The sequence below is a fragment of the Bufo bufo genome, chromosome 3 (genome assembly GCF_905171765.1).
Source record: "Bufo bufo chromosome 3, aBufBuf1.1, whole genome shotgun sequence".
Classification (NCBI taxonomy): domain Eukaryota; kingdom Metazoa; phylum Chordata; class Amphibia; order Anura; family Bufonidae; genus Bufo; species Bufo bufo.
This window is the reverse complement of record NC_053391.1, coordinates 391,241,592-391,313,680: the sequence shown is the minus strand read 5'-3', so window position 1 is coordinate 391,313,680 and position 72,089 is coordinate 391,241,592. Positions and strand designations below refer to the sequence as shown.

Below are 72,089 nucleotides of genomic sequence, written 5' to 3'. Positions count from 1 at the left end.
ATGCGGCTCCTTCCCTTCTGAATGCTACCATGTCCCCAAAGAGCAGTTTATGACCACATATGGGGTGTTGCCACATTAAGGAAAAAATGCATAACAAATTGTAGGGTGCATTTTGTAGTTTCCAAAATGTGTTACATTTTTGGGGGTTTCCTTTCTATGAGTTCCTCAGGGTCACTTCAAATGAAACATACAGTAGCTCTCCAAAAACCATATAGAGCTCCATCCCTTCTGAGCCTTGCAGTGTGTCCATACAGCAGTTTACAGCCACATTTCTGTAAACCTCAGAATCAGGGTAATAAATACTGAGGTTTGTTAGGCTGTATTGCAGGAACAAATGGATAAAAATTGAAAATTTGCACAAAAAATTACATTTTAAATTTCACCTCAATTTGCTTTAATTCCTGTGGAACACCTAAAAGGTTAAGAAAAAAAATCAGTTTTGAATAATTTGAGATGTAGTTTCTAAAATTAGGTAATTTATTGTTGGTTTCTATTATGTAAGACCCACAAAGTGACGTCATAACTGAATTGGTTCTTAATAAAGTCGGTTTGGAAAATTTTCTTGAAGGTTTGAAAAATAGCTTTTTAAATTCTAAGACTTGTAACGTCTTAAAAAAATAAAATGACAACATAAAGTGAATATTATATGGTGGATATTAATTAATAACTGTTTTGTGAGGTATTATTGTCCATCGTAAAAGCAGAGAAATGTTTCAAAATTTTCAGTAAATTTTGTATTTTTTATAAATAAAGATATAACATCGACCCAAATTTGCCACTAACATTAAGTACATTGGCCTCTATGATTATAATCCAACTAAGCCCTTTATGTTTCTTTATGAAGTGTTAATAACATATAAGCCTCAACAAAAATTCCTATGAAATTACCTGCAGCATCATTATAATTACTTGCAGAAATTGTTTATCACTTACCCAGCTTCCCTCCATCATCCATTATTTATCCCCTATCCTGTGGACGTTTTTGTGGAATAACCTCTTTCATTTCATGAAACCCTGCTTCTGTACTATATCATTCACCCACTAGATGGCAGTAGTTTCTAGTTTTTCTAAGCTCAAATGCAATTTGAAACACAAACTTGAACTAATCAATTTCCACAGGTTTTGAAAGTGTATAAATGGGCATCATTACTATACAGATGCAGCCGAGCTAAAATTGACTCTGATAACACAGTGTTATCTTGTGACAAAAGCCATTCAAATCCATTGTAAAAGTCAATTAACATTTTCTTGGCATTTTTTACATAGCGCGTTAACCATCAAGTTTAGCTTGGCTACATCTTTATATACACATAAACTATATATATATATATATATACACCTTATTTTTCTCTCTATAAGATGCACCGTCCCACCCCCCCAAAGCAGGGGGAAAATGTTAGTGCGTCTTATGGGGCGAATACTAATGATCGCTTCCATTATGGAAGCACTCATTAGTACCAAAGGATCGGGAAGCAGTGAATGCAGCACTCCCCGGGCTCTGTACTCTGTGTCTCCTGCTCTTCTGCTGCTGGCTGTGATGTGACTGTGCACAGCGTGAGGACGTCAGCACTTTGTGACCTCACGCTGTGCGGCGTCAGGTCACAGCACTGCACCCGGCATGAAGACCAGGAAGCACACGGGAAGTTAGGAGCGGTGTCCAGAGCAGGACAGGTTAATTGTTTTTTGTTCTCTGATCTGAAGTCTGCTTCACACGGTGGCAGGCAGGTACGGGGACGAGCCTCCTTAGCGTCACCCGCGATGCTTGGGAGGCTTCCCCCCGACATCCCCTGCTTTCATCCGTGTACAGGGAGAAGCAGCAGCGGCGGTGCGGGGACCAGGAGCCCCGCAGGGAACAGGGTAAGTATATTCCCTCTGATGGGACCGGCAAATGGGGGGAGTGTTTATGATATTGGATAACCCCTTTAATATTTGGGGTCTGAGCTGAGGACTGATTAATATTGGGGATCTAATTGGGGGGTCTGAGCTGAGCTCTGATAAAAAATACTTTTTTCCTATTTTCCTCCTTTAAAACCTAGGTGTGTCTTATGGGCAGGCGCATCTTCTAGGGCGAAAAATATGTTTATATATATATATATATATTTGTGGTCGGGACTACTAATGACGAACACGTGGGGACAACCCGAAAGATCCGTGGACCTGACATGGCTGAAGTGTGCCCTTAGCCACGTGTGGGGTAAGCCTATAAGGGGGCATACCCTGAAGAAAAAGAGAAAAACTCAGAGGGAGGGAACCGAGGGTGGGGCACGAGGATCGCACGTAATGAGGGAACGAGGGAGGCGGCTATAAATAGATCTCCGTCCCTCCCACAAATACAGGCTGAAATCAGCCTTAAAACTTGTGGTCGGGACTACTAATGACGAACACGTGGGGACAACCCAAAAGATCCGTGGACCTGACATGGCTGAAGTGTGCCCTTAGCCACGTGCGGGGTAAGCCTATAAAGGGGCAAAAAACAGACCAGACAGGTAAAGAAGTGTTCTTTAAAGATTTATTATACCTCGCAAACTACTTACAGCACGAGAGTGCGAAAGGCTTTTGAAATTTCAGACTGAGGATTGGGTATAACGATTAAAACAGGATGACTGCCATCTGCCAATTTTCCTGATGATATGTGCCGGGACCCCTTGTTTTGAAGCTGCCGAAGCGGCGCCTATACGGAAAGAATGGCCCGACACGGAGGATGGATCGAGGCCCATACCAGATATGAGAATGCGTATATGTTTGATGAACTGTGAGGTGGTAAGCGGACGGCCTTTAAAAGGTAGCAGCGGCTCATCTGGACTTGCGTCCCTCAACATGGCCATTAACTCCTTCAGAACTTTGACCGGACACCAATCGTTATGAGACTGGAAATACCTGATTTTGACTGCCGGGCCTACCTGTGAAGTTTTGGTGATTTTTAATGACAAGGAGAAATGGTCCTCTAGCCAAGCTAACTGGCCAATAGAGAGCCCTTTATCCTTGTCCGAAACACAAGTGAATTCCCTTGGCCGTAGGAAACCATAAAAACTAAGATACATTGCTGCTTTAATGAGAATGCTAGAGTATGGCCCAAAAGGGTTGCCGTCCATGGCTTTAGACAGGGAACGAAACAGATCTCCATAGACTGGCTGACGCCTCGGGGCACTCCCCGCACAATCTTTCTGAATACCCCTGAGCGTGGCCTTGATGATTGGGGATGCAAACACTGACCTGCGCCCAGGCTGCTCCAGCAGGGAGAAATGTTGTACCCCGGCTAGTTATAATCAAACAGAATTATAGGACAGCTTGAGGTCTCAATGACAATAAGCCAGGAAAGCCATAATATGCTTGTGGTTATCTGGAACGATCCGACAGTCTGGGAGAGACCTTGCAAACTGTTCGAAGATGTTCCATCCGGTTTTATAGTTCCTTGCCGTGTTGGCTGAAAGGGACTTGCCGACTAACTCGTAGGCGGTCGAGACGAGGCCTTCTAGTCCAATACCAGATCTTGATATAGTGGAGGGGTTAACCCGTGTGGTTCTGCTTCTGGTATGACCTGGAAAAAAGTAGCAAAATTGAACCATGATAGGGCATCTGCTGCCAGATTTTTGAAGCCCTGGATGTGATGGCAGCAAAAATGGAAGTTGTAATGTAATGAAAGCAAAACCAATTTACGCACAAAAGGCATAATTTGCGGGGAGTCGGATCTGTCTTTCGCTAGAATATCCACCACCGCCTGGTTATCAGTGATAAAAGCAACCGATTGATTGGACCAGGATCTACCCCACACTTGGGCCGCTGCTACTATCGGGTAGATCTCCAGGAGTGGAGAAGACCTAAGGAGTTCCGATATTGCTGAAAACTCTGGCGGCCAGGGTCCGGCGAACCACTGATTCTGAAAAATAGCCGCGAATCAATGGTAAGCCGCTGTGTCTGAAAAAACTGTAGGCAAACCAGGCCCCCAAGTTGGTACGAACAGTGATATACCATTCCAGGAGGAAAGAAAGGTATTCCACATAGCCAGATATGCCAAAGCTTCGGCATCCAGAGTGACCGGACTGTCCTGCTGAGGGGCTTGAGGAAGCAATTGTAGGAGGCGTGAAATAAAAGAGCGACCTTGCGGCATGATCTTTGAGGCAAACTTAAATGAACCTAGCAGTGACTGGAGCTCAACTTTGGTAATGGAGCTGGAACCCCTGAACCTAGCGATTTCGGATTTGATTTTTTGCAATTTCTCTTCAGGGAGATGAGCTTGCATGAGTTCGGTGTCAAGAGTAATACTTAAGAAGGTAATCACTGTAGCAGGGCCCTCTGATTTTGAAGGGGCCACTGGCACGTTAAGGCTGGAAAAAATATTTAGAAGGGCGTCCATCATGTTGGAGCTGGAACCAGGAAAATCTATCAGTAGGAAGTCATCCAAGTAATGGATGACCAGGGGGGTGCTGCCATGATTGACGAGGATCCAATGTAAAGCCTGTGCCAATTGATCGAAAAGCCACGGACTGCTCTTGGAGCCGAATGTGAGGCAGTTGGCAAAATAGTACAGACCTGACCACTTAATACCATATTTCCACAGCTGTGGCAGAACCGGCAGCAATTTAAAAGCATCTGCTATATCCGCTTTGGCCAGTTTGGCCCCCCTGCCCACCTGGATGATAAGTTGGATAGCTTCATCTACTGACAGATACTTCATGGCAAATTCTTCTGAAGGGATTAGGGAGTTAAGACTTGGAATGTGAGAATTATGAGGCGCTGACAGGTCATAGATCAACCGTTTTTCATTTGAAGATTTTTTGCTAACAATACCTATGGGGCTGACTCTCCAAATATGGAACGGCGGGGTGGAGAATGGATAATAAAGCCTTTATGAAGTTCGGACTGATTTAGCTCATCTCCTGCTGCTGGATCGTTGGAGGCTGAAAGAAGGTTTGGACCTTCCCAGGTACATTGTGGTAGGGTAACGAGGCCGGTGTGGTAACCACTTATTAATCCTGAAATAAGGAAACTGACAAAGCAGGGGTCATGATGGTCTTGGAGGAATGCGGACAGTAAGTCCACCTTCACCCTGCTTAGTTAGGATGACTTGGAAGACCTTTGCGGGCATGTGGTTTTGGGGTGGGCCCTAAAACAAACAGAGCAGATATGGAGCGCCATACAACCATTGTAAAAACAACCGGCAGTATTATAGCTGTTACAGACCTGCGTTTTACCCAGAAAAACCACGGGCCTTCCCCATTTGTCTACCGGGAGTGTAGACCGCTGACGACCAGGTAGACTAGGGAACTAGGGAGGCTGGGCACCAGCCACTGAATTGGGGCACCAATCGGAAGAGTGGGAAATGGACAGGCAAACACCGCAGACCGGAGCCCGGAGCCCAGCAAAATGTCAGCAAAAAAGCTCTATATCCATGACCACCCAGTTGGTAGTGCGATTGTACTGGGCCAGGGTCGCGGCAGCTTTAGCAGAAAAAGAGAGATGGTAATTATAGAAAGCGTGACCCCTGTATTTGTGCCCCAAGTCAGTGACCCGGTAAGGATAAGTGTCCAACTCCTCCCGCCTCTCCGGATGAGCTGAACAGATAATGTCCCTAAACAGGCTGAAGGCCAGGACAAATTCAGATAAGGCGTGCATCTTTTGATTTTAAAACAATAGACACATCCCCACAGACAATGGTCTTATTCTCGAAGGTGTCGTGGGTGGCAATTAAGATGGAGGCTAAGTTTACATCCTTCCCTGCCCGAATATCTTTCCTGATATTCTCAGGAACGAAATGGGATGGGGCCATATCCGGAGAGCAAAAAGATGCACCTGGGGAGGGGGACTGGGAGGTGGACGGAACTGCAACCAAGGGGTCAGGTTGAGTGGCCGCGGCCCCCTTGTTTTCTACGGCCAGGAGTCTGGTCTGCAGATCCGACACAGAAGTGGAAATTGAATTAATCGCCGAATGCAACTGCGTGAGGGACAGCTGAATGGTAGATAGAGAGACCTCCTCGTTAACTGGAGTGGCTGAATCGGCCATGAGAAGCTTATACAATTCCGCTTTTCGGGCCGAAGCAGAATACCGAATGCCCCTCCTATTGAGTTTGGTGATAAGTTTGGGAACCGTCCAGTGCCGAAATGATGCATTGCTGGCATGAGCTGACACTGCCATTTCGGGGACTGACAAGGCGTCCTCTATGTCTGAGGCTCGAGACATGCCTACTGCAAAGGAAATGAAAACAAATAGGACAAGAACGTTAGGACACGAGGAAAATGGACTTTTGCGCCTGCAGGAGCAACTCCCGGTAACCCTGACCGCAAAGCCGCGGGTGGCGAACTGGTGGGGTCGGCCGAAAAGGGAAAGCCTGAAAAAAACGCAAAGAGTGAAAAAGGACCTAACCGGGAAAAGAATAGAAGCAGAAACCTGATGTTGAAAGTGTTTTTTTTTTTTTTTTTTGTTAAGGACTACCATGACCCGAGAACCTGAAAGCGAAGGAACGTACCATTATGCATATATTTTTTTTTATATACCTACCTGAAGCAAAATAGCTTTTTTTTTTTATCCCCTGGGAGGCAGAACTGCAGTAGGAAACAGAAAAAAGGCCGCTGGAAGGATTTCCTGGAAAGGTGGTCATATGAAAGCCGAGACGGCAAGAGGAAAAGGTGACCCTGAGGAGCTAGAGCAGGGATGGCCAACCTGAGGCTCTCCAGCTGTTGCAAAACTACAACTCCCAGCATGCCCAGACTGCCTATAGCTATCAGCCTACAGCAGGGCATGGTGGGAGTTGTAGTTTTACAACAGCTGGAGAGCCTCAGGTTGGCCATGCCTGAGCTAGAGAGACAAACTAGAGAGAGTAAGTTGGAAAATGAGAGCGAACCTGAGAAAAAAGAAATCCGAACAGTAGGCTTTAAATGCTTGACTTGTGATGACAAGAAAAAGAGGACCCAACAATCTGGAAAAAGAAAAACAGAGAGAAATGATAACTAAAGTAGATTCTAGTGGCCAAACCACGCGTGCGAGTCTCCCAAAAACATTGTATTGGTAGAGCACAGATGACCGGGCCAAGCGGGTGGAGCGTGGAGGCAAGCAAACCTGCTGGCTGAGGCATGTGTGGCACGAGGAGGGAGAAGCCAAGCGTGCGAGGTTTGAACGAAAGAACTTCGCCCAACCCCAGAAGGCGGAGCCATGCGTGCAAGACTCAGGATGGCAGAGCCATGTGAGTAGGATCAAGCATGCAATACTTCTGAAAGCGGGGCCCAAATGGCGGAGCCAAGCATGCGAGATTCTATTCCTCTGTTGTTAAGCCACTCACTGATATGACTAAAAAGGGGGTAGATTTTTCCTCCTGGTCGGTAGATGTGCTTAAAGCCTTTTCTAGTATCAAAGAAAGTTTTGCTTCCGCTCCCATTTTGGTACAACCTGATGTCTCTCTACCTTTTATTGTTGAGGTGGACGCTTCTGAGATGGGTGTGGGTGCGGTATTATCTCAGGGTCACTCCCCTGCCAAATGGCGACCGCGTGCCTTTTTCTCAAGGAAACTCTCCTCTGCAGAGAGAAATTACGATGTGGGAGATAGGGAGTTGTTGGCCATCAAATTAGCTTTTGAGGAATGGCGCCATTGGTTAGAGGGAGCCAGACACCCTATTACCATGTTTACCGACCATAAGAATCTGGCCTACTTGGAATCGGCCAAGCGTCTGAACCCAAGACAGGCCAGATGGTCTTTGTTCTTTTCTAGGTTTAATTTTGTTGTCACGTTCCGCCCTGGGGTTAAAAATGTGAAGGCGGATGCCCTGTCACATTGTTTTCCGGGAGGGGGGATCTTTGAAAACCCGGGTCCCATTTTGGCTGAAGGGGTGGTCGTCTCTGCTCTTTATCCTGATTTGGAGGCAAAGGTTCAGGCAGCCCAGGCAGAGGCTCCTGATCTTTGTCCTCCTGGGAGGTTGTTTGTGCCTCTCGCTTTACGACACAAGGTTTTTAAGGAGCACCACAATACTGTCCTTGCTGGGCACCCGGGGAGTAGAGCCACAGTGGATCTCATTGCTTGGAGATTCTGGTGGCCGGCTCTTCGTAAGACGGTTGAGGGTTTTGTGGCGAGACCTGCGCTCGTGCCAAGGTCCCTCATTCACGGCCATCGGGTTCTCTCCTCCCGTTACCCATTCCTTCCCGTACTTGGACTTCATTACGGACCTGCCTCGTTCCTCGGGGAAGACTGTGATTCTGGTTGTAGTGGACCATTTTAGAAAAATGGCGCATTTCATTCCCTTTCCTGGGTTACCCAATGCTAAGACGTTGGCGCAAGCGTTTGTTGATCACATTGTTAATTTGCATTGCATTCCTTCAGATATCGTTTCTGATAGGGGCACGCAACTTGTTTCCAGATTCTGGAAGGCCTTCTGTTCTCGCTTGGGGATTCGGTTGTCGTTCTCTTCTGCTTTTCACCCGCAGTCGAATGGTCAGACAGAACGCGTCAATCAGAATCTGGAGACATATCTGCTCTGTTTTGTGGCGGAGAATCAGGAGGATTGGTATTCTTTTAAGTTTGCTTTAAATAACCGTCGCCAGGAGTCCTCTGATAAGTCACCATTTTTTGATGCATATGGGTTTCATCCGCAGTTTGGGACATTCTCTGGAGAGGGGTCTTCTGGTTTACCTGATGAGGAGAGATTTTCCTCATCTTTGTCATTTATTTGGCAAAAGATTCAGGGTAATCTGAAGAGGATGAGTGAGAGATATAAGCGGGTGTCGGATAAGAGACGTGTGCCTGGTCCGTAAACGGAATGTGGGGGATCTGGTGTGGTTGTCTACAAAGAATATCAAACTGAAGGTTCCCTCCTGGAAGATGGATCCTAAGTTTATTGGGCCTTACAAGATCTTGTCCGTCATCAATCCTGTTGCCTTCTGTCTTGATCTTCCTCAGACTTGGAAGATCCATAATGTTTTTCACAGGTCCCTATTAAAACCTTATGTCCAACCCACTGTACCCTCCTCTTTGCCTCCTCCTCCGTTTGTTGTTGATGGTAATCTTGAATTTCAGGTCTCTAGGATTGTGGATTCTCGCATTATCCGCGGTTCTCTCCAGTACCTCGTTCATTGGGAGGGTTATGGTCCTGAGGAGAGGATGTGGGTCCCAGTGGCGGACATTAAGGCCACTCGTCTCATCATGGCTTTCCATAGGTCTCATCCTGAGAAGGTGGGCTCTGAGTGTCCGGAGTCCACCCGTAGAGGGAGGGGTACTGTCACCGCCAGTTCTGGCAGACGTCCTTCTCTACCTCTTGCATGACGTTCTTTGTTTTGGTTTCACTTTGTCATCTCCTTTCCTTCTCCCAGGTGTCACCTATTTAGACTAATCGTCTCCCTTTATATTCCCTCCCATACTGCCTCACTTTGCGGTTTATACTACTTCCCTGATGAAGTGTTCACTGCTGGAGGCTGCTGCTGCTATTTGCTCAGATAAGTCTTTTCATGTATTGTGTTTCCTTGCTGGCTTGATTCTAGGTGACCCTGACTCCGTCCGTATTAAGTGCAGGGAGCCGGTGGTCGTGTCTAGAGTTGAGCGAACACCTGGATGTTCGGGTTCGAGAAGTTCGGCCGAACTTCCCGGAAATGTTCGGGTTCGGGATCCGAACCCGATCTGAACTTCGTCCCGAACCCCATTGAAGTCAATGGGGACCCGAACTTTTGGGCACTAAAAAGGCTGTAAAACAGCCCAGGAAAGAGCTAGAGGGCTGCAAAAGGCAGCAACATGTAGGTAAATCCCCTGCAAACAAATGTGGATAGGGAAATAAATTAAAATAAAAATTAAAAAAATAAAAATGAACCAATATCAATTGGACAGAGGTCCCATAGCAGAGAATCTGGCTTCACGTCAGCAGAGAATCAGTCTCTTCATGCCATAGCAAAGAATCTGGCTTCATGTCAGCAGAGAATCAGTCTCTTCATGCCATAGCAGAGAATCTGGCTTCATGTCAGCGCAGAATCAGTCTTCATGTCATAGCAGAGAATCAGGCTTCACGTCACCCACCACTGGAACAGGCCACTGTCACACATTTAGGCCCCGGCACCCAGGCAGGGGAGAGAGGTCCCGTAACAGAGAATCTGGCCTGATGTCAGCACAGAATCTGTCTTCATGTCATAGCAGAGAATCAGGCTTCACGTCACCCACCACTGGAACAGGCCACTGTCACACATTTAGGCCCCGGCACCCAGACAGAGGAGAGCGGTCCCGTAACAGAGAATCTGGCCTTATGTCAGCGCAGAATCTGTCTTCATGTCATAGCAGAGAATCAGGCTTCACGTCACCCACCACTGGAACAGGCCACTGTCACACATTTAGGCCCAGGCACCCAGGCAGAGGAGAGAGGTCCAGTAACAGAGAATCTGGCCTTATGTCAGCGCAGAATCTGTATTCATGTCATAGCAGAGAATCAGGCTTCACGTCACCCACCACTGGAACAGGCCACTGTCACACATTTAGGCCCAGGCACCCAGGCAGAGGAGAGAGGTCCCGTAACAGAGAATCTGGCATTATGTCAGCGCAGAATCTGTCTTCATGTCATAGCAGAGAATCAGGCTTCACGTCACCCACCACTGGAACAGGCCACTGTCACACATTTAGGCCCAGGCACCCAGGCAGAGGAGAGAGGTCCCGTAACAGAGAATCTGGCCTCATGTCAGCGCAGAATCTGTCTTCATGTCATAGCAGAGAATCAGGCTTCACGTCACCCACCACTGGAACAGGCCACTGTCACACATTTAGGCCCAGGCACCCAGGCAGAGGAGAGAGGTCCCGTAACAGAGAATCTGGCCTTATGTCAGCGCAGAATCTGTCTTCATGTCATAGCAGAGAATCAGGCTTCACGTCACCCACCACTGGAACAGGCCACTGTCACACATTTAGGCCCCGGCACCCAGACAGAGGAGAGCGGTCCCGTAACAGAGAATCTGGCCTTATGTCAGCGCAGAATCTGTCTTCATGTCATAGCAGAGAATCAGGCTTCACGTCACCCACCACTGGAACAGGCCACTGTCACACATTTAGGCCCCGGCACCCAGACAGAGGAGAGGTTCATTCAACTTTGGGTTGCCCCGCAATATAATGGTAAAATGAAATTAAAAATAGTATTGAATGAGGAAGTGCCCTGGAGTAGAATAATATATTGTTAAGGGGAGGTAGTTAATATCTAATCTGCACAAGGGATGGACAGGTCCTGTGGGATCCATGCCTGGTTCATTTTTATGAACGTCAGCTTGTCCACATTGGCTGTAGACAGGCGGCTGCGTTTGTCTGTAATGACGCCCCCTGCCGAATACACGTTCAGACAAAACGCTGGCCGCCGGGCAGGCCAGCACCTCCAAGGCATAAAAGGCTAGCTCTGGCCACGTGGACAATTTGGAGACCCAGAAGTTGAATGGGGCCGAACCATCAGTCAGTACGTGGAGGGGTGTGCACAGGTACTGTTCCACCATGTTAGTGAAATGTTGCCTCCTGCTAACACGTTCCGTATCAGGTGGTGGTGCAGTTAGCTGTGGCGTGGTGACAAAACTTTTCCACATCTCTGCCATGCTAACCCTGCCCTCAGAGGAGCTGGCCGTGACACAGCTGCGTTGGCGACCTCTTGCTCCTCCTCTGCCTTCGCCTTGGGCTTCCACTGGTTCCCCTGTGACATTTGGGAATGCTCTTAGTAGCGCGTCTACCAACGTGCGCTTGTACTCGCGCATCTTCCTATCACGCTCCAGTGTAGGAAGTAAGGTGGGCACATTGTCTTTGTACCGGGGATCCAGCAGGGTGGCAACCCAGTATTCCGCACACGTTAAAATGTGGGCAACTCTGCTGTCGTTGCGCAGGCACTGCAGCATGTAGTCGCTCATGTGTGCCAGGCTGCCCAGAGGTAAGGACAAGCTGTCCTCTGTGGGAGGCGTATCGTCATCGTCCTGTGTTTCCCCCCAGCCACGCACCAGTGATGGGCCCGAGCTGCTTTGGGTGCCACCCCGCTGTGAACATGCTTCATCCTCATCCTCCTCCACCTCCTCCTCGTCCTCCAGTAGTGGGCCCTGTCTGGCCACATTTGTACCTGGCCTCTGGTGTTGCAAAAAACCTCCCTCTGAGTCACTTTGAAGAGACTGGCCTGAAAGTGCTAAAAATGACCCCTCTTCCTCCTCTGCCACCTCCTCTTCCATCATCGCCCTAAGTGTTTTCTCAAGGAGACATAGAAGTGGTATTGTAACGCTGATAACGGCGTCATCGCCACTGGCCATGTTGGTGGAGTACTCGAAACAGCGCAACAGGGCACACAGGTCTCGCATGGAGGCCCAGTCATTGGTGGTGAAGTGTGTCTGATCCGCAGTGCGACTGACCCGTGCGTGCTGCAGCTGAAACTCCACTATGGCCTGCTGCTGCTCGCACAGTCTGTCTAGCATATGCAAGGTGGAGTTCCACCTGGTGGGTACGTCGCATATGAGGCGGTGAGCGGGAAGGCCGAAGTTACGCTGTAGCGCAGACAGGCGAGCAGCGGCAGGGTGTGAACGCCGGAAGCGCGAACAGACGGCCCGCACTTTATGCAGCAGCTCTGACATGTCGGGGTAGTTGCGAATGAACTTCTGCACCACCAAATTCAGCACATGCGCCAAGCAAGGGATGTGCGTCAAACCGGCTAGTCCCAGAGCTGCAACGAGATTTTGCCCATTATCGCACACCACCAGGCTGGGCTTGAGGCTCACCGGCAGCAACCACTCGTCGGTCTGTTGTTCTATACCCCGCCACAACTCCTGTGCGGTGTGGGGCCTGTCCCCCAAACATATGAGTTTCAGAATGGCCTGCTGACGTTTACCCCGTGCTGTGCTGAAGTTGGTGGTGAAGGTGTGTGGCTGACTGGATGAGCAGGTGGAAGAAGAGGAGGAGGAAGCTGAGTAGGAGGAGGAGGAGACAGGAGGCAAAGAATGTTGCCCTGCGATCCTTGGCGGCGGAAGGACGTGCGCCAAACAGCTCTCCGCCTGGGGCCCAGCCGCCACTACATTTACCCAGTGTGCAGTTAGGGAGATATAGCGTCCCTGGCCGTGCTTACTGGTCCACGTATCTGTGGTTAGGTGGACCTTGCCACAGATGGCGTTGCGCAGTGCACACTTGATTTTATCAGACACTTGTTTGTGCAGGGAAGGCACGGCTCTCTTGGAGAAGTAGTGGCGGCTGGGAACAACATACTGTGGGACAGCAAGTGACATGAGCTGTTTGAAGCTGTGTGTGTCCACCAGCCTAAATGACAGCATTTCATAGGCCAGTAGTTTAGAAATGCTGGCATTCAGGGCCAGGGATCGAGGGTGGCTAGGTGGGAATTTACGCTTTCTCTCAAATGTTTGTGAGATGGAGAGCTGAACGCTGCCGTGTGACATGGTTGAGATGCTTGGTGACGCAGGTGGTGGTGTTGGTGGTACATGCCATGTTTGCTGGGCGGCAGGTGCCAACGTTCCTCCAGAGGCGGAGGAAGAGGCCGAGGCGGCGGCAGCAGCAGAAGAGGCCGAGGCAGCAGCAGCAGAAGAGGTAGCAGGGGGAGCCTGAGTGACTTCTTTGTTTTTAAGGTGTTTACTCCACTGCAGTTCATGCTTTGCATGCAGGTGCCTGGTCATGCAGGTTGTGCTAAGGTTCAGAACGTTAATGCCTCGCTTCAGGCTCTGATGGCACAGCGTGCAAACCACTCAGGTCTTGTCGTCAGCACATTGTTTGAAGAAGTGCCATGCCAGGGAACTCCTTGAAGCTGCCTTTGGGGTGCTCGGTCCCAGATGGCGGCGGTCAGTAGCAGGCGGAGTCTCTTGGCGGCGGGTGTTCTGATTTTGCCCACTGCTCCCTCTTTTGCTACGCTGTTGGCTCGGTCTCACCACTGCCTCTTCCTCCGAACTGTGAAAGTCAGTGGCACGACCTTCATTCCATGTGGGGTCTAGGACCTCATCGTCCCCTGCATCGTCTTCCACCCAGTCTTGATCCTGACCTCCTGTTCAGTCTGCACACTGCAGAAAGACGCAGCAGTTGGCACCTGTGTTTCGTCATCATCAGAGACGTGCTGAGGTGGTATTCCCATGTCCTCATCATCAGGAAAAATAAGTGGTTGTGCGTTAGTGCATTCTATCTCTTCCACCCCTGGGGAAGGGCTAGGTGGATGCACTTGGGAAACCCTGGCAGCAGAGTCTTCAAACAGCATAAGAGACTGCTGCATAACTTGAGGCTCAGACAGTTTCCCTGATATGCATGGGGGTGATGTGACAGACCGATGGGCTTAGTTTTCATGCGCCATCTGTGCGCTTTCTGCAGAAGACTGGGTGGGAGATAATGTGAACGTGCTGGATCCACTGTCGGCCACCCAATTGACTAATGCCTGCACCTGCTCAGGCCTTACCATCCTTAGAACGGCATTGGGCCCCACCGAATATCGCTGTAAATTCTGCTGGCTACTGGGACCTGAGGTAGTTGGTTCACTAGGACGTGTGGCTGTGGCAGAACGGCCACGTCCTCTCCCAGCACCAGAGGGTCCACTAACACCACCACGACCATGTCCACGTCCGCGTCCCTTATTAGATGTTTTCCTCATTGTTCCCGTTCACCACAATTTTGAGAATGGCAAATTTGGGAATGGTTTTTCAACCCAGAAAAAAAAGTGTGCTTTTACGGTCACTACAAATAACTTGACCAGCTAAAACAGTAGAGATTTGGTTAAATAGAGATGTGAGGCCTGTTTTTTTTTGCGCTGTGTGACAGGTATAGGTTTAATCACAGAATCAGATTTCTATCAGCACGCTAGCGTGTGTCTTAGGTTTTTCTGAATGACACTATCACTAGCTTCAATGTAAGATATTCTTTTTGGGATAGATTTCAAGTAGGCCTCAAATACCAGAAACTAGTTATTTTGCGAATGGCAAATTTGGGAATGGTTTTTCAACCCAGAAAAAAAAGTGTGCCTTTATGGTCACTACAAATAACTTGACCAGCTAAAACAGTAGAGATTTGGTTAAATAGAGATGTGAGGCCTGTTTTTTTTTGCGCTGTGTGACAGGTATAGGTTTAATCGCAGAATCAGATTTCTATCAGCACGCTAGCGTGTGTCTTAGGTTTTTCTGAATGACACTATCACTAGCTTCAATGTAAGATATTCTGTTTGGGATAGATTTCAAGTAGGCCTCAAATACCAGAAACTAGTTATTTTGAGAATGGCAAATTTGGGAATGGTTTTTCAAACCAGAAAAAAAAGTGTGCTTTTACGGTCACTACAAATAACTTGACCAGCTACAACAGTAGAGATTTGGTTAAATAGAGATGTGAGGCCTGTTTTTTTTTGCGCTGTGTGACAGGTATAGGTTTAATCACAGAATCAGATTTCTATCAGCACGCTAGCGTGTGTCTTAGGTTTTTCTGAATGACACTATCACTAGCTTCAATGTAAGATATTCTTTTTGGAAAAGATTTCAAGTAGGCCTCAAATACCAGAAACTAGTTATTTTGAGAATGGCAAATTTGGGAATGGTTTTTCAACCCAGAAAAAAAAGTGTGCTTTTACGGTCACTACAAATAACTTGACCAGCTAAAACAGTACAGATTTGGTTGAATAGAAATGTCAGGTCTATTTTTTAGGCGCTGGGTGACAGGCTCAACTTGCCCCTGATGTAATATATGGCCAAAAAATAACCACACTGTTGATGGTTAAATGCACTTGGGTGACACAGGCTCAGCCTGCACCAGATGTAGTATATGGCCAAAAAATAATCAGACTGTTGATGGTTAAATGCACTTCGGTGACACAGGCTCAGCCTGCAGCTGATGTAGGATATAGCACAAAATAACCACACTATCGATGGTTAAATACACTTGGTGATAGCTTGTGCTGGCGCACCACAAGTCACAAAATGGCCGCCAATCACCCCAGAAAAAAAGTGATCTAAAAACGCTCTGGGCAGCCTCAAAAAAGTGAGCAAGTCAATAATAGCACTTCAATGATCCACAGCTGCAGATCGATCACAGAATGAAGTCTTTTGGAGGAGTTAATCTGCCTAATCTCGCCCTAACGTCGCAGCTGCAACCTCTCCCTATACTGATCATAGCAGAGTGACGTGCGGCGCTACGTGACTCCAGCTTAAATAGAGGCTGGGTCACATGCTGCACTGGCCAATCACAGCCATGAAAATAGTAGGCATGGCCTCTTGGGGCAAGTAGTATGACGCTTGTTGATTGGCTGCTTTGCAGCCTTTGAAAAAGCGCCAAGAAAGAGCCGAACACCGAACTCGAACTTTTACGAAAATGTTCGGGTTCGGGTCCGTGTCACGGACACCCCAAAATTCGGTACGAACCCGAACTATACAGTTCGGGTTCGCTCATCCCTAGTCGTGTCCCCTCACTATTATAGGGTTTTCAGGTGTCACACAGGCTTAGGTACGTGGGCCTGCAATCGTCTACCATTGAGACCCTTGCATGGGCATAGCAGTCAGGGAGAGCTCTTAGGGTTTTATAGGGCTCACCTAAATGCTCCTTAGTTTGGGATCAAGCCAGTCGGACGTTTATTCATAAGTTCCAGCTATCTGTAACATCATCCGTGACAACGGAGCAAGATGATTTGGAGAGGCGGACCCACGGACGCATCTTAGGTAACATAGACCATGAAGTAGATGATTGGACAGCTGTGCGCACATGCGCACACAGTAGCGAGGAACGCTGAATGGTTGAATTGATGCTGTGATCTACACAATTGAATACTTATATGCATATGCCATTCAGCAGTGTCGGATGTCATGTGACGATCGGACTTGCAGTGTGATTGGATGACATTCAGGTGAGACATGAATGTAGATTAGGCTAAAGAGGGTTTTGAAAAAGGTGTATATTCATTGGTTGGATTGTACTAGTACCTTGTGATTGGATAATCTGTATGGGGATGGCTCACTTGTTTTTAACATAAATATGTGGATGTAATACAATGTGAACAGGCTTGACAAAGGCTGTTTATCAGCCGAAACGTTGCTGCTACGTGTATCATTGCTTTGAAGTCCCAATAAAGTCGACATATATATAGCAGTGTCATCCCCAGATCCCCCCCATAACAATGCCATCCACAGATCCCCACCCAATAGCAGTGCCATCCACAGATTCCCCATAACAGTGCCATCCACAGATCCCCCATAACAGTGCCATTTACAGATCCCCCATAACAGTGCCACCCACAGATCCCTCACATGACAGTGCATCATCCACAGATCCCCCATAATAGTGTCGTGCACAGAACATCATTAGTTCAAAACCCACCAAAAGCACACCTTTTGGTAAAAATATTTTTTTTCTTATTTTCCTCCTCAAAAACCTAGGTGCGTCTTATGGGCCGGTGCGTCTTATATGGCGAAAAAATACGGTGTGTGTATATATATATATATATATAATTAGTTATATCTCAGGTAGATATGTAAATTATTACAGGTGTGGTCTGATTAGACTGGTGTTAGGGAAATACCTCTTTTACATCACATGACAAACATGACTTTTGCGGTTACATCATACATATGTTTCCATTCCTCTCTCTTCTTCCCCCCCCCCACCCCCCCGCACTTCCTGAGGCTCAGACTATATTATCTGCTAGAGAGGAAACTGTGGGGTGGGGGTGGGTTCTATCACACACATAAACTGACTTTTTGACCTTGTTTTTAGACATTATTATCTGTCTGTAAGCTCCATTTAGGACCTGACCTAAATCTCCCATACACACAAGATGGAGGACATGTTTATACAAAATGGAGTCTCAGCCCTCACACTGGGTGTAAAAGTGCTTCCCTCACTGCCCTATAAAAAGGCTCTCAGAGGCTACTTTTGGGTAGTGTACCTCTTGGTGAGAAATCATTGAATGCTAGACATGCATTTACAATGCACTTGAAGACATTTCGCCCAGCTGACAGAGTTTGAGAGGAAGCGCATCACTGGAATGAGAGAAGCAGAATGGTTGTTTTGATAAACTGCCCGCCATCTAGGGCGTTCTGACCTAGCTGTGAGCCGGTGTTGAGGCATACACATACGGTGAACAATCTCTGGATTGCCCAGACAGACCACCAGTACAGAGGATTGTTTGATTCACTCACAAGCATGAGCAGGTTCCACAGTTTCGTTGTCCATCATCCAGACACAGGTGGCACCATTACACAGCCCTGTCTCTGCATGGACCAGTTCCAGGTGCTTAGCAGAAGGAAATATGGTGTCACACTGCCCATTACGTGTCCTGCCATAGACAGCCATCCACCATCGCCTTTGCTTGCAATGGTGATGTGAATGAGAAACTTGGAATGCTATGGACTGGAACCATATCGTTGTTAGTGACAAATTTAGGTTCTCTTTCAGTTCCCACAATGGGTATGGAGACCTCCTGGTGAGTACTTCAATCCTGCCTTTGCTGTGGAGTGGCACACTGCCCCAATTTCTGGTGTGATGATCTGGGGAGCCATTACATATGACAATAAGTCACCCCTAGAAGTGATAGGAGGGACACTAAAAGTTTGCAGGACATCCTGTGGCCACATGTGTTGCCTCTCAAAGTAGGCCTTCCAACTGACATTTTTCAGCAGGATAACGCTAGACCACACACACAGCACGAGTTTCCCAAGAATGTCTCTGCCAGAATGTCCTTGGTCTGCCCAGTTGCCAGATTTATTGCCAATTGAGATATTATGGGATCAGTTGGGACACCAGCTTCGGCAACCTATAAGTGTTCACTATCTACAGGCCCAGCTGCAACATCTTTGGACAAATGTGCCACAGGATACTATATGGAACATATGTGCCCCCATGCTCAACTGTATCTCATCTTGCTTCCAGGTTAGAGGTGGCCCAACAGGGTACTAGAACCTCCTTTAAATTATACAGTTTTCCCCAATAAAAGTATCCTTTCGCTCTAATATTGTAATCACTTATATATATCATCATTATTTTCTTATATGAAAAGTTTTATTTGATTCATACAACTCCTTCTTGATGCATTTTTTTTTTATCAATGAGTGTACAGTTTATCTGCCTCTCCTTTCATGAAGCTCTTATTCCTGATATGTTTGGTCATATCAATATCACATAAGATGACGTATATACCAAATTATAGCAGTTTTTTATTTTTTACATAAATAATCAATTACTGCAGACAAAATACATTAATATAATGCAAGAAATAAATAGAACACTATTTAAATGTAAAACCATTACTTAAAATAATTATAAATATAGTTATTAGTGGACAGAAAGGTCTCTGAAAATAATGATAAATACACAGTCATTGATTAGGAGAAGGAATATTCTGGGCATTTTTTATCTTCTATATGGTATCTCAATCAGTGTAATGCCTTACATTCTAGGAATATTATTCTCCTGTACTACCCTACATAATTCTACATTTAGTTGTGTGCTGCAAAGGAGCTAGACCTCTCTGACCATTCAATGCACTCTTTAACCCCATAGAAATAATAGCTCAGTCAATGTTCTATTAGAGCAATAGTCCCAAATTGTGGGATATAAGCGCAATCAGCTCTTACGCCATAGCTAACAGATGGTGGTAACAGCCAACGCCACATCTGCAGTGCTACTTCCTAGCTATTTGGTCATGCAACCATTGGTCGTGCAACCAGATATTTGGTCCTGTGCCTTGCCTGACAGCATTAAACGCTCACCACCAAGTAATTTTGAATTCATAGATAGGGCGCTTGCAATAATAGTGGTTAACAAGATGCTTATCACACACTCCAATGCACTGGTGCTCCACAGAGATGCCTCTGTCAGAGAGATCACTGACAATGCAGTGGAGAAGGTCATACACATCAGCCACTGCTTCCCAGGGCCCAAAAGACACATCTACGTCACAGTGATGCTCAAAGTGATTGGATTCACTCTCACTCCTCTCAAAACGTAATGTGTTGAATTGTGGGCACTCGTAAGGAGTAATGGGCATCTCTTCCTTGAAGACGCACACTTTCAGCTTGGCAAACCTGGCCTTCCTCTGTATGGCTCGAAGTTTTCCGATCTCAATAATTCGCTCCAAGTGATCTTTAAAACAAACACTATGTAAATACGCAATACACAATCGATAGTATAAAGAAAATACAAGAACATCTTCATTGATACATGTCTTATAACTTAAGTGCACTTAAAGGCCGCCATAGGCACGTCATTATGCTGAGATGACAACAGGGATCAGTGGAAAACCACATTTCGTTATTGCCTTTCTATACAGTGGCATACATTGGAACCTTCTGTTGGAGGTATACACTGGCAAATTCTCCTTATTTAAACCTCCAACATATGCCATTTGTTGCCCATAGTACCTTATAGTAAATCAACATAACACAAAAGATCTTTCTATCTGCAGGGAATAGTGTAGTCTATATATTCCATGCAGGCATATCAGCTTGACGGATGCCAGAAAGTACACTCCTTTCATATATGCTATATGAAAGGGGCACAGAGCCAGGAAAAGGGGTAGGCAGGGCAGGGTACAATTTTATTTAAGGAGAAAAAAAAAAAAGACAGGATCATAGAAAGATCCATACAGGCGTTGTCCACTTTTTACTATTCAGGTCCTATTCGTCACGATAGGTCATCAATATCAGATCAGCAGGGGGCTGACTCCCTGCACCTCCACCAATCAGCTGTTTGAAGAGAAGGCAGCACTTCTACAAGCACTGCCTTCTTTTCTCTGTTTACCTGCTCGCTGCAGCAATTACAGTGGTGAGCAGGTGTAGTTACAAGTATGGCGTCCTCATTTACTTCTATAGGGCGGCTCAGTCTATTCAAGTGAATACTACAGAGCCGTCCTATAGAAATGAATGGGGATGCTATACTTGTAATTACACCTTCTTACCGCTGCAATTGTTGCGGCGAGTAGGTAAAAAGAGCAGAGAAGGCAGTGCTCGTACATGGGCTGTGTTCTCTTCAAACAGCTGATCCGGGCCTGAGGATAGGTCATCAATATAAAAAATCGGACAACCTCTATAAAGGCACAAATGTCAGTCTGGGGTCTGTATTTATTTAGTTCAGTGCTTCCCAAACCTGTGTAAACTACCCAAAACTGAGTAAGGTTGGTTCCACATTATTTTTATTCACGAATGCCACATTTCTTGACAGGGTTTTTCTTTTTTTTGGGTGTAGAAAGAAACGCCATGGCCAGATGTTACATGTTGGTCAATAGGAAATTATAAAAAAAACTACAAACACTGTATTTTTTGTAGTGATATTTCAAGACAGTTTTACTTGTTTTTTGTCCCTTGCCGTGTTTTTTTTAAAATCACATGTTCTTTGAGTAGTTGTTCTCTATAGGGAGAAAAACTGTCTGCAAAAAAAATCAAGTAAAACGCTGTGTGACAAAAAAAAAGTCAACCCTGAAAAATGCTTGTAAAAAATGAAAGAATTTCTTGGCGTTTTTGATGCTCATAGTAGTAATGGAATTGAGACTTAGGCCCCTTTCACACGGGCGAGTATTCCGCGCGGATGCGATGCGTGAGGTGAACGCATTGCACCCGCACTGAATACCGACCCATTCATTTCTATGGGGCTGTTCACATGAGTGGTGATTTTCACGCATCACTTGTGCGTTGCGTGAAAATCGCAGCAAGCTCTATATTCTGCGTTTTTCACGCAACGCAGGCCCCATAGCAGTGAATGGGGTTGCGTGAAAAGCAAGTGCGGATGCGGTGCGATTTTCACGCATGGTTGCTAGGTGACAGTCTATTCACTGTATTATTTTCCCTTATAACATGGTTATAAGGGAAAATAATAGCATTCTGAATACAGAATGCTTAGTAGGTGATCGAGGGTTAAAAAAAAAATAAAAAAATAAACTCACCTTCTCCTCTTGTTCGCGTAGTTCCCGGTCTCTTCTTTACTTCTTAAAAGATGAACTACCGGCTAGGACCTGTGGTGACGTCAGATCACATGCTCCAATCACATGGTCCATCACCACGGTGATGGACCATGTGATTGGAGCATGTGATCTGACGTCACCAAAGGTCCTTTAGCCCATAGCTCATCATTAAAGAAGTAAAGAAGAGACCGGGAACTACGCGAACAAGAGGAGAAGGTGAGTTAATTTTTTTTCAGAATGCCTTTATTTTCCCTTATAACCATGTTATAAGGGAAAATAATACAATCTACAGAACACCGATCCCAAGCCCGAACTTCTGTGAAGAAGTTCGGGTTTGGGTACCAAACATGCGTGATTTTTTTTTTCTCACGCGAGTGCAAAATGCATTACAATGTTTTGCACTCGCGCGGAAAAATCGCGGGTGTTCCCGCAACGCACCCGCACATTTTCCCGCAACGCCCGTCTGAAAGAGGCCTTAAAGTTAGCGCTGTGTCACACAAACCCATTATTACCCAAACACATGGACATTTAACCTCTTCAGGACCGTTTTTCCATTTTCATGTATTACTCCCAGCCTTCCCAAAGCCATAACTTTTTTATTTTTCCATTCACCTAGCCATATGAGGGCTTGTTTTTAGCGGGACAAGTTACTTTTAATGGCACGATTTATGGTTGAATACAATATAGTGGGAAGAGGGGGGAAAAAATCCAAATGGGTTAGAATTATATTTAAAAAAAAACTCTGCCACTGTTTTATGGGTTTTGTTTTTACAGCATTTCCTATGAGGTAAAACTGACCTGTTATCGTTCATTCTCCAGGTCAGTATGATTACAATTACCGTATACCACATATGTATATTTTTTCTTGAGTTTTGATACTGAAATTTTTTTTTTACTTTGGAAAAAACTAATTTTTTTTCTTTGAATCACCATATTCTGAATCTGACTCTACATATATGTTAGTAGCCATATGACTGAAGCTGGCTATCCATATAGCAGGATCACTGCACTTTAAGCTCCTGTGAGCCTGAGGAGATTAGTACCATTGGATAACTGACTAAGGGCTCATGCACACGAACGTATTTTCTTTCCGCTTCCGTTCTGTTTTTTGTTTTTTTTTGCGGACCATATGCAGAACCATTCACTTCAATGGTACCACAAAAACAATGGAAGGTACTCCGTGTGCATTCCGTTTTCGTATTTCCATTCCACAAACAAGTTGTGCATGTCCTATTATTGTCTGCAAATCACTGTCCGAGGCCCCATTCAAGTCAATGGGTCTGCAAAAAATACGGAACACACACGGAATACATCCGTATGTCATCTGTATTTTGCGGATCCATACTGTAGAAATGCTATGCCCAGTCCATATTGCTCATGTGTTTGGTGATTAATAATTTACTGTTTCCGATCCGAAAAAAACGGATCGCATATGGAAACCATACGGATATGTTTTGTGGAATAACGGAACGAAAGAGGACTTAAATCAGAGAAAATAAACCTCAGATACGGAACAACGGATCAGTGAAAAACGGACCACAAAACAACAACGGTCGTGTGCATGAGCCCTAATTTGGAGGTTAAGAGCTTCTGTCTGCACCCCTCTCAGATTTGACAGGGAGAATAGTGTTTGATGCAGTGCTATTCTTCTCATCAACTAGAAGGAAACCACAAGGGAACCCTGCGGAATCCACTGTAAGTTAATGGGGTCCACTGGGTGGCAGTGTTATCCCTCGTGTAATGCCTTATTCAGATAGGGAGATTTATCAAAACTGGTGTAAAGGAAAACTGGCTTAGTTGCCAATAGCAACCAATCAGAGTCCATCTTTCAGAGCTCCTTTGCATAATAAAAGGTGGAATCTGATTGGTTGCTAGGTGCAACGAAGCCAGTTTTCCTTTACAGCAGTTTTGATAAATCGCCCCAAGTGTTCGGTCAGTGATTTTCAGCCCAAACAAGGTGTGGATGTAATCACTGAATAGGAGCAGATCTTTTCCTTATGCCTTATGTCTGTGGAGGCTGGTTTTGGCTCACAATCACCGATGGAAATCACTGACCAAAACGCAACATGCACACGACCGTATGTGTTTTGCGGTCTGCAAATTGCGGATCCGAAAAAAATATAAAATATGACATCCGTATGCCATCATTTTTTTTTTTTTCCGGATCCATTGTAACAATGCCTAAAACGGACAAGAATAGGACATGTTCTATTTTGTTTGCGGGGCTACGGAACGGACATACTGATTCGGACAGCACACGGTGTGCTGTCCACATTTTTTGCAGACCCATTAAAATGAATGCGTCCGCATCCTATCTGCAAAAAGAAACGAACGGACACAAACAAAGTTCGTGTGCATGTAGCCTAAGGCTTAATCCGGCAAAGTGCCACCGGGGAGGTCTCCTGACATAATACTAGACCCTTGTACAGAAGGAGGGTAGGCCCTAAGAGTCAATTCCTCTGTTGGTCCCATGGAATCCAGGTAATGAAATATGGGTTCATACAGCACTGCAGTGACGTGGCAGGGATTGCAGACTTTTTCCATCATTAGTACTGTTTTTGGCGCTGATTCTGGAAATGCTGCAGTCTAGAAATGTAGCATGTGCAGCAAAGTCAGTCTTTGCATTTTTCCTTCAATTTGTTAATAATTTAAACAATACCTGTAAGGGAGGCCACTCTTTAATCATTTATAAGCAATAACAGAGACTTGGGCCTGACCTTACATAGTACATCACTGCAGCAGTAAGAGGCTAAACATTTTCTTACCTCTATAATAAGGCATTAACCCCAGAAATGCTTGCCTCACTTTCTCCCCAGTAAGTGGCTGCATCTTGTCCAGAAGGTCAAGCAGTGGCCCGATTGAATAGTATTGAGCCTCTTTGTACACCATTTTGACACGGTTTTGTGGGGGCAGCTCACCACAGCGCAAAAAGTTTAATATGTCTCTAAAAACACAAACAGTCAGTTACACCGATGACAAGAATAGTCTCAAACTGTTATGTTATGATGACGATAATAGAGCCAGGGTGTCCCCTTCCCCCCATATATAAGCTTCTACAGTGACTTTACAACCAGTACTGGCCCAGTAAATCAGCAGTATGTCCAGGTCTAAGCTACTCTGGTTATGATTACACAACCATGGGAGACGTAATGGTTAATCCTTTTTATAATTGAATGGGTACCCCGATAATGACACTATAAAAAATAAAAATGGTGGGTGACCTGAATTAAAACTTAGCTTTTATTGCTCAATTAATATAAAAACCCAATAACAAATGGTGAATAAAGCAAACACCAAGTGCAAAACATAATAGCACACAATAGCATAGATATACAAATGCTATGCCCAACAAAGAGGGGGTAGGGCCAAGGGGGTGCTGGGTCTCTTCCCCTCGATATCCCTCCTCTATCAGCTCCCTACACAGGGGATAACCACACTCACCCTCACCAGGGCTTTATCAATGTGGTGTTCCCTCCTCCTGAATATGTCCCTTGACATCCTTATGTTGTGCCAGTTGACTGCCCAGCTTTGTCAGGCAAAGGGATAGGACAGAGGGAGACCTGATGCTTAAGGCAAATAGCATAAACAAATAGCTTTATCAATACACATATGATTTTGCCAACGCGTCTCATTGGCATAGGGCCAACTCATCAGGGGACTCAGAACAATGTGTTATACTGACATTAAAGCAAAATGACCATCAGATAACAGGTAACACTGTATTGATAGCATAGTAAAACAACCGTCAGATAGCAAGTGAAAATTGAAAGGAAGATGGTAACATCACATTTGGCCTGACAATGTAGTGTGGATTACGCCATCCACTTTTCCCCAGCATAGAGGCCCACTGTTTCTTCAATAGCTGTCGGTATTCAGCCGGGCCTATGGCAGCAGCGTATGACAGTAATATCTGCGCTGCTGCCATAGGCCCGGCTGAATACCGACAGCTACGTTTTAATTGAGGTCACCCACCATTTGTATTTTTTATACTGTGGTTATGATACTGATATTGGGTAAGGCTACTTTCACACTTCCAGTTTTAAGTCCAGCAGGCTGTTCTGGCGGAATGTCCGCCGGCTCCATTCACTAAAATGGGGTCTGGAGGAGATCCGTGCGCATTCCGGCAGACAAGCGGAGAACCAGCCAGAAACAAACCTCTGCTTGTCTGCCGATTCTCTGCTTGTCTGCCGGAACAGCCGTGCCGGAGTTTCACACTGGAGGTGCAAAAGTAGCCTTAGAAGTACTCCAGGTCCTACCAAATCTCCTCATATTTCTTTATCATAGGGTTAAACTAGTAGGTGACTAAGGGGGGAAGTTATCTTCTGGTAGCTGGCGCCATTTACTCAACAACCTTTTGTTTAAAACTCGCATATGAAACACCAGTCATAATAAATGTGACCAATAATGTTCTACAAAGTAAATGTCCAAGTGAATGATGCTGAGCTGCAATACTAGACAAAGCATGCACAAGAGTACCACTATTTTTGGTAGCAAGCAGTCATGATTTTATAATCTCATTTAATTTCTTTAGGCATTTCAATCTACTGTGTACAAAGTTACTGTTCTGTACATACAGGGAGTGCAGAATTATTAGGCAAGTTGTATTTTTGAGGATTAATTTTATTATTGAACAACAACCATGTTCTCAATGAACCCAAAAAACTCATTAATATCAAAGCTGAATATTTTTGGAAGTAGTTTTTAGTTTGTTTTTAGTTTTAGCTATTTTAGGGGGATATCTGTGTGTGCAGGTGACTATTACTGTGCATAATTATTAGGCAACTTAACAAAAAACAAATATATACCCATTTCAATTATTTATTTTTACCAGTGAAACCAATATAACATCTCAACATTCACAAATATACATTTCTGACATTCAAAAACAAAACAAAAACAAATCAGTGACCAATATAGCCACCTTTCTTTGCAAGGACACTCAAAAGCCTGCCATCCATGGATTCTGTCAGTGTTTTGATCTGTTCACCATCAACATTGCATGCAGCAGCAACCACAGCCTCCCAGACACTTTTCAGAGAGGTGTACTGTTTTCCCTCCTTGTAAATCTCACATTTGATGATGGACCACAGGTTCTCAATGGGGTTCAGATCAGGTGAACAAGGAGGCCATGTCATTAGATTTTCTTCTTTTATACCCTTTCTTGCCAGCCACGCTGTGGAGTACTTGGACGCGTGTGATGGAGCATTGTCCTGCATGAAAATCATGTTTTTCTTGATGGAGGCAGACTTCTTCCTGTACCACTGCTTGAAGAAGGTGTCTTCCAGAAACTGGCAGTAGGACAGGGAGTTGAGCTTAAGTCCATCCTCAACCCGAAAAGGCCCCACAAGCTCATCTTTGATGATACCAGCCCAAACCAGTACTCCACCTCCACCTTGCTGGCGTCTGAGTCGGACTGGAGCTCTCTGCCCTTTACCAATCCAGCCACGGGCCCATCCATCTGGCCCATCAAGACTCACTCTCATTTCATCAGTCCATAAAACCTTAGAAAAATCAGTCTTGAGATATTTCTTGGCCCAGTCTTGACGTTTCAGCTTGTGTGTCTTGTTCAGTGGTGGTCGTCTTTCAGCCTTTCTTACCTTGGCCATGTCTCTGAGTATTGCACACCTTGTGCTTTTGGGCACTCCAGTGATGTTGCAGCTCTGAAATATGGCCAAACTGGTGGCAAGTGGCATCTTGGCAGCTGCACGCTTGACTTTTCTCAGTTCATGGGCAGTTATTTTGCGCCTTGGTTTTTTCACACGCTTCTTGCGACCCTGTTGACTATTTTGAATGAAACGCTTGATTGTTCGATGATCACGCTTCAGAAGCTTTGCAATTTTAAGAGTGCTGCATCCCTCTGCAAGATATCTCACTATTTTTTACTTTTCTGAGCCTGTCAAGTCCTTCTTTTGACCCATTTTGCCTAATAATTATGCACACCTAATATAGGGTGTTGATGTCATTAGACCACACCCCTTCTCATTACAGAGATGCACATCACCTAATATGCTTAATTGGTAGTAGGCTTTCGAGCCTATAAAGCTTGGAGTAAGACAACATGCATAAAGAGGATGATGTGGTCAAAATACTAATTTGCCTAATAATTCTGCACGCAGTGTATAGTATGTAGATAGACAGACGGGTAGGTAGAGAGATGTATATTAACTGTAGAGTGGTAGTGCTGCTTTGGTGTACACACACAGATATAACCAGGGGCGTAGCTATAGGGGGTGCAGAGGTAGCAGTCGTCACGGGGCCCAGGAGCCTGAGGGGGCCCAAAGATCCAAGTGCCACATAAGAAGACACCGGTAGCTACACATATATGCACATCTCACACATACAGACAGTATATACACATATAATATATAAAAACATGCAGATATGTACACATTTCAAATATAGACAGACAGACATATAGATAGGCAGAAATGGTTGGAAGGAAGAAAGCAAAGTATGAGAGAGAGAGAGATAGATAATTGATATATAGACTGATAGATGATAGATAGAGATATTTTATGTAAAAATATAAGTATGTAAGGCTGGGTTCACGCTATCATCGTCCTTTCAGTATAGGGGCAGAACAACGAAAAGAAAAGAAAAGACCATAACCTAGCAAAATGGCAGTGGACGGACTCTACTGACGATAACGGAGGCCCGTCATGTCTCTGTTCAGCAGTAAAGCATTTTACTTGACAAAACATTTAGCCATTTTTTTTACATAAATTGCGGCAGGTGCCACAGGCCAGGTTTTCATGGTGCTTTTTTGTTGCTTTTTAAAAAATGCTTGTGTTTCTACTGAAATTGAGTTGTTGACAGGTGAAACATGTTAGGCTACTTTCACACTGGTGTTTCTGGGTCCGCTTGTGAGATCCATTTAACTGATCAGTTAAGCCCCAATGCATTCTGAATGGAAAAGGATCTGTTCAGAATGCATCAAATTGGCTGCATTTGGTCTCCGTTACATTTTTTTTAAACTGTCACTAAAACGCAGCTTGCAGCGTTTTGGTGTCCGTCTGACTATGCGGAGCCTAACAGTCAATTAGGACGGATCCGTTTTTCACTGACACAATATGGTGCAATTCAAAACGGATCCGTCCCCCATTGACTTTCAATGTAAGTCAAGACGGATCCGTTTTTTAAGAGAATAATGCAAACGGATCCGTTCTAAACGGATACAAGCGTTTGCATTATTAGTGCGGATATGTCTGTGCAGATACAAGACATATCCGCACCGAACGCAGGTGTGAAAGTAGCCTTACATCAATGCACTTCACCAGTAAAAACTGCATAGACTATTACCACGTTGATTTAACATATTTCACCTGTAAATAGAAAGAAAAAAATAATAAATGTTGTAGCCGATATACTGATGTGTAGACTGGCGAGTAGCATAACAATATGTTATTTGGTTTGTATTGAATTTTGGTATCCCATGTGTAAATGCTTCCATTTCAATTATGCATATGTTAATACAGTAACTACCCCCAAGCTTTATGTAATATAGATGAGAAGAAGCGCTCCGGCCATAGATCTACAGAGCTGCTAATTCATCTGCTTATTCCTAAAGGTGGGAATGTGGTGGTCTGGCCGGTTAAAATGTATGAGAGAGGCCTTTCGTCAATTGAGGGACCCCATATGCTATAAAAGACTGACATTTAACTATCCAAATTTACAGAAGAATTATTGCATATTCTGATGCAGGCAAAGGAGGATGGTATCCTGGACGAACAAGAGGTAGCGGGCCTCAGAGTAGATGAACCCTTAATACCAGCTCTATACCTACGTCCAAAAATACATAAGAATACAAACAACCCCCCAGGTAGGCCCATTGTGTCAGGAGTGGGGAGTATGTTAGAACCATTGTGTCAATTGATTGATTTCTTTTTGAAACCTCTTGTAGAGATTTTGCCTTCTCATACACGGGATAGTTCAGATCTATTGGAGAAGATTGACGAAATTCATGTCCAGACTGATATGTTACTTGTGACCTGTGACGTGGAATTACACGTCAATTAGACACAAGGATGGCATTATGGCAGTGTCAAGTTTTTTACTGATGAACAATTTGGACATCAAGATCTGTAAATTTTTGGTAAGAGCCATCAGATTTGCTTTGACCCACAATTATTTTCTTTTTAAATAACGTTTTACCTCCAGCTGCAGGGGACAGCCATGGGGGCGGCCTTTGCGCCGTCCTATGCTAATCTCTTTCTGGGATATTGGGAAAGAGAGATTTTCATGGTAAACCCTGCGAAAAAAAATTGAGAAGGTCCATTTTTGGACCAGGTACATTGATGATGTTCTTTTAATTTGGCAGGGCTCCGCTAGAGAATTGGAAGAATTAATTATGGGACTGAATCAAAATCCATTCAACATCAAACTCGCCTATAAACAAAGCAAAGAGAAAATAGACTTCCCGGTGACAATTAGTGACACTGAGGGACACATGTAGACGGATGTGTTCAGGAAACCTACAGTGACAAATGCACTTTTACATGCAACTTCAGCTCGCCCACGGCATCTTATCAATAACATTCCGGAAGGACAATTTTAATAGTACTAGACGCATCTGTTCAGAAGAACATACTTTCAAAAGACGGATGGAGGAATTATCCAATAGATTTCGAGATAGAGGCTACAGTGAAAAAGTAATTAAAAAAGCCCAAGTTCGAGCGAATCGGGATGAGCTATTAAATGTAAAGAGATCTACGAAACAATCAGATGTGGTAAGATTCATCACTACCTTCAATTCCCGATCAAACAGGTACGAGAAGTTTTGAATAAATATTGGCTGATTCTTCTCCGATAGATGTCTGAGGAACTATTTACCTGTACAACCTACAATAACATACAGAAGACAGACACGCTGGTTCAGAGTTATCATAAAGGTGAGCAGCTTGGGAAGGCCTATGGCTCAAAGGGTCCAAAATGGCATGTCCAAATATAACAAAATGTGATTCCTTCCAGGATGCTATGGGACAAACGGTTTATATAAAATTACGCATCGGATAGATTGTTCAACCACTGGTGTGATATATCATGCCACATGCCCGTGTGGGAAGATATACAGTGGGGGAAATAATTATTTGACCCCTCACTGATTTTGTAAGTTTGTCCAATGTCAAAGAAATGAAAAGTCTCAGAACAGTATCATTTCAATGGTAGGTTTATTGTAACAGTGGCAGATAGCACATCAAAAGGAAAATCGAAAAAATAACTTTAAATAAAAGATAGCAACTGATTTGCATTTCATTGAGTGAAATAAGTATTTGAACCCTCTAACAAAAAAAGACTTAATACTTGGTGGAAAAACCCTTGTTTGCAAGCACAGAGGTCAAACGTTTCTTGTAATTGATGACCAAGTTTGCGCACATTTTAGGAGGAATGTTGGTCCACTCCTCTTTGCAGATCATCTCTAAATCCCTAAGGTTTCGAGGCTGTCTCTGTGCAACTCTGAGCTTGAGCTCCCTCCATAGGTTTTCGATTGGATTAAGGTCCGGAGACTGACTAGGCCACTCCATGACCTTAATGTGCTTCTTCTTGAGCCACTCCTTTGTTGCCTTTGCTGTATGTTTTGGGTCATTGTCGTGCTGGAACACCCATCCACGACCCATTTTCAGTTTCCTGGCAGAGGGAAGGAGGTTGTCGCTCAGGATTTCACGATACATGGCTCCGTCCATTTTCCCGTTTATGCGAATAAGTTGTCCTGTGCCCTTAGCAGAAAAACACCCCCAAAGCAAAATGTTTCCACCCCCATGCTTGACGGTGGGGACGGTGTTTTGGGGGTCATAGGCAGCATTTTTCTTCCTCCAAACACAGCGAGTTGAGTTAATGCCAAAGAGCTCTATTTTGGTCTCATCAGACCACAGCACCTTCTCCCAGTCACTCTCTGAATCATTCAGGTGTTCATTGGCAAACTTCAGACGGGCCTGCACATGTGCCTTCCTGAGCAGGGGGACCTTGCGAGCCCTGCAGGATTTTAATCCATTGCGGTGTAATGTGTTTCCAATGGTTTTCTTGGTGACTGTGGTCCCTGCTAATTTGAGGTCATTAACTAACTCCTCCCGTGTAGTTCTAGGATGCTTTTTCACCTTTCTCAGAACCATTGACACCCCACGAGGTGAGATCTTGCGTGGAGCCCCAGAGCGAGGTCGATTGATGTTCATTTTGTGCTCCTTCCATTTTCGAACAATCGCACCAACAGTTGTCACCTTCTCTCCCAGCTTCTTGCTAATGGTTTTGTAGCCCATTCCAGCCTTGTGCAGGTCTACAATTTTGTCTCTGACATCCTTGGACAGCTCTTTGGTCTTTCCCATGTTGGAGAGTTTGGAGTCTGCTTGATTGATTGATTCTGTGGACAGGTGTCTTTTATACAGGTGACTAGTTAAGACAGGTGTCCTTAATGAGGGTGACTAATTGAGTAGAAGTGTCTAACCACTCTGTGGGAGCCAGAACTCTTAATGGTTGGTAGGGGTTCAAATACTTATTTCACTCAATGAAATGCAAATCAGTTGCTATCTTTTATTTAAAGTTATTTTTTCGATTTTCCTTTTGATGTGCTATCTGCCACTGTTACAATAAACCTACCATTGAAATGATACTGTTCTGAGACTTTTCATTTCTTTGTCATTGGACAAACTTACAAAATCAGTGAGGGGTCAAATAATTATTTCCCCCACTGTATATTGAAATGACCACAAGAGAATTCAAAAGAAGAGTACGTGAACATGTCCGAGACATTGCCTCTACAGCAGGTGAGGACTGAAGCGGACTGAAGTTCAGAGCAATAGACCGGGTGTACCGAACGATTAGGGGTGGAAACTGGAAGAGGATCCTTGCACAAATAGAAACGATGCGGATTCATAAACTAGCTACTTCATATCCTCAGGGATTGAATGAATACAACAGCTGTGTACCTTTCTTTTAAACATACAAATGGGATTAGTCTGTTATGCATAATTTGTGAGAATAATATCTCCCTTCTGGGTATATATATGGTATTTGGTGGTGTTTTATTGAATTTTAACCATTTTTCTCTTTCTCTTTTTTCCGCATTTCCTTATTTTTAGGCATATAGGTGTGATCTGACTGCGTGGATGAAAATATAAAAATAGCTTATGAGGCTCTTCCTCTTACCTATATAGATGGCTTCTGATTATATTTGAGTACACACTCACTGCATTAATATGAGTTTTTTATACTTTAGATATTTATTTACATCATTATTATCATGGTCACTTGTAATTATTTAATTATGTTCATTTCTAATCATGTGAATCTATATGTGTCACCTCACATTCACTTTGCACATGGGTCACGAGTGTCACTTTTCACTTTCCTATTTTATGGCTGTACACATGTGCATATAAATTATGTGCAGATGTGCATATCCAATGAATTGTGAGTTTATCACTTATTCACCCAATATATATATAAAATGCTTTTTTCATGTACAAATTCAATGAATTGCTTTTACATTTTTATTCATACATACATTTTTTAGTAGCACACTATTAAGGTAGGTGTGGGACACTGGGATGGTTTGTGCTAGCTTGTGACATTGTAGTATGTACTTTATCTCTCTTTCATGTTGATTATGCACTTGCACTTTATACAATATGTATTGAACATTTTCTTATATATGGGCCTTCACATGAGAGCTTTTAAGGCATTTGTTTGCCTTTGTTACAATTACTTGATATACTGTACTTTGTTATGTAGGTTTACATTGTGCCATGTTCTAAATGTAGGTACTTATGTCTGATATACACAATGGATATAAATTCTAGCTAGCCTCCATTCCAGGTGTCCCTTTCATGTACTGTGTAGATTTTTTTTATTGCTTTTAACACCTTTTTGTGATATATGATAATTATTTTTTAACTGAGATTGTATGTGATTTAGTATATGTTTTGAGCATACACATTCTTTTATAGGTGATTTATTCATCTTTTGTCTACTATAATGAGCAGGAAGTCTGCGTGGAGAGAGGTCACAGGTCCCGCTGTGTGTTTGATTCCCTTTACTTCCCTTCTCATGTCACTTTGCTTGAATTAATCATGCATTCATATGAAGGGAACCATCCACAATGGTCTGAAGTGTGTGGAACCAAGAAATGAATCATTATGTCATAGGAAGTAACAGAGCCAAGCGTTGTGTGTGCCTTCCTGTGCCTAAGGTCTCTGACCCTCCGCATCAGCACAAGCTGACATACCTGCCCCATAGGCTCCAGAGATTAACAGCTAAACAAATGTCTACAGGTCCAGACAGGCCCGGTTATTCCTGTAGCTATGTAACGGGCTAGAAACAAGCCTGCAGAGCATCTCACATGGGGCGCTGCTCTCCTATATACCTGCACTGGTGAAAGGAACCATTCTAATGCAGTGAGGTCTACATATACCGCTGTCTACCCACTGAAAGCAAGTATCATCACTGCCATTACACAATGAGTACAGATGAAGCAGACTATGTGCAATTTAGGGTCTGAGTATTAGTGATGCAGCTCTAAAATACTATATATATTGTGACACAGTGAGGGGAATGGTCTGGGAAAACAGGTATTTTCCTCCCAGTGTGTGCTGCTGGGCTGATTTGCAGCCAGGTGGGGTCAAATACTGGACTGGATTTTAATTGCCGGTCCGGGTTTTTGGCAGCACCTGGCTATCCTTAAATAGGCAGCTGGGCTCAGCAGCAGGATCTCCGTGTTGGGATCTGAGGCTTGGTGCCAGGTTGGAGGGCTGAGACCAATGGGCCGAGGAAACAGGCCCCCTAAAGCTTGCCGTGGACTGCTGGAGGCAGAACTGACATCAAGGTGACTTGTCTTATATGTACTTTCCATTGTGTGTGAAGTAAACACCAAGACTGCAAAGTAAGACATTGTTTTGTGCATTTGCCTCAAGTGTGAATAAACACTGAAGTTTTGAGTCAAGAACTTGTCTTTTGCCTCTGTACTGCGTCTGCTTACCCTATCTACCAGAGCGAAACCCCACAATATATAAATTCTGCGTAATTTCTGGTGCAAACTAATCTACCTAAGGCCACCTGCACACATTGCGGAATACGTGCGTTTTTCCATGTGGAAAAACCGCAGCGTATTACAGTACCAGGAAAGTGTATGAGGTTACAATAATCTCATGTACACTTTGGGGATTTTTTCTGTGCGGAAATTGACCTCAATTGCGGATTTCAAATTTAATAGCATGTCAATTATGTTTGTGGTTTTAGCTGCAGATTTCACCCTTTTCAATGGAAGAGTGCGATCTGCGCCAAAACCGCATCTAATGTGCACCAAAAACTGCAGTTAGACATTGCGGATATGCTGCAGAGACACACATAAAGCCACATGGAAATTCAGCTGCACCGTGTGCAGGTGGCCTAAGAGATTCTGTGATGTAAAAATCAGGGTGCAAAAATGTTTTCCTTTTTATAAACAATCTTTCTTTTGCTGAGTATTTATTAAAAGTCGCACAGCCATTCGTGAATTAGACGAGTTAGGCGTATTGTTATTAGTCTGACCTCTGGTGGTTGTTTTGCAGTTAGACAGGTTCATATTCTCTAAGGCTACTTTCACACTCGCGTTTTGTGCGGATCCGTCATGGACGGATCCGTTAAGATAATACAACCGTCTGCATCTGTTCATGACGGATCCGGTTGTATTATCTTTAACATAGCCAAGACGGATCCGTCTTGAACACCATTAAAAGTCAATGGATGACGGATCAGTTTTCTATGGTGCCAGATTGTGTCATAGAAAACTCAGTTTCGTCAGACGGACATCAAAACGCTGCAAGCAGCGTTTTGGTGTCCACCTCCAAAGCGGAATCCTGATGCATTCTGAGCGGATCCTTTTCCATTCAGAATGCATTAGGGCAAAACGGATCCGTTTTGGACCGATTGTGAGAGCCCTGAACGAATCTCACAAACGGAAATCCAAAACACCAGTGTGAAAGTAGACTAAGACTGGTTTAATTTATCTGCGCGTGAAAAAAGTCATATCTTTGCGGAGAAAAGTCGCATGTCTCCCGGAAAGCACAATTCTTAGCACTAAAAACAGACGAAGAAAAGTACGCCAGCCCCTGTGTACCTACATAAATAGGTCAGAAAAAGGTCACAAAAGTTAAAACACTTCTGAATTGGTCTAAAAAATCTAAATAGTCGGATGAGGCACAAAAGCCTCTAAAGCTTTTCAGTAGTAAATGTGTCTAAAGAAATAAGACTGTCTAAAACAGGCTGTATTAGACAGGCAGATTATGCAGGCAGTTGTCGGGAGGGAAGCGTTCTTTCCCAGCAATTGTTTGCTCATCAGTGGAGGAGATCGCTGCTATTACATGCAACGATCTCTTCAGCATAGGGAGGTGCGGTCATTATGCCATCGCTCTTCCCCATACTGAATCATTGTATGCCGGCAGCAGATCGTGATCACACAGGGCCAGCAAACAATGACTTTTTTAAACCTGTTGAAAGACTGGAATTGCCTGATGAACGATCGGGTGATCGGCGGCAGTATTACACTGCCAGATCATCGCTAAGGGTACTTTCACACTAGCGGCACGGACCTCTGACAGGCTGTTCCGTCAGGTGAACGGCCTGTCGGATCCGTCCTGCCGCTAGTGACCACGTGCCCCCTGACTGCCGCTCCGTCCCCATTGACTATAATGGGGGCGGGGGCGGAGTTACGGCGGAGGTAGCCGGACAAAAACTACAACATGTCCGACATTTATTCCGGCAGCCTCTCGCCGTGCGCTGCCGTGCCTCCGCCCCCATTATAATGAGGAGTCTGACTATACAGTGTCTGACTACATTCGTTCCCCCCTTTTCCCCAGGTGAAGGGTAGTCATATATTATAGATTATTTCTAGGCTGTCAGCTGGGAGCAAGTCGTGTGATGATAGACAGGATGCTCCTCACTCGATTTGTACAAATTTATTCATCAGAGTTCTTGTGCAACAAAGGGCTGTCGCGCCCCCCCCCCCCCCTCGCCATAGATTTCTGGCTTCATTTGAGTCAGAAAACTGACGAAAATAAACATAAATTTGTTGAGGAGACTGGTCGTGCCCCTCCCTGCCATTGCCACAGCCTTTTTTTTTTTTTTTTTTTAAAGGCGCAGTTAAAAAGTCGCAAACACAGTTTGCAACTTTTTAACGCCACATTTCAGAAACAAGGGAAATGATAAATCTCCCTCTCTATTCATTCTGTTCATGGCTTATATTCAGTGGCACAACTAGAAATGACTAGGCCCCACAGCAAATTTATGAACAGGTTAAGGCTCCATTCACACGTCCGTGGTGTATTGCAGATCCGCAATACACCCGGCCGGCACCCCCATAGAAATGCCTATTCTTGTCCTCAATTGCAGACAAGAATAGGACATGTTCTATCTTTTTCCGGAGCTGTGGACCGGAAATGCAGATGCGCTCCGGAAATGCAGATGCGGAGAGCACAGTGTGTACTCTCTGCATCCATTCCTGCTCCATTGAGAATGAATGGGTCCGCACCCGTTCCGGATATTGTGGAACGGATGCGGACCCATTCCATGGACGTTTGAATGGAGCCTAACCCTCCCAGCAACATATATGATACAGCAGCATCACATTCCTGTGTGGGACGGGGAGTGGCCTCTTTTTACTGATGGGACTGGGGCGTGCTTTCTATTGCTATGTCTGTACTGCAGTTATTTACTAATGTATGAGGAGCTCTTGTCTCTATGGGAACACAGGTGGGCAGGGATGTCCTGTGACTGCTCCTCTGAAGATGTTTGCTGCAGTGCATGCTGGGATATTTACTTTCACTTTACAGCTTGGGTTGTTGCGGTTATCGAAATATTGATACCCAATCGATACTTATGTCCCAGTATCGGTTCGGTACCGGGATTTGCCTTTTATCGATACTAGGCTACTGCACAGCCCAGAATCAGAGAACATGGAGCGCGCTGCAGTAAGCGCGCCATGTTCCCTCAGCAGCACAGGGGAGAAGGAGTCACTCTCTCCCTCCCCCTGTGGCGCCGCTGCCAATGAAGAGAGAGGGGCAGAGGAGGGGTGGGCGCAGTGCGCCACCAATGAAAATTAACGTCTAATACAGATACAGGAGGAGGGTGCGGCGGCAAAATGACATAGCCTGCACCCGACCTGTGTGACAGGGAGCTGGGTGCCGCACCTGAGGGGTTAACTGCCGTGGATCGCAGCGCCGTGTCATAGAGTTCGGGTGCAAGTAAAAAAATATATATATATAAAAAAAAAGTATACATCACCCCTTTTCCCAATTTTACACATAAAATATATCAACAATAAATAAATAAACATATCACATATTGCCACGAAAAGTCCAAACTATTAAAATATAAAAAAAATGCGGTGAACGCAACCCAAACGCAGCACGCCGACTCCGTCTGGCCGTACCCTAAGGGTGCCTTCACACGTGGCATAAAATTCTGCGACTGAAAATCAGTTCCATTAATTTGAATTGGGAGGCAAACACATGGATTTTTGCAAGCCCCATCAAGGTGAATGGAACTGATTTGCAGTCGCAGAATTTTCTGCCTACGTGTAAAGGCACCCTAAGGCCCCTTTCAGACGAGCGTGTGTCACTCTGCGGACTCGCAGTGCAGAACCTATCCTGATCTTCAAGCACTGCCGGGGTCGCATAGCATTATATTGATTTATGATGTTATGTAACCCTTACAGTTCTGGAATGTATTGGATAACACTGACAGCATTATGTCAGCGACAGGCATTGGTGATCCTATAGGAATTAGTGGGACCACAGCATGAGATTTGTCTAATCTCATTTACTTTGCTGGTACTGTACTACGATGCCTTTTTTCGCACAAGAATCTGCACCCTTAGGGTGCTAGCACACAGTCAGTTTTTTTTATGCAGTTTTGATGCAACTTCTCCTCCTTCTTGAATCTACTCCTGGTTTCGGCTTCTAAAACTGCATCAGAAAAGCTGAACATGAAGTCGTGCCCTATGGGAGACCTGCAGCAGAAAAACTGCACTAAATCGTGCAGTTTTGATGTAAATTTACGTGACATGCTACGGCAATTTTCAGCACCACCATCCTACTGGAGTGACTTTGGAACTCCTTCACATAGCTAACCACTCCTACTTTTCAAAACTGGAGTGCACAATTATGCACAAGTGACCTAAAAAATTTGCAAAAAGCCCTGGAGTGAAGGGTGTGATAAATTCATAGGAGGCTGGGTGTCTACAGAACCTCAGGTAACCAGGCCAATGGAAGCTCCTCAGGAGTCCGTCACAAAGTTTTAATACTTTTTCTTAATAAGCAAATTAGGCCTTTGGTGCAATAATCGAATCACCATTGCTTTCATTGCACCCAAGCTCCACGCATCAGGGAGATGAAGAGCTGGTTGTGGTTTAATAAAGATTAAACCTAGCGGCGGGGACCAGGTAAGTATGATCACCACTGCGGGTGGGCCACTCTGTGAGGTCTGATATAATGTTAGATAACCCGTTTAATCAGCTGTTCTGTATGGGGAGCAGTGACCCATCCAGATACTTACAGCCTATCCTTACAAAAGGCCATCAATATTTTAGTTGTGAAAAACTCTTTTAAATTGTAACTGTTTGACATGTTATAGTGACGTGAAAAGTTTGATCATTGTGATCCGGGTGCTGAGAAAATGAGAAGACAGAAGGAAGCGCTCAACCAGGCATGGGATTCAGCCAGTTACCTCAGGTTCTCCAGATCTGGTTGTTAAAATTACAGCGCCAGCTGGAGATGAGCGCTTCCATTCCAGAGTTTAGCTCCTTAGGCTTTTAAGGGTACATGCACACGTTCAGGATACATGTGCGGAGAATCCGCACTGAAATCCGCAGGTGTTCGCAGGCAAATCCGTACGGTCAATCCGCATTGGTGCTGATTTGGTGAAGATGAGTGAATGAAGAAAATCCGGTCAGGAAAAATAAAATAAATTGACATGCTGCGGATTTTAAAATCTGCAACGCAGGTCAAAATCCGCGCGGAAAAAAATCTGCATCGTGTGCATTGAGAATTTTTTATTCTCATAGAATACAATGTACATGACCTACGGTGCAGATTTTCTGCACGCAAATCCACACGCAATCCTGATCGCGTGCATTTAACCTAAAAGTTGGGTGGGAAGTGTGTAGTGTACACTGCGTGCAGAATTATTAGGCAAATGAGTATTTTGACCACATCATCCTCTTTATGCATGTTGTCTTACTACCAATTAAGCATATTAGGTGATGTGCATCTCTGTAATCAGAAGGGGTGTGGTCTAATGACATCAACACCCTATATTAGGTGTGCATAATTATTAGGCAACTTCCTTTCCTTTGGCAAAATGGGTCAAAAGAAGGACTTGACAGGCTCAGAAATGTCAAAAATTGTGAGATATATTGCAGAGGGATGCAGCACTCTTAAAATTGCAAAACTTCTGAAGCGTGATCATCGAACAATCAAGCGTTTCATTCTTAATAGTCAACAGGGTCGCAAGAAGCGTGTGGAAAAACCAAGGCGCAAAATAACTGCCCATGAACTGAGAAAAGTCAAGCGTGCAGCTGCCAAGATGCCACTTGCCACCAGTTTGGCCATATTTCAGAGCTGCAACATCACTGGAGTGCCCAAAAGCACAAGGTGTGCAATACTCAGAGACATGGCCAAGGTAAGAAAGGCTGAAAGACGACCACCACTGAATAAGACACACAAGCTGAAACGTCAAGACTGGGCCAAGAAATATCTCAAGACTGATTTTTCTAAGGTTTTATGGACTGATGAAATGAGAGTGAGTCTTGATGGGCCAGATGGATGGGCCCGTGGCTGTATTGGTAAAGGGCAGAGAGCTCCAGTCCGACTCAGACGCCAGCAAGGTGGAGGTGGAGTACTGGTTTGTGCTGGTATCATCAAAGATGAGCTTGTGGGGCCTTTTCAGGTTGAGGATGGAGTCAAGCTCAACTCCCAGTCCTACTGCCAGTTTCTGGAAGACACCTTCTTCAAGCAGTGGTACAGGAAGAAGTCTGCATCCTTCAAGAAAAACATGATTTTCATGCAGGACAATGCTCCATCACACGCGTCCAAGTACTCCACAGCGTGGCTGGCAAGAAAGGGTATAAAAGAAGAAAATCTAATGACATGGCCTCCTTGTTCACCTGATCTGAACCCCATTGAGAACCTGTGGTCCATCATCAAATGTGAGATTTACAAGGAGGGAAAGCAGTACACCTCTCTGAACAGTGTCTGGGAGGCTGTGGTTGCTGCTGCACGCAATGTTGATGGTGAACAGATCAAAACACTGACAGAATCCATGGATGGCAGGCTTTTGAGTGTCCTTGCAAAGAAAGGTGGCTATATTGGTCACTGATTTGTTTTTGTTTTGTTTTTGAATGTCAGAAATGTATATTTGTGAATGTTGAGATGTTATATTGGTTTCACTGGTAAAAATAAATAATTGAAATGGGTATATATTTGTTTTTTGTTAAGTTGCCTAATAATTATGCACAGTAATAGTCACCTGCACACACAGATATCCCCCAAAAATAGCTAAAACTAAAAACAAACTAAAAACTACTCCCAAAAATATTCAGCTTTGATATTAATGAGTTTTTTGGGTTCATTGAGAACATGGTTGTTGTTCAATAATAAAATTAATCCTCAAAAATACAACTTGCCTAATAATTTTGCACTCCCTGTATATATGGTGTATTTATGTATGTGTACCATGTATATGGTGTATATATGTGTGTTGCATATATATGGTGCACAGTGGTTTCTCAAGTTACAATATTAAGTGGTTCCAGGATGACCATGGTATGTTGAAACCATTGTAACTTGAGTAATCGGTTCCAGAGCCCCAAGATGTCATCCAATATAAGAGAAAATGAAGATTTAAGAAAAATAAGCAGATAACTAAGGCTACTTTCACACTAGCGTTCGGGGCTCCGCTTGTGAGCTCCGTTTGAAGGGGCTCAGAATGCATCAGTCTGGTGGCGTTCAGCCTCCGCTCCGCTCAGCAGGCGGACACCTGAACGCTGCTTGCAGCGTTCGGGTGTCCGCCTGGCCGTGCGGAGGGAAGTGGATCCGTCCAGACTTACAATGTAAGTCAATGGGGACGGATCCGTTTGAAGATGACACTATATGGCTCAATCTTCAAACGGATCCGTCCCTCATTGACTTTCAATGTAAAGTCTGGACGGATCCGTTCAGGCTACTTTCACACTTAGAAATTTTTCTAAGTTATAATGCAGACGGATCCGTTCTGAACGGATACAAACGTCTGCATTATAGGAGCGGATCCATATATGGAGTCAGTGCTTGGGGACACCCAGTGTATTTAAATCTAATTTAGCCTCTATTTCTGAAAAGTTTCTGGCAGGATTTGAACTCACAACCTTCTACATTACAGCCCAGAAGGTTAACCACTACACTATAGAGCTGCATGGCCAGTTACTTAAAAAAAAAAATATATATATATATATATGAGACTTCTGCTGTATAGGAATACTTACTAGTAGTAAGTATTCCTATACAGCAGAAGTTTCATATTGTATTTTTTTTAGTAACTGGCCATGAAGCTCTATAGTGTAGTGGTTAACCTTCTGGGCTGTAATGTAGAAGGTTGTGAGTTCAAATCCTGCCAGAAACTTTTCAGAAATAGAGGCTAAATTAGCACATGCGATGCTCGAGCCGAATTAGTGTTTGGCCGAGCATGCTCGCCCAACGCTATTACAGATCTAAAAAAGTACCTATGTATGTCAAAGTAATCTCAAATAGTTGGCCTAACCATGTATTTAGGGAATTAGGTATTATCTCTCAAAGCAAGCTGGTAATTACTTACTTACCCAAAGTATGTTCCATCTCTGTCAATAAAGTATCTGCCCTCGGCATCTGTTGGAATGTGATGGCGTCCACTAAACATGGCAGCCAGCATGGTGTCTTCATACCTCTGAAGAGTAGACAGCCTGGTGGTGAAGCACATCCCTCCCACACTGAGCGGAATGACTTCCGGAAGCTGCAGAAGCATAAAGAACAACGTACTTCTTCCAGCACCAATGGAATTTGGACTGCGGTTACATTAAAGCAATTTCATGCGGATACGTTTTCAACCTAGATAACAATGATATAATAATTGGATTGGAACAGAGCATGCATACAGCATTTATTGCCATTAGCTTCAATTGTCTTCATACTTTCAGCCACAAACACAATACACAGCAATACACAGAAAGCCACGCACAAAAGGACAATTCACAGAGCATCCAACAATACACTGCATTGTCCAAGTGCTGCCTGAGACTTGGGATTTCATGAGACACAGGGTGGTGTAACCATCTGAAAGGAAAACCTCTCAGAAATGGAAGCTTGGCTTCATTCATTGGATTTCAATGTGTAGGGAAGATGTATTTATAATCATTTGTAAATGTTGTCGCCCCTGATGATTGCCATCTTGACCGCACACAAATCCTACTGTCTGGGCAGTGCAGCAGGGCTGTGTGCTTTCTGATAGCTGCACTGAATGGGAGTTATAAGGGTTGTATAACAAGCTGTGGCCAACCATACCTTTCCCATGCACCGCCAGCCAGGGACAAACTATGTTCTCCCACATGAAATACATCCGCCCTTTCCCTACTGAAAATACTTACCTACACCTAACATTTTAGAATACTTACCTCTCCCAAACTGCAGTCTCCTTCCCTCCCCAGCTCTCTAATTCTCTTTGATATGAGCAGGAGGAAACATTTAAGGGGTTGTCCAGATTGTTGATATTGAGACACATCCTCCATATACTGTAGGACTCAAACTAAGTTCAATGGCACACCATCATCACCATAGGGTGCAGCAGATGGGTCCCAGACCAGTCAATAGAGTAATATAAGGACTCCATACTGGGAATTTCTTGAATAAATCACGTGTTTTGCAATTACTTGCAGTATGCAGTCTTTATATGACAAGATAGGTCATCAATATAAGATCTTTGAGGGTCCAACACTCCTACCAATCTGCTGTTTTGGGCATCTGCTGGAAAGTAGACAGTGGATGGAACCAGAAGCAGAAGGTTCTGTCCACTGTGTAATGGTTGTGCCGGTGTAATGCGGCTCAGCTCCAATTCAAGTGAATACAGAATGACGGCACAGCTACTACACAATGGATATGATTGGGAGCTGCACTGTACATTGGATGTGAATGGGAGTTCAGCTGTAGTATGCCAGCATGCACACACTACACAGTGGACAGAGCCTTCTGCTTTAAGCTCTGTCCACTGTTTAGTTTCCGATGCTGGCAGCCATTTAAAAGGTGCCTGGAATGGAACCCCCACCAATAAAATATTATTAGGCAACCTTAAAGGGATTTTTGTATGGACGGCCTATCTCAATATAGGTCATCAATAAGAGATCAGTGGGGGTCCGACTCTCGGAAATGGCGCTGACTGAAGCTCTGTGATCGCTGCAGCCTCTTCACAGCTGACAAACAGAGCAGCGTTCATTTGATAGCGGCTGTGCTTTATTGCGTGGCACAGCCCCATTCAGTTGAAAAGGACTGAGCTGCGCCTAGGTCCGTAATTCATGAAAGTAAGATCTAGTAAGACCTGCGGCCTCTTCTTATAGCTGATCAGCCCGGGTGCTGGGAGTCACAGGCCATCAATATGAAAATCACAGACAACCCTTTTAGAGATAGGACATCAGTGTTAGGGTCCATTCACACGTCCGCAAAATAGATCCAAATCCGTTGCGGAACGGATCCGGACCCATTCATTTTCAATGGGGCCGGAAAAGATGCGGATAGCACACAGTGTGCTGTCCGCATCCGCACTTCCGTTCCACAAAAAAAAGAACATGTCATATTCTTGTCCGCAGACACGGACAACAGGCATGGGATTATAAATCATACCCAAACCATATAACCAACTAACCAATAGCTTAACCAAATAAAAATACACATGGACACTTTAATGGGTGGAATAAATTAGGCCACGGACATCTTTATTAAAGATTAGCTTAAAGTCATTTAACAATAAATCATCATAAAATTAAATCATCAAAAAATTAAATCATCATTAATATCTTATTAACAAACCAATACTTAGACCAGCCATAAGCTCGGCCTAAACTACTGACTCAACTCGTCCGCTCACCTAATAGTGAGCGACTTTTACCCACCGGAACATGCCGACTAAACAGGCGGCATGGGCCCCACCCCACCAACCACTAACTCAATCATAGCCTGCAAGTTTAAGCTAAAAATATCCAAACCAATTGCTGACAAATGGATTTTATCTGAAAAATGTAGGCCGGGCAAACCACCTTCAAGGTCCACATGACGAAAAGAGAATCCCCAGACCAGAGGCATAAAACGAGCCATAATCCTATTAATTCGTATCCTAATCTTATTCAAGTACTTAAAATTAGGATAAGACAACCATAGCAAACAAGGAATCATCTCGGAAAAACAAGACGGGCGTCAGGAAACAACCGCCTTGTTCTGACCACAGTACTCTTCATACAGAAAGCCAATTCAATGGTGCTGAATTTGCCCACATCATTGGCCCCTGCATGAAAAATAATGACATCAGGGTCTGGGTATAACGAACACTATATCCAATAAACCATCCCATCGCAAACCCCTGACTCCATTCCAATATACTCTAACGACGTCTGTAGACCAAGACAGATTGTCACCGCACGATCTTTCCAAAGCTCTTCTATGGGCCCAATGCACGAATGAATGGCCGATGATCCATATGGTGAGCCCTGTGAAAGCTATAAACAAAAGAAAGTTAAACAACGGTAAAATCAGGGTGAATATACAGTTTAAAATAATTAGACGACCATCTACCAATACTCTTTATTACAGACGTACTCAAACCAGACTCCGCCGCCGCTGTGGCAGCACCAATCCGAAAGGAATGAGACGTGAGGCGAAAACCCTCTAGACCCAGACCTGAACTGATACTGTGTCAACGGAGAAGCATCCGCATGAATAAAAAACACCCACAGGTCTGAAATGTCAGTATCAAGATAACATACTCACAGGGCAAACAGAACCCGACCTGACTTTGTTCACACGAATCCAGGTACCCTTACCTGATTGATCCACTTTGGACGATGGAAGAAAAATAAAAACATAGTTAAACATGAATATGAACGTGCTTTAACGCCAGGCCGAAACCCGACCTTCCATTGTTGGGAAACAGCTCACTAATTCTAAACGCACCAAAAAACATACAACAAAACGCAGTGGAAAAAAGCAATGCCTCAAAATCGTCCGAGCAAACCCTAGAAGTAGCATGACATAATGACCTCAACAACGCAGGGAATATAGGTCACCTGCTGTCAGGAAAACATTTACCCCGTCTATATCCCTTCAAAACCTGTTGGATCATAAAATAATCTAAAAAGGAAGGGGAACCTAAAACTCGAAGAAAAAAGGAAATACCAGACAAAACCCTTAAAACTGTAGCATAAGCCAAACCATCTTGAAATAACATCAAACAAAAAGCTAAAGTCGCAACCTCGCCACAGACATAAGGGGACCAACCTCTACCAGCGCCAAAACGACACCAACAACTCCAAGACCGAACGTAATCCGACCACGTTGCAGGAGCCACAGAAGACTGCAAGTACGACATACCTAGGACCAAATCAGATTCCACATATGCGCGGGGCATAACTCCCCATACGGGTAGGCCGCTTCGGCTAGCTGACGAAATTTCTGAAACTGAAAACGTGACAATGAATCAGCAATAGAATTATCTATTTCAGGAACACGACGAGCCTTCAGTCAAATATTTAACTTCAAACACGAAAAACTAAATGACGCAACAATTTAAAGGGTTTCTACCATCAGAATTTCTGTTATGTAGCTGACTGACATTAGCGCTGTGCTCATGTCAGCACTACATAACAGTGTTCTTTTTACATTTGTCCCTGTGGCCGTTCTCCTAAAATACACACTTTTACAATATGCTAATGAGCCTCTAGGTGCTATGTGGGGGTTGATTCAGTACCTAGAGGCTCCATCTACTAACCATTTATCCCGCCCAGGTCCTCCGTCTAGCCCTCCTCGCTCCTCTTAAGTGACGTCCGAGTTCGCAGCATCGCTGACGAAATCCTGCGCCTGCGCCGTCCACTTCTGTATTCGGCGCAGGCGTAGTGAGTGAAGGACGCGCTCCTGGTGCCGGCTTCCTCACTGCGCCTGCGCCGACTACATCACAGTGAGGAGGCTGGCGCCAGGAGCCCGTCATTCAATCACTGCGCGGAATACAGAAGTGGACGGCGCAGGATTTCGTCAGCGATGCTGCGAACTCTGACGTCACTCAAGAGGAGCGGGGCGGGCTAGATGGAGGACCTGGGTGGGATAAATGTTTAGTTGACGGAGCCTCTAGGTGCTGAATCAACCCCCACATAGCACCTAGAGGCTCATTAACATATTGTAAAAGTGTGTTTTTTAGGCTACTTTCACACGAGCGTTCGGGTGTCCGCTCGTGAGCTCCGTTTGAAGGGGCTCACGAGCGGCCCCGAACGCATCCGTCTGGCCCTAATGCATTCTAAGTGGAGGCGGATCCACTGAGAATGCATCCTCCTGCCAGCGTTCAGCCTCCGCTCCGCTCAGTGAGCGGACACCTGAACGCTGCTTGCAGCGTTCGGGTGTCCGCCTGGCCATGCGGAGGCGAGCGGATCCGTCCAGACTTACAGTGGAAGTCAATGGGGACGGATCCGCTTGAAGATGACACTATATGGCTTAATCTTCAAGCGGATCCGTTCCCCATTGACTTTCAATGTAAAGTCTGGACGGATCCGCTCAGACAACTTTCACACTTAGAAAATTTTCTAAGTTATAATGCAGACGGATCCGTTCTGAACGGATGCAAACGTCTGCATTATCGGAGCGGATCCGTCTGATGAAACATCAGACGGATCCGCTCCGAACGCTCGTGTGAAAGTAGCCTTAGGAGAACGGTCACAGGGACAAATGTAAAAAGAACACTGTTATATACTGATTACATTAGCACAAGGCTAATGTCAATCAGCTACCTAACAGAAATTATGATGGTAGAAACCCTTTAACTACTAGCGGACAGTTAGACGACAAAAAATTAACTGCAAACAAAACACACTTATTATCAGAATGCAAAATAATCCTTTTATTAGAGAAAAAACTACCCCACAAAACTAAAGATACCACTACTAAAAGCTCCAACAAAACAATATCCTTAGTCACCCCATTTGACACCCATGCCGGATGCCACTCTGCAGCACACCAATGCCCATTCGAATATGCACCAAAACCGCACGAATCGGCAGCATTAGTAAATAAATCCAAAGATGAAGCCACAACAAAATCGTCCTGCCAATACGACCTACCATAATATTGCTGAAAAAATTCCAACCTAACCACAAAATCTTCCTCCTTGCACAAACGAATATGAAAAGCTGGATTACTAATGACCGAACTTTTTTAAGACAACTGCCTGCAAAATACTCACCCCATCGACATTACTCTACTAGCAAAGTCTAACATGCCTAAAACCGACTGAATCTCTTTCACCGTAGCCTTACGCCTTTTTAACAAATCGGACAAAACCATGCATATCTTGGTAACCTTTTGCAATGGGAGACAACACTCACCCTTCTCAGAATCAATGACTATTCCCAAGTATTCTAAACGATTAACAGGGTAAACAGTCTTATCCTCCGCAAGCGGGACACCAAACCCCGAACATACTGCAAAAAAGGATTCCAACAATTCAAAACACACCGAAGAGCCCCGGTGAACAAAAAATCATCCAAATAAGGCGTTACTGCTCCTCGCATACACTTTACCGATACCGCCCATTCAAGAAAAGAGGAAAAAACTTCAAAATAAAAACATGATAAAAAACATCCCATAGGAAGGCATTTATCAAAATAAAATAGCAAAGGATGGACGCTGCAGCAGCAATAAATTCAGCCACAGCCCAACATCCTTTGCGCCCCAACGTATGCTGGGGTACACCGACAATCTTTGTCTGAAACCTTCATCATACACAAACCATCCAATCCCCCCAAATTTCTATACGCCTCTAACACATTATCCAAATGCTGAAAAAGACCAGAACATTTCATAGGAAATTTTTCTCCCATCACAGTACAAAAAATACAGTATGCTTGGAGCCAATTATTAAAGGTTCGGGGAATGGGACGTCTTCTGTCTTGCTCAGACTTATCCTCCCGCTTCTCCAATTTCGCAACGAAATCCTTAGATGCAGGTAAAAGGGATAATATATCTACGAATTCATTTCTCCATATCTTCTCTTTCACCGACATAGCGATGAAAACCCAAAGGGGATATTTCACATGGCAACATTTCTTTATAACACACTTCAGAAACACCTTTGCGTCTAGAAACCACTGGCCGAGGGAGGGATTCATCACTATCCAAATCCATACCCACCTCCTGACCGCTAAACCGCCAAGCGTCAGAAAAATCACCTGCCATACCAGCCGGCTCAGGAGGAGGGGGGGGGGGGACGACGACAAAGTTCTTTAGGGAAGAAAGTAAAGAGGACAATGAAGCAATGACAGGACACAGACCACTGGGACACTCACCACCTTCAGAAGCTGAAGTCCGGACACCTGCAGAGGATTGAGGGAAGTCCTGTAGCTGTGGTCCATCTTCTAAGCACGCACCCACCTGCCGCTCAACACCTAAGTGGAGCCGCTGGAAGGAATGCTGCACAGGCCGCCATCACTCTCCGCGCCTTCCTCCACACCTTGGCTGGACCGGAACGTTGGTGGCATCAGCGGAAGCTCTCCTTCCCAAAAGCGTCTCCAGAGCAGCACCCGAACGCCGAGGATCGCAGGAGGAACCAAAATGCTGGTCAGAGATTCCTGGGGACACAGATTCCAGATGCACTGCTGCCCCTGACATCATCCTGCTGCTGCTGCTTCTGGCGCACCCACTAGCAGAGGAGCCACGTCTCTCTAGCCTCTTCTTCTCCTGGCCGGACCTGTGTGAGGATGGAGAAAAACGGCTGCGCTGCCTCTTCTCCCTTCTAGAACAGCGCAGCGCAGGCATCCTGGAGGGGGCACCCGGATCCTCAGCTGCATCAGCCGCCTGGTCAAAGACAACACTGGAAGCGCCGACAACCGTAGGGACCACCGAAGAGGACATCTCAGCAAGGCAGGACTCAAGCCAGGACGCTGTGTCACCATCCCCAGCGCGCCTCCGGAGTTCCGCGACAAAGTCTTCCATCTGGTAATAGAGCAGCAGGCGGGGAGGAAGCAGCAATCCTTTCCACAGGTACTTGTCTGACAGCGCACGGCTTATAAACCCGAACCAGGTCCCAAGTCCAAAGCTCCCCACCCAATCCTATACCTGTTGCTGGGCATCCTTATTCCATTCTGCCCAGCAACAGCATCTTATAGGTCCCTCCCAGACCCAATGAATGACCTCTGCCTCTCTGCCCAGTAACCCTACTATTTTTAGCCCCTATACCTCACATCTTTGGCGGGAAAAATTCCCGCCAAAACACTAAATGTAAATCGCTGGGATGATTATAATCCCATGAGGATCCCTCCATATTTCTTTCCGGGATCCTGGCATTTCTATTAAAGTGCCGGCCATGTGCAATCTGCAAAATGCGGAACGCACATGGCCGATGTCCGTGTTTGGCGGATCCGCAATTTGCGGACGTGTGAATGGACCCTTAACATCCTAGAAACCCCCTTTAGAAGAGATGATGAAAGTGCTTGGTTTTACTCCACAGTGGTGCTGTTATTCAGTGACGAGGATAGATGATAGTACAGAAAATGTAGAACAGCACACGCAGGGTGGCATTTCCTGGCATGTCCGATGTCCTTGCGTTCCATTTTATATAATATCTCTTTATTACCAAAGCAGTGAGTTTCATCCAGATCATCAGGCTGTTCCAGGCTGTTTTTCTTGGAATCGATTCCACAGGCAGCGCTTCCAGAACATCCTGAGCATATACATCTGGCAGTGCTAGCGGGAAAAGGATGGAGGATAGCGGTGTATGTGATCACTCTTAGGGAAGGCTATAATGTCGTTCCCACAAACTCATTTCCAGACATTTCTGTTCCGTGTACGTGTCTCAGCTATGCAATACAACTGCTACTTTCATAAGTAGCCATGTCTCAGCGCGGCAGCTACATGAATTTCTACTGAACCCAAATGGGACGAAAAACAACTTAAACTAGACTTTCCATCACTCATTTTTACAAACAGTAAAAGATTTTAAAAAAACACCTTATAAGCTAAAAGTGGGCAACTGACAGCCCATGCGGCACACAGGTGCCCACCCTGCTGCCCCCAGCTTTCCTCCCAGTCCTGCCAAGACATGGCAACCTTCAATAATTGTGTCTCCCTTGAATAGTATGAGGGAGGAACTGTATATCACTCTGACCGCATTAATTATAGGATGTGATACCTGATAGGCATGTGGTACAAAGTGCAGCTTAGGCCGGGCTCACATCACGTTTTTGCCATTCGTTTAACGTATACAAAAAACATAGACAGATGCCATATGGTGGCATCCTACTCCATAGAGTTCCATTGTAAAAAACTAAAAGTATATTGAACCTGTGGCCCTGCAGCTGTTGCAAAACTACAACTCCCAGCATACTCAAAGAGCTGCAGGCATACTGGGAGTTGTCGTTTTGCTTAGGGATCGACCGATATTGATTTTTCAGGGCCGATACCGATACCGATAATTTGTGAACTTTCAGGCCGATAGCCGATAATTTATACCGATATTCTGGGAATTTTCATTTTTGAGAAAAAAAAAAATTCCTATACAAATCTGCTGAAAATTAATATGTTTATTGTTAATGTGTATTTTTTTGTTTATTGTTAATGTGTATTTTTTTTATAAATCTTTTTCATTTATACTTAATATTTTTGTGGGGTTTTTTTACTAACTTTTAGCCCCCTTAGGGACTAGAACCCTTGTCCTATTCCCCCTGATAGATCTCTATCAGGGTGAATAGGAGCTCACACTGTCCCTGCTGCTCTGTGCTTTGTGCACACAGCAGCATGGAGCTTACCATGGCAGCCAGGGCTTCAATAGCGTCCTGGCTGCCATGGTAACCGATCGGAGCCCCAGGGTTACACTGCTGGGGCTCCGATCGGAGGAGGAGGGGAGAGGGGATCCTGTGGCCACTGCCACCAATGAGTAATACTGGGTGGGGGGGGGCGCACTGCGCCACCAATGTTTTTATTATTGGCCGGGATTGGGGTGGGGGGCGCACTGCGCCACCAATGATTAATACTGGGGGGCTTGGGGGGGGGCGCACTGCGCCACCAATGAAAATAAGTCTCTCAATCATTCATATACAGGAGGCGGGAGCTGGCTGCAGAATCACATAGCCGGCTCCCGACCTCTATGAGCGGTAGCTGCGATCCGCAGCACCTGAGGAGTTAACTACCGCGGATCGCAGCTAGTACCGTTCATAGAGGTCGGGAGCCGGCTATGTGATTCTGCAGCTCCCGCCTCCTGTATATGAATGAATGAAAGACTCATCTTCATTGGTGGCGCAGCGGCCACAGCCCCTCCCCTCCTCTTGTCTTCTCTTCTGTCATTGGCGGCAGCGGCAGCAGCAGCACAGGGGGAGGGAGACACTGCTTCCTTCTCCCCTGTGCTGCGGAGGGAACAGAGAGCGCTGAGAGCAGCGCGTTCTGTGTTCCCCATACGTTATCGGTATATCGGCAAAATAGATGCCGATACCGAGAACGTTCAAAATCCTCAATATCGGCCGATAATATCGGCCAAACCGATCCCTAGTTTTGCTGAGGATCAGAAGGACTATAATCTTCCAAATTCAAGAAATTATTGTCACATGTAATGGCGGCAGCAACCGAACACCAAGCTGCAAATTAGCGTTAAAGGGAGTCTGTCATCAAAGTTTCACCTTTTTAACCCTTCCCATAGCTTTCTAGCAGCCTTACAGTTAATAAAAACGTTACCTTTTTGAGCAATCCTGGACTTATAAAACCGGCAAAAAACAACTTAGTAGCATATGCAAATGAGGGCTCGCAAGTGCCCAGGGGCGGCGTTACCCTCGTAGGTGTCCAGCTAGCTCAGCCTTATCGTCTCTTCCCCCCGCCCATTCTTTCCCTCTGCCCGCTCATCCTTTCCCTCTGACCGCCTATCTACTTACTTCTTGTTTTGCCGAGATCCCGCACCTGCGCACTCAGTCCGTCGGCCGGCGCATGCGCACTGCGATGCCCATTCCTTGTACGGCATCACAGTAATTAATGCGCATGCGCCGGCTAACGGCGCGAAAACACCACAAAGGAGGCGGTCCATCGGCGGATGCGCAATAATTACTGTGATGCCGTACAAGGAATGGGCATCGCAGTGCGCATGCGCCAGCCGACGGACTGAGTGCGCAGGCGCGGGATCTCGGCGAAACAAGAAGTAAGTAGATAGGCGGTCAGAGGGAAAGGATGAGCGGGCAGAGGGAAAGAATGGCCGGGGGGAAGCGACGATAAGGCTGAGCTAGCTGGGCACCTACGAGGGTAATGCCGACCCTGGGCACTTGTGAGCCCTCATTTGCATATGCTAAGATGTTTTTTGCCGGTTTTATAAGTCCAGGATTGCTCATAAAGGTAACGTTTTTATTAACTGTAAGGCTGCTAGAAAGCTATGGGAAGGGTTAAAAAGGTAAAACTTTGATGACAGACTCCCTTTAATCGCCATCACATTCATGGTTCCCTCTGTGCTCTCTGGAATTGAAAGAATTAAAAATGTCAAACTCTGCAGCGGCCGGTCACTAGACTTAGTCCTCGTTAGTGTATTGTTTTAACCCTCTCCTTTCCAGAGGGCACAGCTTAGAGAAAACACTGATCACATCCCCTCATCTAATCAGATACCTGCCAGTCCTTAGCAGTGTAAGGCCTTATGCACACGACCATATGTATTTTGTGGCCAGCAAAAAACGGATCTGCAAAAGATATGGATTTTGTCCGTGTGCATTCTGTATTTTGCGGAACAGAACAGCTGGCCCCTAATAGAACAGTCCTATCCTTGTCCGTAATGCGGACAATAATAGGACATGTTCTATTTTTATTGCGGAACGGAAATACGGGAACAGAATGCACATGAAGTACCTCCCGTTTTTTTTGCGGACCCATTGAAATGAATGGTTCTGTATATGGTTTGCAAAAAAAAAATGGAATGGACACGGAAAGAAAATACGTTCGTGTGCATGAGCCCCACGGGTACGACCACGCTGAGGGAGCCACAGCGGGCTCTAAGGCTACTTTCACACTTGCGGCAGAGTGAGCCGTCGCCAGAACTGCCTGCCAGATCCGGCAAAACGTATGCCAACTGATGGCATTTGTAAAACTGATCAGGATCCTGACCCGTCTTACAAATGCATTGAAATGCCGAATCCGTCTTTCCGGTGTCATCCGGAAAAACGGATCCGGCATTTATTTTTTTCACCTTTTCTTCGGTCTGCGCATGCGCAGACTGGAAGGACGGGTCCGGCATTCCAGTATTTTGAATGCCGGATCCGGCACTAATACATTCCTATGGAAAAAAATGCCTGATCCGGCATTCAGGCAAGTCTTCCGTTTTTTTGGCCGGAGATAAAACCGTACCATGCTGCGGTATTATCTCCGTCCTGATCAGTCAAAAAGACGGAACTGAAGACATCCTGATGCATCCTGAACGGATTGCTCTCCATTCAGAATGCATGGGGATAAAACTGATCAGTTCTTTTCCGGTATTGAGCCCCTAGGACGGAACTCAGTGTCAGAAAAGGAAAAACGCTAGTGTGAAAGTACCCTAATTAGACTAATGAAGACCGCATGTTTAGCCGGTCTGCACTGTTAATGGCTTCCCGGTACTGAAGGTGTCACACAGCCTTTAAAGGGGTTGTCGCACCTCAGACATTGGTGGCATATCGTTAGGATGTGCCACCAATATCAGATATCAGGTAGGACCCGCACCTATCTCCAGAATGGGACCCCCGATGTGAACGGAGGGAAGATGCACATATTCGGCCACCCTCCATTCATTTCTATAGTACTATCAAAATAGCCGAGGGTCGCGCATGCGCTGTGCGCACTTTATTCACTTGCATGGGACTTCCACAAATAGCTGAAAGCACTTGGCGGGCTATTTCCAGAACTTCCACAGAAATGAATGGAGAGCACACTGTTCATGCGTTTTCGGGGGCCTGTTTTGGAGATGGGTGTGGGTCCCAGAAGAATTACCCTCATCCATCTGACATTGGTACCATATCCTTGTCTGAGATGATAAGACCCCTTTACCAATGCAGACCAACCATACAGCAGCATGTGTGGCAACCGCAACATGACCGCGCCGTGTGATTGTACCCTAAAGGATCTAAGGGCGCACAATATTTAGCAATTATTTTGTGTAATCAAACGTCTCGGACCGAAGCGACTCACAGGATCGTCAGCAAACTACACGTGAAAAAGTCTTATGGGGAAAGGACAGGGCAAGACGCTTGTTGGTGATAGCAGTGGCCAGCCTCAGCATGATTGGCTGAGCGGGCCTCTCCTCATCAAGGGGGGTGATCCGTGAGGGTGTGGCTTCAGTTTTAACCCCCTATGAGCCATACATCAATAACTTAAATATTAATGGCTGCGCTAGCCAAAACATAAAACGACTCTACTATACACAATTCATCTACGAGGACCCGTGAAATGTGGGGGTAGAAGTGCCAGGCACAGATTCATGCACGCTGCCAGCCGTACACTGAGATGCCAGGGAGACTCAGCCCCTGGATCACCACCCATCTCCTAATATACTTTTGCGCGGTTATGTGGGCACTGACGCCTCCCTGGGTTTCCAACATGCAATCTGGAATTTACAACATCAGTAATGATTACATTGGTTTTGCCCCAGATGCTGCAGCTACAGGTGGCACATTGCCCTTCAGCAGGCACTGCTGCCACCCAGGTGATGGCCATGTAAGTGCACCAATCCCTGCAGGCACACAGCTCACCCAGCCAATGAGTACCAGCCGAGGGAGTGGTAAAGGCAGCAGATAATGGAGAACCGGCCTTTACCCTTCCCCAAAAGGACTACACAGCCGGTGACTGCCCAGGTGGAGCGCCTACCTGCAGCGTGGGCAGCTTTCCGTCCAGGGAGAAGGTGGCACTGCCCGGAGTGGGTGTGGCTGGATCGATCAGCTCATCTTCAGCATCAGAGCTCGACATGGCATCATCCGGGGTCCCTCTGTCTTCAAACTGCCCCGAAACTACCACCATCCCTCTGAGCTTCTCTGCCTGGGGCCTCACTTGTCAGAGCTGGGGGAGGGCTGTGCAGTGATACGGCCGGGCACTGGTAGGTCACAGCTGCCAGACACTCATGCTGTGCCCCTGTGTCTGCCCTACAGATGAGGTGTATGGAATATACGTGCCCGGGCAGTGACCTGGCTGTGCCCACTCTTCTGTCTGTCTCATCGCTCCAGAGGTTGTCCGCTGCCACACAAGTGACGTCAGAGGGCGGGCTCTGCGGCGCCCCCGGGGCGTCACGTGGTTCCTAGTTCTTTCTCCTCACATCGTGTGACTGAGCGCAGCCCTCAGCTGTACTGTCCAGGACGCTGTGACATGTATCACCCCTTATAATGAGGGCTTATGCCACTTTACCATACTTCCCCAGCGACCTCAACTCTCCCGGAGGTTCAGGGAGTCTCCCTGACACCCGCATGTGAAACAATATCTCCCGGAAAGGTTTATCTCAGTCAGATAGCAGAGCAGAGAGATAAGAGAAGTGACAGGACAGAGTTTAGATTACAGGTTGAATTAACCCTTTAGGGTCAAATTGGCTTCTCAAGGAGATATTTTAAAGGCATCCCTTCTTTTGTCTCATTCAGTAGCTATATAACTATTGAGAGAGATGTACTTTTTTGAAAATACATTTACACATTTAACCCTCCATTTTAATTATATTATTTACCCCAGTGTTAAATTCACACCCCCTGGATGCTTTACAGGGAGTGCAGAATTATTAGGCAAGTTGTATTTTTGAGGATTAATTTTATTATTGAACAACAACCATGTTCTCAATGAACCCAAAAAACTCATTAATATCAAAGCTGAATATTTTTGGAAGTAGTTTTTAGTTTGTTTTTAGTTTTAGCTATTTTAGGGGGATATCTGTGTGTGCAGGTGACTATTACTGTGCATAATTATTAGGCAACTTAACAAAAAACAAATATATACCCATTTCAATTATTTATTTTTACCAGTGAAACCAATATAACATCTCAACATTCACAAATATACATTTCTGACATTCAAAAACAAATCAGTAACCAATATAGCCACCTTTCTTTGCAAGAACACTCAAAAGCCTGCCATCCATGGATTCTGTCAGTGTTTTGATCTGTTCACCATCAACATTGCGTGCAGCAGCAACCACAGCCTCCCAGACACTGTTCAGAGAGGTGTACTGCTTTCCCTCCTTGTAAATCTCACATTTGATGATGGACCACAGGTTCTCAATGGGGTTCAGATTAGGTGAACAAGGAGGCCATGTCATTAGATTTTCTTCTTTTATACCCTCTCTTGCCGGCCACGCTGTGGAGTACTTGGACGCGTGTGATGGAGCATTGTCCTGCATGAAAATCATGTTTTTATTGAAGGATGCAGACTTTTTCCTGTACCACTGCTTGAAGAAGGTGTCTTCCAGAAACTGGCAGTAGGACTGGGAGTTGAGCTTGACTCCATCCTCAACCCGAAAAGGCCCCACAAGCTCATCTTTGATGATACCAGCCCAAACCAGTACTCCACCTCCACCTTGCTGGCGTCTGAGTCAGACTGGAGCTCTCTGCCCTTTACCAATCCAGCCACGGGCCCATCCATCTGGCCCATCAAGACTCACTCTCATTTCATCAGTCCATAAAACCTTAGATATTTCTTGGCCCAGTCTTGAAGGTTTCAGCTTGTGTGTCTTGTTCAGTGGTGGTCGTCTTTCAGCCTTTCTTACCTTGGCCATGTCTCTGAGTATTGCACACCTTGTGCTTTTGGGCACTCCAGTGATGTTGCAGCTCTGAAATATGGCCAAACTGGTGGCAAGTGGCATCTTGGCAGCTGCACGCTTGACTTTTCTCAGTTCATGGGCAGTTATTTTGCGCCTTGGTTTTTCCACACGCTTCTTGCGACCCTGTTGACTATTTTGAATGAAACGCTTGATTGTTCGATGATCACGCTTCAGAAGCTTTGCAATTTTAAGAGTGCTGCATCCCTCTGCAAGATATCTCACTATTTTTGACTTTTCTGAGCCTGACAAGTCCTTCTTTTGACCCATATTGCCTAATAATTATGCACACCTGATATAGGGTGTCGATGTTATTAGACCACACCCCTTCTCATTACAGAGATGCACATCACCTAATATGCTTAATTGGTAGTAGGCTTTCGAGCCTATACAGCTTGAAGTAAGACAACATGCATAAAGAGGATGATGTGGTCAAAATACTCATTTGCCTAATAATTCTGCACTCCCTGTAATCATATATATAAATATGATAATTTGGGGCAGGGTAATGAGCCCGGTCCTCCACACCATAGAGCAAAGTGTGCAGATACTTCATATGTTTGGAAAATGTAATAAAAAGTTCGTGAAAAAAAAAAAAAAGAAAACCTCCCTGAAATGAGAAGTGCACCTCCCTGAAATGAGTTTTTGCCGGTTGGGATGTCTGCTTCCCCTTGGTAGATACAGTAACTGTGAGGTATCTCTTGTACAAAACATGGCAGGTGTGGACAGGGCTAGTCTCCACATCAACCCTCAGTCTACAAATAACTACTGTCATGCAGGGTTGACCCAGAGCCATGTCCAAATATCTCCACAAGAGTCTAACTGCAGTGGGTGCATAACTGTGCCATAGTAATACCACCACCTAGTGCCATACAATGCCCAGCATCAGGGGCGTAGCTAAAAGCTCATGGGCCCTGGTGCAAGAGTTCAGCTTGTGCCCCCGTCCCTCAGTGCTTGATGGCAAGGGGCAGGGGAGCACGTAGCCTTCCTGCTGCCTGAGGCAAACATTGAAAGGGCACCCCCTCATGTCAAGTTCTTGACCTAACCCCTTCTCTCCAGCCAGAGGTGTAACTTGACCAGTATGCACTTTCTATAATGCCAGTGTCTTATGTGGCACAAGGGTCTTTGGGCCCCCTCAGGCTGCTGGGCCTGGTAGTGACTGCTACCTCTGCACCCCCTATAGCTACGCCCCTGCCCAGCATGCAATAGTGCATAATGCATATACAACACATAAATAAGGTTGTGTTCACATCTGCACCACACTCTCCATAAGGGTCTATTCAAAACACAGGTACTGGCTATGTGTGTTCTACATTTTGCAGAACGCACATGGCTGGCCCTCTTTGGACATGCTCTATCTTTTTTAAAAGGCCGCGGGACAGAAGTACGTGTGCTGTCTGCATCTTTTGTGGCCCCAATGAAATTCAAGCAGCAGAGACCCACAGCTAATGGACCGCGGCTGGCAAAAAGGCCAATTGTGGTCATTAAAGCCTGTAGATGCCGTGATCAAGTGAGATCACTGCATCTAAAGGGTGAAAACCCAGAAGCTTGCGCTTCCGGGCTTCTTACTTACTTACTTCTCCTCATTGGCCGGATGCCGGTAATTGATTTCAATGCGCTGTGTCTCTCTGAAGAGACCCAGTGCAATCAAGCTGCAATTCTTATTTTGACCAGAAGGTGGCAGGCCAACATAAAAAATGAGCAGTTTTGTACAAATCATGGATCTCAAAAACCCATGGTTGTTCAGAAAAAAAAAATATTCGATTTTGTAGGCTCAAATACGAGCTTCAAAATCATAAAAAAATGTTTAAAAAAAATACATAAATAACTAAATATATAAACATCCTGGGCATCACCGCGAGCAAAAACGCCCGTACTATTAAAATATCAAAACATTTTTCTAATATGGCACATGGACAATTTGCCATTTTTTCATTGCTTCTCTTACACAAAAAAAAGTAATAAAATGTGATCAAAAAGTCATAGACACCCCAAAATGGTATCAGTAAAAACTACAGATTGTCTGGCATAAAATAAGCCCCTACACAGCTCAGTAGATATAAATTAATTTTTACACTATTTAGACATAAAAACCTATATATATTTGGTATCGTTATAATCGTACTGACCCAGAGAATGAACGGCATATGTCAGGTTTGCCACAAAACAGACATGCTAAGCAGCCTGACAGGAAAACTCCCCAATACTTAGTATTTGAAAATGCCAGAGTGTTCTGTGTAGTGAAGACCCACCTAGGCAGCTCTGCAATTGGAGGCAACCAGTCCTGCTCACATTCTAGAACAGGTTGCTGCAGGCCAATTTTAAATCTTCCCGGAGAACCCCTTTAAGAGCTGTTCAGATGTGGCGGATTTGTTGCAGGCTTGCAGCAAAGCACAGTACAATACTCATGGATTGTGTTGTCAAAAAGAATGTGTCAAAAGAATGTGTCATCAGAAAAATAGCCTATTGTTTAAATCACATATCTACACTCACCTAAAGAATTATCAGGAACACCATACTAATACGGTGTTGGACCCCCTTTTGCCTTCAGAACTGCCTTAATTCTACGTGGCATTGATTCAACAAGGTGCTGATAGCATTCTTTAGAAATGTTGGCCCATATTGATAGGATAGCATCTTGCAGTTGATGGAGATTTGAGGGATGCACATCCAGGGCACGAAGCTCTGGTTCCACCACATCCCAAAGATGCTCTATTGGGTTGAGATCTGGTGACTGTGGGGGCCATTTTAGTACAGTGAACCCATTGTCATGTTCAAGAAACCAATTTGAAATGATTCGAGCTTTGTGATATGGTGCATTATCCTGCTGGAAGTAGCCATCAGAGGATGGATACATGTTCTCATTCTGTTTACGCCAAATTCGGACTCTAGCATTTGAATGTCCCAACAGAAATCGAGACTCATCAGACCAGGCAACATTTTCCAGTCTTCAACAGTCCAATTTTGGTGAGCTCGTGCAAATTGTAGCCTCTTTTTCCTATTTGTAGTGGAGATGAGTGGTACCCGGTGGGGTCTTCTTCTGTTGTAACGAGTGGTTATTTCAGTCAACGTTGCTCTTCTATCAGCTTGAATCAGTCGGCCCATTCTCCTCTGACCTCTAGCATCCACAAGGCATTTTTGCCCACAGGACTGCCGCATACTGGATGTTTTTCCCTTTTCACACCATTCTTTGTAAACCCTAGAAATGGTTGTGAGTGAAAATCCCAGTAACTGAGCAGATTGTGAAATACTCAGACCGGCCCGTCTGGCACCAACAACCATGCCACGCTCAAAATTGCTTAAATCACCTTTCTTTCCCATTCTGACATTCAGTTTGGAGTTCAGGAGATTGTCTTGACCAGGACCACACCCCTAAATGCATTGAAGAAACTGCCATGTGATTGGTTGACTAGATAATTGCATTAATGAGAAATAGAACAGGTGTTCCTAATAATTCTTTAGGTGAGTGTATATTCCTGTGTGCATTTATTTAGCGTTTGAACTTATTAATGATTCATATATGAAAGGAATCCATGTTCTTTTTTATGTTAAAACCAATTCTGCTTTTTGCTGAAGTTTCGTTTCTCTGTTAGGAACTAACTCTGATTGCTGTGAAAGTAATTGCTGTAAAGTTTATATTCTCTGTAACCCTGAATTTTATCTCTTTGGCACTACTCCCGGACAATATTCCTAATATGGAAGTTCCGTTTTTGTTTCTCTTTTTCTGTCTGTAGAATGAAACGTGTTAATATGATAGGTTGAATACATAACATACGATGATATGCTAATAAAGGGGGTAAAGCCCCCTCTATATAACCTGTGTGCATTAAAAATAAATCTCAGAGTGTTCATTCAGTACATCACTGTTGTGTCTTATATTACCTACTGAGTGAAGCGCTCTCCTGACGTCAGAAAAGGACTCAAACCAAGCCGATACTAGAAGTTTGGTGCCAGGGGTACCAAGTGGGACGTTGAGATTCCTATCAGTTTGGGGGCTGGTCCGGGATCGAGAAGGTCATCCTCGGGTTCGGTAAGAAAGGCATCTGTTATTGTCCTCTGGCCGATCCGAGAACCACGTCTCGATCTAGTAAGTAGAACCTACAACTTCTAGTATAATTACTGTATCAGGGATACAGGGAACAGACTCCGGGAGTCTGGGGGAGTGACCCGGGGACTCCGGGAGTCCGCCGTGAGGATCACTCAGAGAAAATATAGTGCGCACTAGATAATATTGTCTCAGGGAGACAAGGATGGAGCTTGGTTTGACTCTTTTAAAGTTGTTTTAAAGTATAAGAATATTAGAGTTGATATAAGGATACTGATGTCCGGGTGGTAAGTGTACGGACTGAAGTTCACTATTTGCATAGAGTTTTAAGGACATTGCATTGTTGTTTTACTGTGTTGCGGAGGTCTGCAAATTATATGTTTGATGAAACTCTCTGATATTTTGTGATCAGACCTGAGTCCTTTGCCTAGTTGACAGGATTAATTTCTCGGAGCCTTAACGCTTCAGTACAGCCAGTCCTAGGAAAATACCATCATTAAAATATCAGACCGAATGGGGTCACAAGGGTCTAAAACAAATTATCCCAAACCTGAGACGGGAGAAACATGCAAAGTTTATGTTGCATGGTGTAGTCCCACAAATTACTTCCTAGTTAACCCATGGGTGGATAACTTAGCTGGATGGACTGAGTTTATGCAAGCTGCTAGCCCCTTTTCCCAGGGACGGCGATAATAGCCCGTACTACATGGACATGATAAAGGGTCTTTGTCTGGGAGACAAAGAAGCATGGCCACATTTTGACCATGACCCGTCCTATTATATGGATTACATGATACAAAGGAGTAGGGAATCCTGCAGAGTAAGTGATGTTATATGTGTAATAATATTATAGAAGACAAAAAATTGTTCAATAATTTTCTTTCCCCAGCAGTGTAATGTAAGAATACAGCTTTTAACAAGAATTATTATATATGTACAACATTAACTAAGAACACCTGACATATAAAATGATTTGGGTTTAACAAAATGACTGTATGATTATAACATGTATATTGTCTTCTTATAAGAGTTGATTAATCACAGAGTGAAGATCAGAAAACATTGGAAAACAGCACAACAGCGAGATATACTATCAGCAATTCTGGGTGTGGTGTGGCTATATGTTTCCAGGAAAGCTGTGTTTGTCTGTGCTGCAAGTTTTGGGATAAAACAAAGACAATTGTGTGATTAGGTTGGAAGACAAATGATTCAGTGGAATGTGAATGGGTGTGGCTTTGAGTTGTAGAGGAGTTGAAAGTGTGAAAGAGCCCTAATGGATGCTTTTAGCAGAGCTGTGTGTGCAATTCAGTTTTTATGTGTAAGGGCGTGGTTATGAGCTGAAGATGAGTACATGAAAATGTATATGAATGTGTATGGAGTACGATATTTGTTTTCATATAATATGCGCATTGAGAATTTTATTTTATTTTTCTTGGAAGTTTTTGGTTTTTATTGGTGCCAACAGCATTGATCAAGCTGTAATTTTTTTATTGAAGTCAATGAAAAGTTTTTATGGGCCTGTGGTGTGTTTATGTCTGTATTGTCAGATCTGTTTGTTTCAATGTTTGAAGTTATGTGTTATATGTTAAGTGTTGTGCTTCACATCAGAGCTCTGTTCTCATGGGCAGCTGGGACACTAATGACAGACAGAAGGAGGACCACACCGTCCGACTAAAAGGGGTGGACTTAGATGACTGAGAGTAGGATTCATGGTAGATAGCAGTGCAACCTCAAGTGTGTTAAGTAAGGATTTGTTCATTAAGCTTGACTTACAAGTATCAGCAAATAATCAGGGCATAAGAGTACACTAAGATCTCATTCCAATCTCTACACCAGTGCCACTGATTCTTGCAAACATACAGAACCACCCAGAACTTAACAACATTAACCCTGCATTATGGTCTTCAAATGAATATGACACAGGATTCATAGATTGCACACCTTACAAAGCTACTGTAAAACCAGGTGTCATTTCAGTGTTCCAGAAACAATACCTACTGCCAAAAGAGAAACTCAATGGACTTAGGCCAATGATAAAAGAATTCCTACAAAAAGGGAATCCTGGAAGAGGTGATTTCACCCTACAGCACGCCTGTAAATCCAGTGACAAAGGCAGATGGTGCTACCCGCTTTGTACAAGATTTAAGGGCCATCAACAACATCATTGTGCCTAAAGCCCCTATTGTACCTGACATCACTCAATTACGATCTGCCATTCCAGCAGACGCTGTTTGGTTCAGTGTGATAGATCTGAAAAATGCATTCTTTTCTGTCCCAGTTGACAAGAAGACCAGACTAATTTTTGCTTTTTCCTTTGACAGACGTCAACTGACCTGGGGCACAATGCTCCAGGGATGTGCTGATTCACCTGTAGTGTACAGCATAGTCCTCCAAGCCACGTTAAAACCATGGCACCCCCCCCCCCCCCAAGGTTCCGTGTTGTTGCAATACGTGGATGATTTACTGTTGTGCAGTATGTCAGTGGAGGCCAACATTGAGGATGGTATATCACTGTTACAATGGTTGTTTGAATGTGGACACAGTGTCATTAGGGAAAATGCAATGGTGTAAACAGCAAGTCGAATACTTGGGGTTTGTCCTCACAAAGGGGGAAAGAAGGATCAGTCCAGGGAGAGTTCAGTCTGTAGCGGGCCTGGTCACCCCGCTCTCCAAGAAGGAAATGCTATCCTTCCTTGGAATGATAAACTACTGCAGACAATGGATCCCAGAATGTTCCTACTATGACAATATCTTGAGGCAGACAACACTACAGGACAAACCTGATTTAATAAAATGGTCTTCAGAAATGTACAATGCATTTGATTATCTGAATTGTTCATTAATGTCAAGTCCAGGATTGGGCCTCCCTGACTACAAACTGCCCTTCCACATGTTTGCACGACAAAATTGTAAAACCATGGCGGGTGTACTGACACAAGAACACGGAGGCAAGTTGCGTCCTTGTGTATTTTTCTCAAAGGTAATGCCCTCCCCTGTTCAAGGGATGCCGGCATGTCTGTGTTCTCTTGCAGCCTGTGCTATGATGGTAGAGTTGGCAACTCCTTTCACAATGTGACGTTACACCATTTTTGCACAGTACACATGATGTTGTAGGCCTACTCAAGGGCATCCACACTCAACACAGCAGGCAGCTGAGCTCATTGCACTCACTAGAGAATGTATTCTACATGCTGGCAGACCTGTCACCATCTATACTGATAGTAGATACGCACATGGGGTAGTGTGGGACCATGGTATGATTTGACAGAGGAGAGGATTCATGGCAGCAGATGGTAAGGATCATGTCTCACAGGGCAATGCGCTGGCAGATAAGGTGGCGAAACGAGTGGCCAAATGCAACCCCACAGGTCCATGTAACCATTGGGAGATGCCATGTCCGGCACCTCCAACCCCTGAGATGTCGCAAATGCTTAGTGATCTTCAAAGATATGCCACTGAACAGGAACAGCAAGACTGGTGTTATCCAGTATTGCAGAAAAATCCTAAGACAGGATTAGTCTGCAAAGTGGGGTAGGATATAACAGCATTGAGATTCCTTACAGATACTCATGGGAAGGCTTTTCCCCACCCCTTGGGCAAGACGCCCAATGATAGTGCAGGAAGGGGACCTTGATTTAATAAGGGAAGACTATGTCACCAAATTGATACAGGTACTTAATAAAATTGAGGAAAAAGTTGCTTGTAAGTCTCCCTCTCTTCCACAGGAACCCACCCACCCATACAGGGTGGGGGATGAGGTAGTGATCAAAACACTGAAGAAAGGAAAATCCCAAGGTGACTTCGCATATGGCCCACCTACTACCGTGGTCACAGTAACCAGAACAGCCGTGCTGACTGAACAGTCTCCAACTTGGATCCACGCCACCCGAGTGAAGCTTGTAAGAACAAGAGAGGAGGCAGGAACTGAGGCAGACAGCCTTGGCCTTGAAGAAGGACAAGAGGTACTAACGGGGGCAGACAGCCCTGACCTCCAACAAGGCCCAGAGGTACTAACGGGGCAGACAGCCCTGACCTCCAACATGATGAGCTCCTCACTCTTTTCTAGAAAATGGTTGAATGTACTGACTAAGATTGCTTCAATAATCTTGTTGATTTTACCAATTAGTAGTAAGGGAGAAGTAGCCGCAACTAGCAAGGGCGGCGTCATCACCTTTTGGTATAAGTCATCTAACACTCACGTAGCTACCTACACCTTTTGTCTTTGTGATATATTGAAAACATGTTCATATTATAACTACTGTTCCAACAACTATGTAGAAGGACAGGCCTATATATGTGTAACAGACTCATACTGGGGAAAAGGTTGTGCATACTGGGGATCAGTGGGATGGAATACAGGGTCAGAATGGGGATATAAACCAGAAAGCGCCCTCAAAAGGAGGGATAAAAATTCTAAGTCCCTTTTGACTAGAATGACACTCCTTGAGAGAGGGACGTGTTATGTGGACACCTCCTCATTGAATTATTGCAAAAAAAAGGTCAGCGGAAATGAAAATTGTATTGACAATAGAAAACCCTGGTAAATATGATGAAGGAGATTATGTACTGGGATGGTACTTCCATAAAATGTGGGGAGCTGCGACTTCCCGGGTAACACAAATGTTCAGACTTAGATATATGTATAAGTCTAAGGAATACCAACCCATCACAGGTATCCCCAAAAACCCACTAGCCCCACATATAGTTTCTCTAAAAAACCTAAGGGCCATATCTAATCCCACATATGAGGATAATTTGGCCATGGGGACGGGTTTTTCTGATGTTAATTTGTGGCTGGAGTGGATGAAGTATAGTGCAGCCTCTGTGAATAAAAGCAACTGTTACATATGCGGTGCTGCCAAGCCACACCTAGGTACCGTACCCCTAGTGTTACCAGAAAGTGTTGAAGAATGTTTTTTGACTCTTTTTGTTAATATGTCTTATAACCACAGTGTATGTACAGAATGGAAATCAAAATACCCTCTGTTAAAAAATCCTCGCCCAGGGGCAGGAATCCAGGTATATCCAGGTCTCTACAAAGGGAGTACACATGGGAGTAATGTACAGAATTTCCCCAAAGGTTATTGTCACAAATACAGAAATCTGAACATATCCCTCACTCAGAACCAAGTATACTCCATAGGAGATGTGTACTGGATATGTGGAGATGGAAAAATAAGATCCAGATTGGAAGGTGCCTGGAAAGGTGAATGTGCGCTTGCCAAAGTTATAATGAACATGCACATTTTTACTGAATCAGATATTACAGACAAAGGGGTGCTAAAGATAAACAAAAGAAGCAGCCCCCTTTCAAGCTTTGATCCCCATGTGTACAGGGAGTGCAGAATTATTAGGCAAGTTGTATTTTTGAGGATTAATTTTATTATTGAACAACAACCATGTTCTCAATGAACCCAAAAAACTCATTAATATCAAGACTGAATATTTTTGGAAGTAGTTTTTAGTTTGTTTTTAGTTTTAGCTATTTTAGGGGGATATCTGTGTGTGCAGGTGAGTATTATTGTGCATAATTATTAGGTAACTTAACAAAAAACAAATATATACCCATTTCAATTATTTATTTTTACCAGTGAAACCAATATAACATCTCAACATTCACAAATATCCATTTCTGACATTCAAAAACAAAACAAAAACAAATCAGTGACCAATATAGCCACCTTTCTTTGCAAGGACACTCAAAAGCCTGCCATCCATGGATTCTGTCAGTGTTTTGATCTGTTCACCATCAACAATGCGTGCAGCAGCAACCACAGCCTCCCAGACACTGTTCAGAGAGGTGTACTGTTTTCCCTCCTTGTAAATCTCACATTTGATGATGGACCACAGGTTCTCAATGGGGTTCAGATCAGGTGAACAAGGAGGCCATGTCATTAGATTTTCTTCTTTTATACCCTTTCTTGCCAGCCACGCTGTGGAGTACTTGGACGCGTGTGATGGAGCATTGTCCTGCATGAAAATCATGTTTTTCTTGAAGGATGCAGACTTCTTCCTGTACCACTGCTTGAAGAAGGTGTCTTCCAGAAACTGGCAGTAGGACTGGGAGTTGAGCTTGACTCCATCCTCAACCCGAAAAGGCCCCACAAGTTCATCTTTGATGATACCAGCCCAAACCAGTACTCCACCTCCACCTTGCTGGCGTCTGAGTCGGACTGGAGCTCTCTGCCCTTTACCAATCCAGCCACGGGCCCATCCATCTGGCCCATCAAGACTCACTCTCATTTCATCAGTCCATAAAACCTTAGAAAAATCAGTCTTGAGATATTTCTTGGCCCAGTCTTGACGTTTCCGCTTGTGTGTCTTGTTCAGTGGTGGTCGTCTTTCAGCCTTTCTTACCTTGGCCATGTCTCTGAGTATTGCACACCTTGTGCTTTTTGGCACTCCAGTGATGTTGCAGCTCTGAAATATGGCCAAACTGGTGGCAAGTGGCATCTTGGCAGCTGCACGCTTGACTTTTCTCAGTTCATGGGCAGTTATTTTGCGCCTTGGTTTTTCCACACGCTTCTTGCGACCCTGTTGACTATTTTGAATGAAACGCTTGATTGTTCGATGATCACGCTTCAGAAGCTTTGCAATTTTAAGAGTGCTGCATCCCTCTGCAAGATATCTCACTATTTTTGACTTTTCTGAGCCTGTCAAGTCCTTCTTTTGACCCATTTTGCCAAAGGAAAGGAAGTTTCCTAATAATTATGCACACCTAATATAGGGTGTAGATGTCATTAGACCACACCCCTTCTCATTACAGAGATGCACATCACCTAATATGCTTAATTGGTAGGAGGCTTTCGAGCCTATACAGCTTGGAGTAAGACAACATGCATAAAGAGGATGATGTGGTCAAAATACTCATTTGCTTAATAATTCTGCACGCAGTGTATATAGATGCAATAGGTGTTCCAAGAGGGGTCCCAGATGAGTTCAAAGCTAGAGATCAAGTAGCTGCCGGTTTTAAATCAATATTTCCCATCATTACTGTGAATAAAAATGTGGATTGGATAAATTACATATACTGCAATCAGCAAAGGTTTGTAAACTATACCAGAGATGCATTACAAGGGGTAGCAGAAGAACTACAAGCAGACTCAATCATGACATTCCAGAATCGAATGGTGTTGGATATGATTCTTGCAGAGAAGGGCGGAGTGTGCCGAGTATTGACTGATCCAACCTCCTGCTGCACATACATACCAAATAATACTGGCCCCACTGGTAAGGTAACAATAGCTATAAAGAAGCTTGAAGATCTGTCAGTAGAACTGAAAAAGAACTCAGGTATAAATGATCCATGGGATCAATACTTTGGGTGGTTCACAAATTGGAAACAAGGTCTCATGCAACTAGGGATTGTCATACTAATAGTAATTGTAGTAATAGGTGTAGTAGCATTATGTGTTATTCCTTGTGTGAGACGAATGCTAGAAAAAGGGCTCTCTAATATGTCATTGTATCAGACTACTCTACCCCAGGAGGATCGAAGCCCAGATGGGTATAAGAATTACCTAATATCATATAGAGAGAAAAAGGACAAGAAAGGAAAGAACCATGTAGTGTGATACACTAAAGGTTCTAAGAGGGGATTTGAAAGGAATCCATGTTCTTTTTTATGTCAAAACCAATTCTGCTTTTTGCTGAAGTTTCGTTTCTCTGTTAGGAACCAACTCTGATTGCTGTGAAAATAATTGCTGTAAAGTTTCTATTCTCTGTAACCCTGGATTTCATCTCTTTGGCACTACTCCCGGACAATATTCCTAATATGGAAGTTCCGTTTTTGTTTCTCTTTTTCTGTCTGTAGAATGAATGATAGGTTGAATACATAACTTACGATGATATGCTAATAAAGAGGGTAAAGCCCCCTCTATATAACCTGTGTGCATTAAAAATAAACCTCAGAGTGTTCATTTAGTACATCACTGTTGTGTCTTTTATTACCTACTGAGTGAAGCGCTCTCCTGACGTCAGAAAGGACTCAAACCAAGCCGATACTAGAAGTTTGGTGCCAGGGGTACCAAGTGGGACGTTGAGATTCCTATCAATATATAATATGCAATATTGATATATTATAACCAAATATTGTTAATGTATATTTTATACCGTGTGTATCTCACTAAGTGGATATATAATCTTAGGAGATGTAGAAGAGCATTTAAGCTGACGCTGGTATCCTATGGGTTAATGGTAATATGAGGAACAAGTTAATATCTGGTGATTTGTTTTCTTGTTTGGTATTGGTGTATGATATAGCTGGATATTTACTAAGGCAGCAGTTTATGTATTTGGTCTAATGTAAGTGCATTTAGACTTTATTCCATGATAAGACGGTCAGTGTTTCATCTGTGAAGATGACCTACAAGGGGTGTGTTGTTGGTCAGGTTGTCTGTTTTTTGTCCTTCATGTGTCATCCATATTCCACATACACTGCTAGACTGAAAAGGGGATTTCGGATTTCTAGAGCATCTCCTACCAATGTTCAGTGAAAACCACTGACAGAACATGAATGCCATGAGTATTCTGTTAGTGGTTTTCACAGACCCATAGGGCCAGATTTATCATTAGCTCAGGTCAGAATAATGGAGTGAAAAAGTCCCAAAAAAGTCCCAAACGCTAAAACTGCGCACAAATTTGCGACTTTTTTCTGCTCTGCACTATGCTCGCCAGTTTTCTGAAAGTGGGCGTGTCTTCTTATGTAAATTAATCTCTAGACAGATTTACTATTGGGACTATTTAAAAAAGTCGCAAAAAAGTCGCAAAAAAGTCCCAATTTCACTCCAGTGAGGACCATGCTTATCTTATGAGACTTTTTAATAGAACATGCGACTTTTTCATAAAAACGTGCGACTTTTTCGTAAAGATGTGCGACTTTTGTAAAGCTGCTTACTGACGGATAAACTGCTACTGTCAAACCACATTTATTACAGTCTTAAAGGGCCGATCATAAATCTGACTTGGCTAAAACTGACTTTAGCCATATGTTAAAGTGGAGTGAGCTGTCAGAGGAATGATAAATCTGGCCCATAGAGTTCAATGAGTGTGTTTGATCTGTATTATAGACCAAAGTCGTGTATGTTAATGTTGTTTTACCAGTGACTGTGTGAATAAACACATTAAAAACTATGGATACGTGTGCTGTCCGTGGAGAACACGTCTGCGATTCACTGACATGTGAATAAACTTAGGATACATTCACACTTGCGGCAGAGTGATCCGGCAAGCAGTTCCGTCACCGGAACTGCCTGCCAGATCCAGCAAAACGTATGCCAACTGATGGCATTTGTAAGACTGATCAGGATCCTGATCAGTCTTAAAAATGCCTGATCAGTCAGAAAAATGCATTGAAATGCCGGATCCGTCTTTCCTGTGTCATCTGGCAAAACAAATCCGGCATTTATTTACCGCATTCTGCGGTTTTATCTTTTGCCTGATCAGTCAAAATGACTGAACTGAAGACATCCTGATGCATCCTGAACGGATTTCTCTCTATTCAGAATGCATGGGGATATACCTGATCAGTTCTTTTCCGGCATTGAGCCCTTTTGACGGAACTCAGTGCCGGAAAAGAAAAACGCTAGTGTGAAAGTACCCTTTCTGACACTGAGTTCCGTCCTAGGGGCTCTATACCGGAAAAGAACTGATCAGTTTTATCCTAATGCATTCTGAATGGAGAGAAATCAGGATGTCTTCAGTTCAGTCTTTTTAACTTTTCATGACAGAGATAATACCGCAGCATGCTGCGGTTTTATCTCCGGCCAAAAAGACGGAACATTTTTTTCCAAAGGAATGTATTAGTGTCGAATCCGGCATTCAAATTGCCGCATTGATGGATCCGGTATCCCGGTCTGCGCAAGCGCAGACCTTTAAAAGTGTAATAAAAATTTATACCGGATCCGTTTTGTCTGATGACACCGGAAAAACAGATCTGTTATTGTAATGCATTTTTCTGACTGATCCTGCCTGCCAGAATCAAACAAAGCAAGTGTGAAAGTACCCTTAAACACATTCTTTGTTACAAATGAATGCTATTACCTTATTTCAATCACTAGATGGCGCCATAATCACACTTAATTTCTACAGAATCCTGTAAGGAAGGAACTTTCTAATATCAGAAGTTTCAATATTAAAACAAAAACAAAGAAATGTTACCAGAGGAATAAATTACCGACAAATATTCCACAGCGCTTGGCAGACATTATCATATACATCGGATAAATCTGGCTCATTT

The 72,089-nt window shown here is 44.5% G+C and overlaps 1 protein-coding gene across 3 annotated transcripts; it reads right to left on the bottom strand.

The window, feature by feature from the left end:
* Positions 1-19,063: 19,063 nt before the first annotated feature.
* Positions 19,064-56,258, bottom strand: KCTD7 (potassium channel tetramerization domain containing 7). Of its 3 annotated transcripts, XM_040424794.1 has the most exons (5): positions 55,928-56,258; positions 51,786-51,798; positions 42,632-42,826; positions 24,582-24,760; positions 19,064-20,003 (listed from the first exon to the last, which is right to left on the bottom strand). In XM_040424794.1, exons 1-5 carry the CDS (start codon positions 56,031-56,033, stop codon positions 19,627-19,629), a joined length of 870 nt encoding a protein of 289 aa, XP_040280728.1. In that variant the 5' UTR covers positions 56,034-56,258; the 3' UTR covers positions 19,064-19,626. The 3 variants fall into 3 exon arrangements, with proteins under 3 accessions (XP_040280728.1, XP_040280727.1, XP_040280726.1); XM_040424793.1 differs by lacking the exon at positions 51,786-51,798 and having other exon boundaries at positions 19,066-20,003; positions 42,632-42,896; positions 55,884-56,019; XM_040424792.1 differs by lacking the exon at positions 51,786-51,798 and having other exon boundaries at positions 19,067-20,003; positions 42,632-42,801; positions 55,884-56,258.
* Positions 56,259-72,089: the final 15,831 nt, after the last annotated feature.

Excerpts from the sequence above, each read along its gene's own strand:
- KCTD7 (XM_040424792.1), bottom strand. The coding sequence starts at position 56,033 with ATGGTGGTAGTTTCGGGGCAGTTTGAAGACAGAGGGACCCCGGATGAT. Across the intron at positions 42,802-55,883 it reads GAAAGCTGCCCACGCTGCAG|CTTCCGGAAGTCATTCCGCT; the intron begins GTAGGCGCTCCA and ends ATGCTTCTGCAG. Across the intron at positions 24,761-42,631 it reads AGAGATGGAACATACTTTGG|AGACATATTAAACTTTTTGC; the intron begins GTAAGTAAGTAA and ends TTGTGTTTTTAG.